General features: G+C 39.4%; 1 protein-coding gene and 1 pseudogene across 1 annotated transcript; both read left to right on the plus strand.

The window, feature by feature from the left end:
* The first annotated feature begins 22,419 nt into the window (after nt 1-22,419).
* BMP15 (bone morphogenetic protein 15) lies at nt 22,420-27,116 on the plus strand. The gene is made up of 2 exons (XM_007090093.1): nt 22,420-22,744; nt 26,260-27,116. The coding sequence occupies exons 1-2, from the start codon at nt 22,420-22,422 to the stop codon at nt 27,114-27,116; spliced, it is 1,182 nt and encodes a 393-aa protein (XP_007090155.1).
* Nucleotides 27,117-45,359: 18,243 nt separating this feature from the next.
* Nucleotides 45,360-46,273, plus strand: LOC102972015 (annotated as a pseudogene).
* The last annotated feature ends 25,816 nt before the right edge of the window (nt 46,274-72,089 follow it).

Raw genomic sequence — 72,089 nt, forward strand, 5'->3', positions numbered from 1 at the left:
ACAGCAGCTAGAAATACTAACTAGAGACTGAGATTGACATGAGACCAAAATCACCCAGAAAGGATACCTGATATTGTGGGAATATGGTGGCAAAGAAAGAATGTGCAGAAAAGAAAAAAAGAGAATCATGAGGAAAACCTGCTCTGAGTGAGCCAGAGGAAAAATGGAGCCTTGAAAGGCAAAGAAAGACCTGTCAGAAAGGTAATAACAGAACCTGGCATGTGCTGGCTCATGGAAGCCTGGGATGGGGGGAGAGTTTCAAAAAGGAAGAAATCAGCAATGTTAGAAAATCATAAAAGAGAAGGAAAGAGATTTAGACTATATGGAGGCTGTTGAAACATCTGAGATAATACTATAGGTTGAATGGCAGGAACAGAAGTTAGTGTACAATTATGAATTATGAAACCAGTTTAATGGTAAAAAGATGAAAGAGATAGAACTATATGTCCAGGGAGTAGAAAGATTGAGAGAAACATATTTAATATGGCTACTTGTAGAGTTCCTTACATAAATGATTAAGTAATTAAAAAGTCAACAAGATGATTGCATGGCAAATACTATTTTCTAGTCCTCCCCAGCTATACTCACACCACAAAACCCATATCAATCCTGTAAAAATGCCCATGTCATGCAATATAAACTCATGTTTTCTACCTCAACCCATTTCCACTCTTGAAAAGGAGATAGTTATAAATTATGGTCTCAAATTCCACAAGTTAAATGCAAACCATACCCCTTCCTGTGCAAAACATCTTTCCAGAACACCTCTCTAGACCTCCTTCTTTTGCTGATAATGACACCCTGTCTGCCCCCACAACCTCTGTCTCAATTTTTACCCTCCTTTCCTTTTTTCCACAGGGCATCCAGAGCTTCATAGTTTGTAAATAGTAATTACTCTGTATTACATCTTGATTTCATGGTAGGGATGGAGGCAGGAAAGAAGAGAAAGTGATTAGAACTAGGAAAACAGAATGGTTTATGCAAGACAACACAGGTGCAACGCTGAGCCAGATGGTAAAAAGTCCAGATTTTATGGTATCACAATCCCTGTTACTTACCCCCATACTGAGCTTACTCATATAGAAAGTACTCAGATAATAATTCCCAACTACAGTTGTACTTCATCCATCCAATGACCCTCCTCTCTACATACCCCATCTATAAGATCTAAGCACTTAGCTAATCTCTTTCTGCTCAACCCAGACCTCAGGATTGCAAAATCCTTGTCTCTCAGGAAAAATGTCCCTATAAAATTCCAGGATTTTCATAGTCCTTGTGAATGGATAGGAGAGGTCTGGCTCACAGGTATCGCAAACCTGGTGAAGAGGTCAATAGAAGGAAACTCATAATAGAAGGAACACGAGGCTGGGACTCACTTTGTTGAAACTCCACCCTTGCCAACTTATCAGATACATGACTTTGGAAAAGTCCCTTACTGAGCATCAATTTCCCCACCTGTACCACCTGTAAAGTGAATTAGTAGTGCCAACTTCACCTATATAAGGATTAGATGTCTAGAACCTAAAGATAGTCAATAAATGCTAATTAATTTTCCACCTATTTGTGGGAAACACCTGAATGGTAGGTGATCTATCACTGGAAATGACCTGAAACTCTGCTGCACTCCACTGAGTTCTCTACCTTGAGCATCTGGGATAGGTAGTATAAATGATTTTGATAGACCTTTTATTTCAACAAGATGACTAAAATTGCCCATGGTACGTTTTAGGTTCTAAATCAGTTTTTCTCTGCACTTGGTTATATTTCAGATTGGCTTGTTTCTGCCTCAAGGCCACCACAACATCACTTCTGGGCAAAGTGGTACTGTTATCTGTTTCCCAAAGGCTGCCTCCCACTTCCAACTTCTCTGCCTGGCCCCCTCTTCCCTTTTTAGCACTCCTCCCTCCTTCAGAGACTTCAAGTAACACCCAGCCCTTGCTCAAGGAAATAAAACTCTCATGGGATAAAGTCTAATGATAGGCTAACCGGAGTGATGGTTTAATGAAGTGATGATCTCAATGATTTCCTAAAATCCTATCACATAAGTATCTTCCAACTGCCCCAAATAAATGCCCCATTCATTATCATGTACAGCCATGTAGACCATCTCAAAAATGACCAATGAAACTGAGGTAAATGCATGTATGCATTTTTCATCCATACACTTATCCATTTATTTAATATTTTTTGTTGAACTCCTTAGCTAAAAGCATTCTTTCTAGCTAGGCAAGGTGAACAGCATGAGAAAAGGCAGAGAAGATTAAGGGAGAGATTGGCTGGTTCAAAGAACTCTTAGTACTTGGATTTAAATGGAGTGAAGGATGCATATGTGCATGTGAATATAGATCAGACCTGAGAAATAGTTGCAGGTCAAATCAGAAGAGGCCTTGCTTCTTCCAGTTATGGAATAAATGAGTCATAGGAATGAAAGACACAGCATAGGGAATCTAGTCAATAATATTGTAATAGCATTGTATGGTGACAGAGGGTAGCTACACTCATGGTGAATATAGCATAATGCATAAACTTGCCGAATCCCTATGTTGTACACCTGAAACTAATGTAGTATCATGTGTCAACTATACTCAATTGGGAAAAAAAAAAAAAAAAGAAAAAGAGAAAGCCTTGCTTGTCATTCTGAGTAGTCTGGGACTTTATCTTGAAGGTCATGGAGAACAGATGAAATATGTTAAGCAGGACAATGACATGATCAGATGTGTTTTAACAAGGTTACTTAAGTAGTCAGAGTGTGAACAATGCTGAGCAAACTAAACACAGCTTCAAGATATCATGCAAGTGGGGGCGCCTGGCTGGCTCAGTCAGTTAAGCATCCAACTTTGGCTCAGGTCATGATTTCTCAGTCCAAGGGTTTGAGCCCCATGTGGGACTCTGTGCTGACAGCTCCGAGCTTGGAGCCTGTTTTGGATTCTGTGTCTCCCTCTCCCTCTCTCTCTCTCTCTCTCTCTCTGCCCCTCCCCCACTTCACTTGTTCTCTCTCTCCCTCTCTCTCTCAAAAATAAATAAACTTAAAAAGATATGCAAGTGAAAAACAGGGCCTCAGCCCATAAAAACCCCTCTTCCTTTAGGGGCCATCATAGAAACTAAAGTACAGCTTATTTAAAAGCAATGTAGTTGGGTTTGATCAGGATACCCCAAGAGAATCAGCTTTTGTTGGCAGTGAGCCCAAACTCTCTATCTATGGCCTGACCTTGACTAATTTCTGATCCTTGAATCCTGAAAAATGGAGCTGATATATGATACTTTCCCGTCAGCAGTCATAAATTTCTTCCATTTAAAAAATTTCCCGGATCCCACACATTCCTCTAGCTACTACTGAATCTATTTTCTCTTCTTTACAACCACACTTCTGAAAGGATTCTCTAGTCTCACTTTTTCCATTGTTTCACCTCCTATTCATTCTTAAATTTTTTTTCAATGTTTTTGTTTTATTTTTGAGAGAGAGACAGAGCATGAGTGGGGGAGGGGCAGAGAGAGAGGGAGACACAGAATGTGAAGCAGGCTCCAGGCTCTGAGCTGTTAGTACGGAGGCAATGTGGGGCTTGAACGCGTGAACCATGAGATCATGACCTGAGCTGAAGTTGGATGCTTAACTGACTGGGCCAGCCAGGTGCCCTTCACCTCCTATTCACTCTTAAACTCAATACAATCAGATTAGTGCTACCATTTCTTCACCAAACACAAGTCTCACTAAGGTTATCAATGACCTTGATACTAAGTGCAAGGGCCACTTATGGTTCTCATATTCTTTATTTCCATCATAATTCTATACAGTTTATTATTTCCTTCTTAAAACATGATCTTTCTTTAGCTTCTGGGCTCAGCATTCTCCTAGCTCCTCTCCTCCTGCCTCTTTGGCCTTCTTACCTCTACTTAAAATGTTGTACTCATCTAAGTTTTACCCTAAGCCCTCCAGATGAACTCAACTATCCCTATGTCTTCAATAATCATGTATATGCCAACAACTCTAGCTCTGTATTTCTAGATTTCTCTTCTGAACTTTAAAATAATATATCAGTCACCTACTTGACATGCATTTAAAATCATAACATTAAAAATAAAACTCATTATCTCTCCTCCTTTGCAGACTTACTCTTCTACCAGTACTCTGCAATTCAGTAACAAAGGCAATCAGTGGAGCATACCAGAATTCAAATATTCTTGAGATTTTCCTCTCCCAAATAAAAAATCATTGATATAGTCTAAATGTCCACGGCATGGTCTGACCCCTGCCAAATTCTTCAGCCTCATCTTATGTTCTCCATTCATGCCAAATTTGCCTTCTTCCAACTTTGAGAATATTTAGGTCTTTTGTGTTTTGTTTTGTTTTGTTTTGTTTTTTTGCCTCGGAGTATTTATATTGGTATATCCTCTTCCTGGGATGTTCTTTTCCCAAATCTTCACCTGGTGAACAACTACTCAATTTTTATATCTCAACTTAAATGAAACTTCCTTGGATGTACCTTCCTGGACCCATCTGATTAAATTGGGTCCTCCAACCTACCTTTGTCTCCTACTGGATTGTGCTCCCAGTGTGGACCATAATTTTCTTTCATAGCATTACATTATAATTTTAAGTATGTATTCATTTTTGAGGTTGTCTACATAATGACTGTCTCCCCCATTTGATTGTAAACTTCACAAAGACAGGAACACTATTATCATTGTTCTCTTTGGTGTCCTCTACGTTGAGAACTGACACACAGAAGATAGTTAATGTATATTCACTCAGTGAATATATGAATGACTGAATGAATACAAGTTTTTTTCAAAGAGCATATATTTCTCGATTAAAGAGGAAGTACCTTCTGAATTTGGGGAACTACTTCATGGTCTTCATGAGTGGATAGTCTGAAAGATTGAGAATTGTCTTTGAAAATTCAATGAAGTTTTCAACAAACTTCCCAAACAGTTGTACAATTATTTCCCAAGTTGGAGCTGACTGTTATACTCCCTCATTCTCTTTTTGCCCCAAGGCGTCTCCCTGGGGTTTCCATCAGCTTTTCTTTAACCCGAGAAAAGACAAAAAGAACAACACCATAAAAATTTTCACTAGATTTTCCTGAGAATCCAGAAAACTTGAGGTCTTATTAGCGATTTGGCTGAAATTTGGGATTGTCTTCAAGTTTATGCCAATTTATCAGGGACTAATTCAGGCTTTCACAAGTTTACTTACTTCTTCAGCTTTTAGTTTCAGCATGAGAGATGGAATTGGACTGTCCTCATGGTTCAAGTGAAGCAGTAAAACTCAGGGCCGAAGGCGGAAAGACTGAGACAAGAAATCTGTACTTCCAAACTTTATGACCCACAGTGGTTGTGTCCCAGGTCCATGGGGGTTTATGCAATGGTTTCTCTTAGAAGTCTTACCATAGTAGTAGGGGAAGGGAACACTTGTTATGGACAATGAAGGAGAACATCAACCTGTGCATTTTCCTCCCAATATCAGAAGTGAAATGTAAGACAAAGGCATTTCTAGCCTTGTCTTGCTCAGTAGAACAGTGTCAAGGATTTGTTTAGAGTGAAAGTGACTATTCTAAAAAAACAAACTTCATACATCACACTGTTGGTCTTAAGTGCTTGGCTTAGGTCCAAGTTGTACATCTTCCTTTCTAAGACCAATCTTTACACTGGCTTTTGAGATGAGGGCAGGACTCATTGACCTGTAAAGAAGGAGAATAGCTGCTGAGTCTTTGAAGAGGCTACTTTTAATTTCTTTCTTCTCTGTACCAAGAATCCAGAATGTCTTCCTTATACTGAGTTGTCCTGGCCTAGGATCCATTGATATTTACCTATGCCCAACTACTGGGAACCTGACATCCATGGAAACTGGAATAATACTTATGCAACCAGTTGTTGTAGGACTTTTGGGGGAAGAACTATCTCCCAATAACTAATGTGAGAAGTCAATTACATACTTATTTGCTTTAGTATCATTTTTTTGAAGTTTTTTAATTTAAATTTAAGTTAACATATAGTGTAATATTAGTTTTGGCTGTGTGACTCAACAATTCCATGTAACACCCACTGCTCATCACAAGTGTGCTCCTTAAGCCCCATCACCTACATAACTCATTCTCCCACCCACCTCCCATCTGGTAACCATCTTTTTGTTCTCTATAGTTAACAGTCTATTTCTTGGTTTCTCTAGCTCTCTTTTTTTCCCCCTTGCTCATTTGTTTTGTTTCTTAAATTCCACATATGAGTAAAATCATATGGTATTTGTCTTTCTCTGTTTGACCTATTTCACTTAGCATAATACCTTCTTACCTCCATCCATGTTGCTGCAAATGGCAAGGTTTTATTCTTTTTCATGGCTGAGTAATATTCCATTGTATGTATATACCACATCTTCTTTATCCATCCATCAGTCAATGGACACTTGGGCTGTTTCCATAATTTAGCTATTGTGGACAAAGAAGGAATGAATATCCAATGGGAAAAAGAGAGCCTCTTCAACAATTCTGTGGGGAAAACTGGACAGCAACACACAACAGAATGAAACTGGACCACTTCCTTATACCATACACAAAAATAAATTCAAAATGGATGAAAGACCTAAATGTGAGACATGAAACCATAAAAATCCTACAGGAGAACATAGGCAGTAAGCTCTTTGACATCAGTCATAGGAACATTTTTCTAGATATGTCTCCTGAGGCATGGGAAACAAAAGCAAAAATAAACTATTGGTACTACATCAAAATAAAAATGCTCTGCACAACAAAGGAAACAATCAACAAAAATTAAAAGGCAACTTATGGAATTGGAGAAGATATTTGAAAATAACAGATAAAGGTTAGTATCCAAAATCTGTAAAGAACTTATCAAACTCAACACCCAAAAACCAAATAATCCAATTAAAAAATGGTCAGAAGACATGAATAGACATTTCTCCAAAGAATTCATAGAGATAGCCAATATACACATGAAAAGATGCCAACATCATTCATCATCAGGGAAATACAATCAAAACTACACTGAGATATCACCTCACACCTGTCAGAATGGCTAAAATCAACAACACAAAAAACAACAGGTGTTGGCAAGGATGTGGAGAAAAGGAAACACTCTTGCACTGTTGCTGGGAATGAAAACTAGTGCATCCACTCTGGAAAATAGTATGGAGGTTCCTCAAAAAGTTAAAAAGAGATAAATGGATAAAGAAGATGTGGTATGTACAATGAAATATTACTCGGTGATCAAAAAGAATGAGATCTTGTCATTTGTAACAACATGAATAGAACTAGAGTGTATTATGCTAAATGAAGAAGTTAGAGAAAGACAAAATATCACATGATTTCACTTCTATGTGGAATTTAAGAAACAAACCAGATGAACATAGGGGAAAGGAAGGACAAATAAGATAAATATAGAAAAGGAAGAAAACCATAACAGACTCTTAAATACAGAGAACAAACTGAGGTTTGCTGGAGGGGAGGTGGGTGGGGGATGGGCTAAATGGGTGATAGGCATTAAGGAGGACACTTGTTGGGATGACCACTGGGTGTTATATGAAACTTATATGTCACTGGGTTCTACTCCTGAAACCAATACTATACTGTATGTTAACTAATTTGAATTTAAATAAAATAAAAGAACTACCATGATCCAGAAATTGCACTACTAGACATTTACGCAAAGAATACAAAAATGCTGATTCAAGGGATACATGCACCCAATGTTTATAGCAGCATTATCTGTAATTGATTTAATATCAAATTTTGAAAGCACAAGTGATTACTAGGACCAGAGGGAGGGAAGCCAGAGAATGGGAACATGGTCAATTGTTTATCGATGACTTGATCCATAAATTACTGAAAACTCCAAAGGCTACACCAGCTAATGCCAAAGGGATCTTCAGAGTATATTATGCTTAGCTCTTGCTTGCTTACTTGACTAAAAGAAAACATAATATTCTGATTGCCTAGGACTGATATGGTCGATAACCAATGATAAGAGTTAAAATTTTGCACACTTATGCTAAGGTTTACAAGGTTATATTTCAGATCCCTGTCCCCAGAGATTCTATCTTGAACATTCCTTCCAGACCAAGGATCCCAGAAGCACCATTAGGAGCTCTTGTAGAGACCATTTGGATAGAAGCTTCTCTACCCCTACACTAAAAGCCAAGTTCTAGAGACCTAGAATGGGAAGCCAAGCCTTTAGTATGGTAGATGATAAGTACAGACTCTTTTAAGGTATGATAAAAGCTCTGGACCTGGAGTCAGGAGATCTAACTGAAAATCTGCCTGGATCCTATGTGATCCAGGATAAGTCATTTAACTGCTCTGAACTTCAGTTTCTCTTTCTGTAAATCAGAAACCTGTAATTAATGAAATAACACATGCACAAAGGATCCAGTATATACTCGGTATGTGTGACTTGTATCTGAATTTGTTCCTTACAGCTACTTCCCAACTCTTCCTAAGTATCCCGTGGTAGGGAGGACACCATTCTTCAGGTCCTGCTTTAAGGGACCTTTCAAGGTGCCTTCAACCCATCCTTCTTACTATTTTCAAGGCAATATTTGAAAAATTCTGAACTGATCCTGGAATGGTATATCTTCTTTTCTCTCCCTATTAAAATCCTACTCATAACTGAGGACCTAATTGAAATCATTCTTATTGTAAATCTTCTTTAAATACTCCTTAGATCTAATCTAGAGACTCAGGGAAAGCTTTCTCAAGGAAGTGATGTTTGGGTTGAGATATGAAGGTTCAGTGGGGGTACCCTAGCGAAGGAGAGGGTAGAAAGCATTCTGAGCACCCGGGTGATATTGAAACTATACCCCACCTACCTAAACTGGTTAATGCTGTCAAGGAAGACCCATTTGGGCTACTCCAAGGAACATATCAAAGCACATCTGGTGGAGGGTCCAAAGTATTACCACAAGTAGGGTAACAAAATAACCAAAGTCACAACAACGGAGAGCAAGTAACAACCCCTGAAAAAACATCTACTGAAGGGCCAGGCCCTGGACAGTGTATGACCCTCCTTTAATACAGCAGAACTCACAGGTACAGAGCATACAACAAGATTTTAAAATGCATAAGGGACAGAAAACTAGCCAAAATGATGAAATGGAAGAATTCTCTTCAAAAGAAATTCCAGGAATTAGCGACAGCTAATGAATTGATCAAAACCAATTTAAGCAATATAATAGAACAAGAATTTAGTATAGTCATAAAATTAGTTGATGGGCTTGAAAAAAGCATAGAGGACAGCAGAGAATCTATTGCTACAGAGATCAAGGGACTAAAAAATAGTCATGATGAATTAAAAATGCTATAAATGAGGTGCAAAGTAAAATGGAGGTGGCTATGGCATGGAATGAAGAGGCAAAAGAGAGAATAGGTGAATTAGAAGATAAAATTATGGAAAAAGAGGAAGCTGAGAAAAAGGGAGATTAAAAACATCCAGGAGTATGAGGAGAGAATTAGAGAACTAAGTGATACAATCAAACAAAACAATATCCATACCTTAGGAATTCCAAAAGAAGAAGAGAGGAAAAGGGGCTGAAGGTGCACTTGAACAAATCATAGCTGAGAACTTCCCTGATCTGGGGAAGGAAACAGGCATTGAAATCTAAGAGGCACAGAGAACTCCCTTCAGACGTAATTTGAAGTGATCTTCTGCACAACATAGCATAGTGAAACTGGCAAAATGCGAGGATAAAGAGAGAATTCTGAAAGCATCTAGGGATAAACAGGCCTTAACATACAAAGGTAGATACATAAGGGTAGTAGCAGACCTATCACCAGAAACTTGGCAGGCCAGAAAGGAATGGCAGGAAATCTTCAATGTGGTGAACAGAAAAAAAATATGCAGTCAAGAATTCTTTATCCAGCAAGTCTGTCATTTAGAATAGAAGGAGAGATAAAAGTTTAAATATAAACAAACAAAAAATGAAGGAATTTATCACCACTAAACCAGCCCTACAAGAGATCCTAAGGGGGACTCTTGAGTGAAATGTTGCAAGGACCACAAAGTACCAAAGACACCACTACAAGCATGAAACCTACAGATATCACAATGACTCCAAAACCATATCTTTCAATAATAACATTGAATGTAAATGGACTAAATGCACCAACCAAAAGACATAGGGTATCAGAGTGGATAAAAAAAAAAAAAGACCCATCTATTTTCTGTCTACAAGAGACTCATTTTAGACCGGAGAACACCTTCAGATTGAAAGTGAGGGAATGGACAATTATCTATCATGCTACTGGAAGTTAAAAGAAAGCTGGAGTAGCCATACTTATATCAGACAAACTAGACTTTAAATTAAAGGCTGTAAAAAGAGTTGAAGAAGGACATTATATAATAATTACAGGGTCTATCCATCATGAAGAGCTAACAATTATAAATGTCTATGCGCTGAATATGGGAGCCCTCAAATATATAACACAATTAATCACAATCATAAGCAACATTATTGATAAGAATGTGGTAATTGCAGGGGAATTTAATACTCCACTTACAACAATGGATAGAACATCTAGACACAGAATAAATAAAGACACAAGGGCCCTGAATGATACATTGGATCACATGGACTTGACAGGTATATTTAGAACTCTGCATCCCAAAGTGACAGAATATATTTTCTACTCGAGTGCACATGGAACATTCTCCAAGTTAGATCACATACTGGGTCACAAAATAGCCCTTCATAAGTATAAAATAATTGAGATTATACCATGCACACTTTCAGACAAAAATGCTATGAAACTTGAAATCAACCACAGGAAAAAGTCTGGAAAACCTCCAAAAGCATGGAGTTTAAAGAATATCCTACTAAAGAATGAATGGGTCAACCAGGATATTAGAGAAGAAATTGAAAAATATATGGAAACAAATGAAGATGAAAAGACAACAATCCAAACACTTTGGGATGCAGCGAAGGCAGTCCTGAGAGGAAAATACATTGCAATCCAGGCCTATCTCAACAAAGAAGAAAAATCCCCAATACAAAATCTAACAGCACACCTAAAGGAAATAGAAGCAGAACAGCAAGTATACCCCAAACCAGGCAGAATAAGAGAAATAATAAAGATCAAAGCAGAAATAAACAACATAGAATCTAAAAAAACAGTAGAGTAGATCAATAAAACCAAGATTTGTTTTTTTTTTCTTAATAAACAAAATTGATAAACCTGTAGCCAGGCTTCTCAAAAAGAAAAGGGGTATGACCCAAATAGATAAAATCATGAATTAAAATGGAATTATTATAACCAATCACTCACAAATACAAGCAATTATCAGGGGAAACTAGGAAAAATTATATGCCAACAAACTGGACAACCTGGAAGAAATGGACAAATTCTTAAGCACCCACACACTTCCAACACCACACACTGGTTATGGGGAACCGACCCATAACCAGTGAAGAAATTGAATCAGTTATCAAAAATCTCCCAACAAATGGAAGTCCAGAACCAGATGACTTACCAGGGGAGTTCTACCAGACATTTAAAGCAGAGATAACACCTATCCTTCTCAAGCTGTTCCAAAAAAGAAAGGGAAGGAAAATTTCCAGACTCAATCTATGAAGCCAGCATTACTTTGATTCCCAAACCAGACAGAGACTCAGCAAAAAAAGAGAACTACAGGCCAATATCGCTCATGAATATGAATGTAAAAATTCTCAACAAGATGCTAGCAAATAGAATTCAACAGCATATAAAAATAATTATTCACCATGATGAAGTGGAATTCATTCCTAGGCTGCAGGGCTGGTTCAATATTCACAAATCAATCAGTGTGATACATCACGTCAATAAAAGAAAACATAAGAACCATATGATCTTGTCAATCATTGCAGAAAAAGCACTTGACAAAATTCAGCATCCTTTCTTAATAACCCTCAAGAAAGTCGGGATAGAAGGAATATTCTTAAACAACCTAAAAGCCATTTATGAAAAGTCCACAGCTAACATCATCCTCAATGGAGAAAAACTGAGAGCTTTTTCCCTGAGATCAGGAACACGATAGGGATGTCCACTCTCATTGCTGTTGTTTAACATAGTGTTGGAAGTGCTATCATCAGCAATCAGACAACAAAAGGAAATCAAAGGCATCAAAATCGGCAAAGATGAAGTCAAGTTTTCACTTTTTTCAGATGACATAATATTACATGGAAAACCTGACAGACTTCACCAAAAGTCTGCTAGAACTGATACATGAATTCAGCACTGTCGCAGGATACAAAATCAACGTACAGAAATCAGTTGCATTCTTTTTTTTAATATATGAAATTTATTGTCAAATTGGTTTCCATACAACACCCAGTGCTCATCCCAAAAGGTGCCCTCCTCAACACCCATCACCCACCCTCCCCTCCCCCCAACCCCCATCAGCCCTCAGTTTGTTCTCAGTTTTTAAGAGTCTCTTATGCTTTGGCTCTCTCCCACTCTAACCTCTTTTTTTTTTCCTTACCCTCCCCCATGGGTTTCTGTTAAGTTTCTCAGCTCCACATAAGAGTAAACACATATGGTATCTGTCTTTCTCTGTATGGCTTATTTCACTTAGCATCACACTCTCCAGTTCCATCCACGTTTGTGAATAATTGTTTGATATATTTGGGGGCTCCTGTATTCGGCACATAGACATTTATAATTGTTAGCTCTTCCTGATGGAGAGACCCTGTGATTATTATATAATGCCCTTCTTAATTTCTTGTTACAGCTTTTAATTTAAAGTCTAGTTTGTCTGATAGAAGTATGGCTACTCCAGCTCTCTTTTGACTTCCAGTAGCATGATAAATAGTTCTCCATCCCCTCACTTTCAATCTGAAGGTGTCCTCAGGTCTAAAATGAGTCTCTTGTAGACAGAAAATAGATGATTTGTTTTTTGATCCATTCTGATACCCTATGTCTTTTGGTTGGCATATTTAGTCCATTTACATTCAGTGTTATTATAGAAAGATATGAGTTTAGAGTCATTGTGATGTCTGTAGGTTTCATGCTTGTAGTGATGTCTCTGGTACCTTGTCTCACAGGATCCCCATTAGGATCTCTTGTAGGGATGGTTTAGTGGTGATGAATTCCTTCAGTTTTTGTTTGTTTGGGAAGACCTTTATCTCTCCTTCTATTCTAAATGACAGATTTGCTGGATAAAGGATTCTTGGCTGCATATTTTTTCTCTTTATCACATTGAAGATTTCCTGCAGTTCCTTTCTGACCTACCAAGTTTCAGTAGATAGATCTGCCACCAGTCTTATGGGTCTCCCCTTATAAGTTAGAGCACGTTTATCTGTAGCTGCTTTCAGAATTTTCTCTTTATCCTTGTATTTTGCCAGTTTCCCTATGATATGTCATACAGAATATCGATTCAAGTTATGTCTGAAGGGAGTTCTCTGTGCCTCTTGGATTCAATGCCTTTTTCCTTCCCCCGATCTGGGAAGTTCTCAGCTATTATTTCTTCAAGTACACCTTCAGCACCTTTCCCTCTCTCTTCCTCCTCTGGAATACCAATTATGCGTAGATTATTTCTCTTTAGTGCATCACTTAGTTCTCTAATTTTCCCCACATACTCCTGGATTTTTTTATCTCTCTTTTTCTCAGCTTCCTTTTTCCATAATTTTATCTTCTAGTTCACCTATTCTCTCCTCTGCCTCTTCGATCTGAGCTGTGGTTGTCTCCATTTTATTTTGCAGCTCATTTATAGCATTTTTTAGCTCCTCCTAGCTGTTCCTTAGTCCCTTGATCTCTGGAGCAATAGATTCTCTGCTATCCTTTATACTGTTTTCAAGCCCAGTGATTAATTTTATGACTATTATACTAAATTCACTTTCCGATTTATTGTTTAAATCCTTTTTTATCAGTTCATTAGCTGTCGCTAACTCCTGGAGTTTCTTTTGAGGGGAATTCTTCCGTTTCGTCATTTTGGATAGTCCCTGGTGTGGTGAGGAACTGCGGGGCACTTCCTCTGTGCTGTCTTGAATAACTTGCGCTAGTGGGCGAGGCCACAGTCAGACCTGATGTCTGCCCCCAGCCCACCACTGGGGCCACAGTCAGACTGGTGTGTACTTTCTCTTCCCCTCTCCTAGGGGCGGGATTCACTGTGGGGTGGCGTGGCCCGTCTGGGCTACTTGCACACTGCCAGGCTTGTGGTGCTGGGGATCTGGCCTATTAGCTGGGTTGGATTGGCAAGGTGCACAGGGGCGGGAGGGGTAGGCTCAGCTCACTTTTCCTTCAGTGATTCGCTTCAGGAGGGGCCCTGCAGCACCAGGGGTGAGTCAGACCCACCGCCGGAGGGAAGTATCCGCAGAAGCACAGCCTTGGGTGTTTGCGCTGTGCAAGCCAGTTCCCTGACAGGAACTGGTTCCCTTTGGGATTTTGGCTGGGGGATGGGCGAGGGAGATGGCGCTGGCAAGTGCCTTTGTTCCCCACCAATCTGAGCTCTGTTGTCTGGGGTCAACAACTCTCCCTCTCATTGTCCTACAGCCCTCCCACTCTCGAGCAGAGCTGTTAGCTTATAACCTTCCAGATGTTAAGTCCTGCTTGCTGTCCAAACACACTCCATCCGGCCCCTCCACTTTTGCAAGCCAGACTCGGGGGCTCTGCTTGGCCGGCAGGCCGCCCCTCTGCCCCGGCTCCCTCCCGCCAGTCCGTGGAGCGCGCACCGCCTCACCACCCTTCCTACCCTCTTCCGAGGGCCTCTCGTCTGCGCTTGGCTCCAGAGAGTCCATTCTGCTAGTCTTCTGGTGCTTTTCTGGGTTATTTAGGCAGGTGTGGGTGGAATCTAAGTGATTTGCAGGACGCAGTGAGCCCAGTGTCCTCCTACGCCACCATCTTCATGAAAGCCTCTCAGTTGCATTCTTATACACTAATAATGAAGCAACAGAAAGACAAATAAAGAAACTGATCCCATTCACAATTGCACTAAGAAGCATAAAATACCTAGGAATAAACCTAACCAAAGATGTAAAAGATCTGTATGGTGAAAACTATAGAAAGCTTATGAAGGAAATTGAAAAAGATATAAAGAATTGGAAAAACATTCCGTGCTCATGGATTGGAAGAATAAATATTGTTAAAATGTTAATACTACCCAAAGCAATCTACACATTCAATGTAATCCCAATCAATACTGGACCAGCATTCTTCTCAAAGCTAGAACATGCCATCCTAAAATTTGTATTGAACCACAAAAGATCCTAAATAGCCTAAGTAATATTGAAGAAGAAGACCCCAGCAGGAGGCATCACAATCCCAGACTTTACCTTCTACTGTAAAGCTGTAGTCAAGTAGCATGGTATTGGCAAAAAGCAGACATATAGAGCAATGGAATAGAATAGAGACTCTAGAATTGGACCCACAAATGTATGGCTAACTAATCTTTGACAAAGCAGGAACGAGTATCTGATGGAAAAAAGACAGTGTCTTTAACAAATGGTGTTGGGAGAACTGGACAGCAACATGCAGAAGAATGAAACTAGACCACGTTATTACACCATTCACAAAAACAAACTCAAAATGTATAAAGTACTGAATGTGAGACAGGTAGCCATCAAAACCCTAGAAGAGAAAGCAGGAAAAAACCTATGTGACTTCAGCCACAGCAATTTCTTACTTGACACATCCCCAAAGGCAAGGGAATTAAAAGCAAAAATGAACTATTGGGACCTCATGAAGATAAACAGCTTCTGCACTGCAAAGGAAACAATCGACCAAAACTAAAAGGCAGCCAACGGAATGGGAAAAGATATTTGCAAATGACATATTGGACAAAGGCTAGTATCCAAAATCTATAAAGAGCTCACCAAACTCCACACCCGGAAAACAAATAATCCAGTGAAGAAATGGGCAGAAAACATGAATAGACACTTCTCTAAAGAAGACATCCAGATGGCCAACACTTACATGAAAAGATGCTCAGTGTCATTTCTCATCAGGGAAATACAAGTCAAAACCACACTGAGATACCACCTCACGCCGGTCAGAGTGGCTAAAATGAACAAAGCATGAGACTGTAGATGCTGGCGGGGATGTGGAGAAATGGGAACCCTCTTGCACTGTTGGTGGGAATGCAGAATGGTGCAGCCACTCTGGAATACAGCGTGGAGGTTCCTCAAAAAATTAAAAATAGATCTTACTCTATGACCCAGCAATAGCACTGCTAGGAATTTACCCAAGGGATACAGGAGTACTGATGCATAGGGGCACTTGTACGCCAATGTTTATAGCAGCACTCTCAACAATACCCAAATTATGGAAAGAGCCTAAATGTGCATCAACTGATGAATGAATAAAGAGGATGTGGTTTATATACACAATGGGATACTATGTGGCAATGAGAAAGAATGAACTATGGCCTTTTGTAGCAACGTGGATGGAACTGGAGAGTGTTATGCTAAGTGAAATAAGTCATACAGAGAAAGACAGATACCATATTTTCATTCTTATGTGGATCCTGAGAAACTTAACAGAAGACCATGGGGGAGGTGAAGGAAAAAAAAGTTAGACAGAGAGGGAGCCAAACCATAAGAGACTCTCAAAAACTGAGAACAAACTGAGGGTTGATGAGGGTGGGAGGGAGGGGAAAGTGGGTGATGGGCATTGAGGAGGGCACCTGTTGGGATGAGTACTAGATGTTGTATGGAAACCAATTTGACAATTAATTTCATTTAAAAAAATTCATTCATTCATTCATTCATTCATTCATTCATTCCAAAAAAGAAAGCCTTCTGAGCAGAGGAGACAGTATATACAAATGTGTTGAGGCAAAAATAGTGTGGTTTGTTGGAAAAATTGAAAGATACCCATAAAGCCAATATGGCTAAAGCACTGAGAAAGCCAAAAGCCTTACAAAAAAGGCTGCCCCAAAGAGTTGTGTAGTTAGTGTACTACACAAATTGCTGTGTCAAAGGGGCTGAAATCCAGCCTGTGTTCTGCATGTTAGAGTTATTTCCATCCAGAAAGAATATCTTTTTCTAACTTGTGCATTCTTGTTTTAAATTTCTGAAAGATGCAGAAAATCTAGCAGCAGTCCTTACAAGGCCGTGAATGTTTTGGCTCCTACCCATTATACCATCCTTTCCTGGAATTCTTTCCCTCAGTCTCTGTGTTCTGGCTACACAGGTATTTTGCACCTTCAGGACCTTTGCACATGTGTTCCTTGTTATACTGGGTTCCATTATCATACACTCCAAACAATGCTTGGTAACACTGTTGAAGTTTGTTAAGTATTTTTTACTGCAGAGACCATGACCCAAGGCTGATTTGGCTACATTTGAGTATGAATCTGAATGAATTACAATTGAGTTAGAATTTCCATAGTTTTCAGGATAGGAAGGGTCGTGCAATGCCCATTTCCAAGTGCTCTGAGCACTGACTCTTGTTACCCATTCATGGCAAAGGGAATCCTTTCTTTTCCTGGGGCCTCTGGCATCTTTAGGGATGGAGAAAGCACAAGAACTTCTTAGCACGGGTAATAATGATTTTTTTTTCCCAAAAAGAGTTGGAAGCACAGGGGAAAGTTGTTTCAGACTTTGTTCTACCTCAAAACTCAGGATAGCCTTCTCTGAGGACACATTACAACATCCCACCAGAATATGCCCATCAGCCTAGATTTCTGAAAGAATGATAGGCTCCTATTATACAATGATTTGTTCTACAGATATTGATTGAGCACCTATAACAGTGAATAAGAAAGGCATGATCCTTTACTTCACAGAGCTTATATTTTGGCATCTTGTTCAGGAACATCTGTAGGATTACTTTATAGGAGAACTGAGTCTTCTTAAGGGGATAATGTTCATTGGCAGCTTGTATAACAAACTTACAGGATATGGAAAGGGGCTCTGAGGTCAGCCTGACTTGGGTCCAAATACTAATAGATTTCACCATCTGAGAGCTGTTTAATCTTGGATAAGTTTCCTTTTATGATCTTCAATTTCTTTACCTGTAAATGGGAATAATAATAATACTTAACTCATGGAGTTAATATGAAGACAAAATTATATATAATATGTAAAAGGATATATTCTAGTGTCAAATTAATAAGTATTTATATATAATACATCATATTTCCTGTTTCATGGAAAATGATCTTTTTAAACAAAACACATCTAGAGAAAAGATCCAGTTTTCAAAGACTCAGAATAGTAATCAGAGGAAATGTCATAGTTATAGGAAATATTTCCTATCTTTTATGTCCCTATCAAGGTTGTTATCTACTTCATATTGAAACTATCTGTTTTATTTTGCCATCTCCCAACCTATCTCAGTGACTGGGAGTGCTAAGGATAGAAGACTCATCTTATTCATTTCTGTACTCCCAGGGTCTAGTATAGTGTCTAGAACATCGTATGCTTATTATATGCATTAAGTCACTTAATCCTCACAACACTCCTCTGAAGTAGTGCTCTTATTATCCTTATTATTAAATGAGGAAACTGAGGCACAGAGAGATTAAGTCAATTGCCCAAAATTACCAAGCTAGTTAAGTGGTAGAGCTAGAATTTGAACCCAAGCAGTCTGGCTATAGGCCTGCACCCTTAACACCTAACACAACCACATAGAAGATGCCTATTAGGTATTTCCCAAATGAATAAAATTGCAAGAAAATGTGAATTATAATCATGTAAAACAAGGAGTGCATTATACATGTATATTTTATGGAATAGCCATGCTCCCCAAAGATGGATAAGAATCTATTCTTTTGTAAACATCATGCATTTTACCAGTGTACCATCACATTATTGTTTGAAAAGTTAACCCTCACTGTACATTAAGAGGGGTTTCTGCTGCTTAAAGCAACTTGTGGTGGCCCATTTTGCTATGTCAAGAACCTCTTTTGTCATGTCAGTAATAACTTCCTAAACTCTCCAATCTATAACAAAAATCATGTTTTCACATACTGGCTTCCTGCTAAAACAGAAGGGGCTGGTAAATATGTTTAGAAGATTCTGTTCCAATCACCTATAATCTGCCCTTTCACCCCATCCTACTTCTCCAATCATAAGGCTGGAAAGACAGTGGGTGCCCTCTTCTGGGGTTTTGGGGAAGTAGCATACATTGGGCCCAGCAGGGGGGTATTTCTAGAAAATAATCACATCAACTTCTTTCAATTTTGGTGGTAAGAATGGAGTTGATTTTTGGATATTTTTCTGAAATAAGAAATTGAATCTGTTTCTGAAAATGGGAAAGCTGACCTGTTCAATCAGGTGAGTCTCCTGAAGCCCTGGTAGAGAGAGGAATGGAATAAAAATTCAGCTGAACTTTAGAAGGATGCTGACCAGATATTTCCTTTGGTCAAGTATGCTTTACATATACTTCAAAAATCACAGGCTATTAATGATAAAATTTACCATTTATTTAGGATTATATATGTGCTAGATACTTAATATATACTGTCTCATTTAAATTGCACCACAACTCCAGAAGGTTAAAGAATATCTCCAATTTATAGTTAAGAAAGCTGAGATATAGAGAAGGTTAAGCAATGGCCAAAAAATAGCAGAACCAGAAATTCAAACCCAAATAATGCTCTTCTCTGTGTAATATGTTGTCTCTTTTTATTTCTTTTGGTCCTGTATCAATATTTCACTAAGAGATGTCAGAAAAATGTTCTTGACGGATGTAATCCCAATGCAATACCACTGAAACATCAAAGAAAACTGTGCCCCAAACCCTTAGATAGACCCTTTGCTAGTTGTCCTGACAACTTGTTTTATTTAGTTATGTTGGATAGAAAGATAGGAAGTTTAAAGTGGTAGCAAACAGAGGTCAAGGGCCAAAGAGAATGCTGGGGAGGCAGAGAAGGGCATAAGAGAGCAAGAAGAAGTAGTGAGGACATGGAGGGCAGGGAGGCTTTATAAAACCAGAGCTCCATAGCTCATAAAGCCAGAACTAGGCCATCAGGGTGAGCCCCGCTTTCTGGAGAGCACAAATTGCATCAAATGTAATAATTAATCTGTGTCTAATACTTTGTGCCAGGCACTGTTTTAAGTGCCTTACATGTGTTAACTCATTTAATCCTCAAAAAAAAATCTTGTGAGGCAAGTATTTTTATTACTCCCATTTTATATATTAGAAAATTGAAACAATGGAGGGGCTATTGTTTCCAATTAGCACATGAGGAAACTGAGACACAGAATTGAGTAACTTGCCCAAGGTTAGACTAGTAAGTAGTGGAGGTGGATTTTAAACTTAGGATTCTGGCTCCAGAGCCATATTCTTACCCATCATGATATACTACCCTTCCCACTATGTTGTAAGGATACGTATTGTTTCAGGAAATGTTTACATCAGGTATATGTGAGTGTGTGTGCTTATGTTTGTATTGGGTTGCAATATAAGATGTAATTATTCCTGTGAGTCACAGACAAAAATGTCTAAAAGCTACTGCTCTATCAATAGTATTGCTGAATTATACATCTTCAACCTTACTAGAGATAATGCCAAATTACTCTCTAAAATGATTGTACCAAGTCACATCCCAGCCAGCAGTGTAAGAGAGTTAACAGTGTTCTATATTCTCACCTGAATTTAACAGCGTCAGTCTTTTAATACGCTGCCAATCCAAAGGGTGTGAAATCATATCTTATGTGGTTTTAAATTGCATTTTTCTGATTTGCATTACATATTTTCATATATTTTGACTATTCATGTTTTGCCTACTGTGAATCATCTGTTTATATCTTTTACTTATATATTATTGCATACAATACAAATGTACACAGTACAACACACAACACCAACTCTTTGAGGGAGCCAGCAGTACAGATGAAGAAACTCAGGCTGGGAGAAACCTTGCTTAAATTCACTCACCTAATGGGTTGTTGAGTTGGGATTTGACTCCAGACCCAAAGTACCCATTATCCCGCTTTTTGTTTTATAGTACATGCCAGGGACCAAGGCCATGTTAGTAAAAACAGAAGAAGGGAGCAAATAATTTCAAGCATGTAACGATATATCATGTATCTAGGTTTTATGTAATTAACATAAATTATTTCCTGTATCCTCACAACAACTTGTGAGATAAAACATATTATCCTTATTTTACAGGTAAGGAGACTGAGGCTCAGGGAAATGAAAGATTTGCCTTGGAAAGGTTAAATTACAGCTGAGAAGAGGCAGAATCACAATTCAAATACAGGTCTACGTGATTACAAAGTCTATACCTGTTACACAATAGTGCTACCTACCCATAGATATTCTTGGTATGAAGTAAAGGTCTCCCATAAACCAGGTCAGCTTCATCATCTCCTAGATTCATGTTTTGACCTCCTGCCCAACCTTCTTAGAGCCCCCAATAAACTGCTTCTACTTGGAGATGGCCAGGACTACACCTACCATTGTTTGTAGAATCCTGGTCTGGGGCAGCCTTAACTAACAGGTCCAGCCTACTGCTTCCATTAACTAGTAAAGTGAGATGAGCTCCCAGCCACCTTCCACATACTCATCTTCCACTGCCCCCAGGCTTCTCTGATGTAGCACACTTAGGATCTCAATACCTTCCATGGTAAACCAGAAATTCTAAATCAGAGTTGTCAAACTTGGCTGCACATTAGAATCACCTGCAGAAGTCTAAAAAAATCCTGATGCCCTACTAACAGCCCAGACCCACTATATCAGAATCACTGAGGATGGTACCCAGGCATCTGTAATAGTTAAAGCTCCCCAGATGATCCCAATGTATAGCTAAGATTGAAAACCACTGTTGAGGCATCTTCTTCAAGTTTCAGGAGCCACACTCACAGTGGTTTCCACATTTTAGTGTTCATAGAAACTTCTTGGAGCATTTGTTAAGATTCAGATTTTTGGACCTCAGCTCCAGAGAGTCCATGTTTTGGTCTGGACCCAGGAGTCTGCATTCTTAACAATAACCCCAGATAGTTTCACTGTAAGTCAATAGCAGACCACATTTTGGGAAACAATGCATTAGAGGAAGCGCTACATGAAAGTGGGATGGGAAAGTGAAAGTGGGATGGGAGCAAGAGGTCTCTGGCCCTTTAAGGACTAATTAAGAAACTACCTTTAAAGCTGTGGAGCACAGCAAGCAAGGGTTGTTTTTTTTTTTTTTTTTCCATCCTAGTGGATAAGGTAAGGGAGCAGGTCCTGGAATGGACCTCTTCTTTAAGGTTACCTCAGCATCCGAGTAAGTGCTATCTTGTTCCCAGCCCTGAAGAGCAGGAAGGATATGCTGCATTGTCCCACCTGTTGTTTCTGTTTGTTTTGATGCAAAGAGGCCAAGTTAAGAGACCTCCTTCTGTCCAGAAATCCTCCCAGAGGAATTAACATAGGGCCTATCTGCTTGCCTTTCATTTTTTTCTCTCCCTATCTTTTGTGGTTTGGAGCCAGATGCGCTTACCTATGTGAAAGGAAAGACTCAGAGCGACATCCTTTGGGCTTGGGATACAGCGTGTTGCTGAACAGCACACCTTTTGAGATGGCCTGTCTCAGCATCGTTGGAATCCTTCTTTGGGGACTGGTGCTTTTTATGGAACATGGGGTCCAAATGGCAAAGATAGGGCAGCCCTCTAATGCCCTCATGGCTGATGCCCCTTCCTTGCCCCTGATTCGGGAGCTGCTGGAAGGAGCTCCTGGCAAGCAGCAGAGGAAGCCACCTGTCCTAGGGCATCCTTTGCGGTACATGCTGGAGTTGTACCAGCGTTCAGCTGATGCACGTGGGCGCCCTAGAGAGAACCGCACCATTGGGGCCACCATGGTGAGGCTGGTGAGACCCTTGGCTGATGTAGCGAGGCCTCTCAGAGGTGAGTTATTATACCATACTGTCCTGGAGGGAAGAGAAGTGGGGGAAAAGAGCGTAGGGAAAGGGGATCTGTGAGTTTACGATCAGGCTTCATTGCCTGGTGGGTGATTTGTTTCTCAGGCTTAGATTTCAAAGGATGGAAAAGTTGGGAGAAGCTAGCTCCAAACCTGCTTCCCTTTAGGGCCCCGGTTTAAGAACAGATTGCCTTGGGCCCTACCTGAGGAATCTCTCTCAGACCCCAGGACAACTGAATGATATGTCAGCTCCTATCTTTCAAAGAAAGTCTTATTGTTTATGTCACTGAAAACTATAATTGAGAAATACTACTATGTATTCTTGTAGAGGGCTGTTTATGTGTGGTTTTATTCTTATAAGAGCAAAGAGTACAGGATGCTGAGTTGGGGAAATTTGTAAGAATGGACAGAACCAAATTAACATCCAAAGATCTGTATACCTAGTTAGGTGAACATCTGCTGTTGTATATAATCCTTAAGAACGACTATTACCATTAGCTGTCATGGAGCAATTAGCCTAATTTTTAAAGATAAAAACTAAAGCACAGAGAGGCCAAATAACTTGCAAAGTTCACATAGACAGTGGGTGACAGAGGTAGGATTTGAGGTCAAGTCTGCCTGATTCTAAAGTCTACTCATAACTTCTCAAGTGTTTAGATATCCTTGAATACCAAGCAGTTTTTCTATTAAGGCCATGTTGCTACTTGGGTTTTCGGTACCAAAGGTATTTTGGAATTTTCTTTGTTCCCATCATGCTTGATTTAAAAAATATCTTTGTTAGATACTGTTCCAGGAAACCAGTGAGCTTCTGAAGTGCAGGGCTCTCTAGGGAATGCAGAAAGCATCGACTTCAAGGAAATCTTGAGAACCTGGTGAGATCAATTTTGGGCTTTTGGTAGTTTACGCTCCCTCCTTTAAGTGAAACAACCAATATTCCCCTAGCTAATCTTTACTGTGAGCTTGCTATGTTCCAGGCATTGGGCAAAGTACTTTACAAACATTATCTTCATTAATCCTCTGCACCATCATATAAGGTAGGTATTATTAACATAATAATTTTATAGGAAAAGAAACTGAGATTCAGAGTAACTTACTCAATATAACACAGCTAGTAATTGGTAGAGCTGAGTGTCAAATCCAGGATTTTGGGCTCTAGAGTTTGTGCTTTTAAACATCCTGCTGTGCTGACTCAACAGATTTTAATTGAGTGCCAGGCACTGTTTGGGTTGGGTCTAAAGAGGCAAATAACTGTTTCCCTGACCTCTGAGAGCTCCCATCAAGTTGGTATAGATAAATAATCACATCATAGTGTTAAAGCATAACAAATGCTTTGACAAGGATAAGCAGTAGGTCTCCCAGGACAAGAAAGAAGAAATAGGTCACTGCTTAAAGCCAGGAAGGGGAAGCAGCAAGACAGTGAAAGACTTCACTGAAGAGCTAATATTTGAGATGGACCTTGAGGAAGGAGGAAGGAGACTGTGCATAGAGGCAGAGATATGCATTCTGATTAAGGAAAGAGAAAATAGCTTGGCGTGGGTGGAGATTCACTCAATAAATACTTAACACCTACAGAGGGATAGGCACAGTTTTACATGCTGACATACAGATATGATCAAGACAGGTACAGTTTCATGGGTGAGACAGATAAGTAAACACTGGTAATTGCAAATCATGGTTAAGTGTTCTCAAATAATGAAATAATTTGTTTTGCTAGAAAATAATAAATCCTTCCTTTACATGGGATTGTCATGGAATGCATCTTTGAAGAGGTGACATTTGAGCTGAGGTCTGTAAAATAAGCTAGGCATGGGAAGGGCAGAGAGAAGTCTGATTTAGGCAGAGGAAACCATGTATGCAAAGGCCTAGGAGGTGGAAACAAGCTTGTCTGACTTGAAGATCAGAAGGAAGATCAGTATGACTGGAACTTAGCATTGTGTGAGAGTGGCAGGAAAGGAGGCTGAGGAGAGGCAGGGACTTGTAGGCTATTATAAGGAATCTGGAATTCATTCTGAGTGCAGCAGAAAGCTGCACGAATCAAGTTTGTACAGATTATATGGGGCTAGATGAGGATGCCTAGAATTAGGCCACTATCCTGGTCTCACCGTGGGACGTACTGGCATCTAGGGAATCTGGAAAGGATCCAGAAATAGAGGACAAGAACATCCAGCCACAAGTCTCCATTAGGAGATGACCCAGCTGAATTGAGCTTGTCTGCAGAAATATGCCAGGTTCAATCACACAGGATGTGTAAGTCAGTCATTTCCCTGAAAAGGTCTGAGCAGACCCTTCCTAGCTCTGATTCCTAACTACTCCACCATGCTTCAGGAAATGTGATTTCAAGGCCTGAAAGTAAAGGGCAGTTCCTCACCAGACAGCCTGCTAGAGGTTGGGTTGGGCACCTTTTTAGGCAGGGTGGGGCAGGTGTATTGGTGGGCCTCTTGGAAAGATGATTATAGGATGGGAGTGTAGAATAACTTGAGAAAGCAAATAGAAGCCTGGCTTGGGAATTGTGTGAATTATGTCCAGTGCCCCAAACTTAAGGGTGTATTAAGCATGAGTTGAATCTGAAATTTGAAAAATTATCCTGATGTTTCAAGACCTTGAAAACACTTCTACGTTGACCATTCCAGGCCTACTGAAGAATCCAAGCTTGTGGATTCAGTGAAGAAGGAAGCTTAGGTAAATAATATGAAAATTAACATGCAAATTTTTAGCGATAAGGTATTTGAAGATAAAAGGAGGCTTTTTCCTGCAATGCCTGGTTTTTGTAATCTTTGCTCTTGATCTTTTCCAGAAGATACAGAAATTCAGAGCATTTCAGCCCCAGACCAACCCTTGGCCACTAGGTGTCAGCATTACAGTTTGGATTAAAACTTAATCGCCAAAAGGCTTTCAGTTTCTAGTAGAATTCTTAGGAAACAAAACATTTATAGGACAAGACCTTGTTGAAAATGGTATTTGGGGAACTGCAGTACAATTAATGTGGTACATGAAGAATAATTTCCAGTAAGTAATGAACAAGGGAGAGACTGAGGGTTAAGGGGGAAATGGTTTAAGAAGGAACAGCTGCTCAGGAAACAATTCTTAACATAGAAGATAGAAATGGCAAAACAGCTGCCCTCACTAGGGGTAAGTAGAAAAAATTACTTTTTGGCATCTTGGCCCCACGTTCGAATTGATGGCAGGCCATAGATAGCCCCCAATATTGGATGTTACCTCAAAGTTACATTTGTATAATATGACAGGAGAACTAATTCTTAATTCATGCATGTCTAAAGGATATGGGAATAATTACTATCTCATAAGGCTGTTGCAGATTAAAGAGGTAATGTATTAAACATCTAATAGTAAATGCTCAACAAATGATGGTGATTATCATGATCTTGCTTTATTTTTAGGGCTGCTTGCAGCTGTCAGTTTGCAATGAGCAGGTTTGTGAAGGAGATTCAGGCTAGGAGATAAGAAGTTAAACTTCTACTCTTGTTCTCTCTTGCTGTTGAAGGCCCCTGGAATATACAGACCCTGGACTTTCCTCTGAGACCGAACCGGGTAGCATACCAACTGGTCCAAGCCACTGTGGTTTATCGCCATCAGCTCCACCTAGCTCGTTTCCATCTCTCCTGCCATGTGGAGCCCTGGGTCCAGAAAGGCCCAACCAACCATTTTCCTTCTTCAGGAGGATATTCCTCAAAGCCTTCCATGCTGTCTAAAGCTTGGACAGAGATGGATATCACACAACATGTTCAAAGGCTCTGGAATAAGAAGGGGCGCAGGGTTCTACGACTCCACTTCATGTGCCAGCAACAAAAAGGTAGTGACATTCTTGAGCTTCAGTGGCATGGAACTTCATCCTTGGACACTGCATTTTTGTTACTCTACTTCAATGATACTCATGAAAGTGTTCAGAAGGCCAAACTTCTCCCCAGAGGCCTGGAGGAATTCATGGACGATGACTCTTCTCTCCTCTTGCGGAGGGCCCGGCAAACAGACAGTATCACATCTGGGGTCTCTGGTCCCTTCAGGGAACATGATGGGCTTAAAAGTAACCAGTGTTCCCTCCACCCTTTCCAAGTCAGCTTCCATCAGCTGGGCTGGGATCACTGGATTATTGCTCCCCATCTATATACTCCAAACTACTGTAAGGGAATCTGCCCTCGGGTACTACACTATGGTCTTAATTCCCCTAATCATGCCATTATCCAGAACCTTGTCAATGAGCTGGTAGACCAGAGCATCCCTCAGCCCTCCTGTGTTCCATACAAGTATGTTCCCATTAGCATCCTTCTGGTTGAAGCAAATGGGAGTATCTTGTATAAGGAGTATGAAGATATGATTGCCCAGTCCTGCACATGCAGGTGACAGCAAAGGGTAAAGCTAGCTCAGGTTTCCTGAGGAATTGGAAAAGAGTTTAACATAACAAAACAAATATCAATGTTAAGGCTGCAAGTGGTGTTCTATCTGTGATCTTCTACCTACTGTGGGTTCCATTCCTTACGGTGTTGTTAAGTCTCTTCCCCCATGTATGAGGTCCTCACTTTATACAAAGAGTTCTGAGTCCAAGCATTTGTACATTTTCACCATTAGAGCCCTTAAAGATGTTCATTTGGAGATACCCATCTTTTTTTATTGTGACCTTGTCAAAAGTCACCAGTCCATGACAGTAGAACTTTTGGAATGGTCCTACCAAGGCCTGCAAAGGTGAAACCTTCCTAGTATCCATCTTTTGAGGCTTTCTAGAAGATTTTGGGCTAAGAAAGCCACTTGAGATTTTATACTCCTCTGTCTTGCCTCCTGTACCCTCAAAACTAGTACCTAATCTGAAAGAGTGCCTGTTTCTGTTTGCATTGCCTTCTGGATCTAAAACTAACTTTCCTCAGATGGATTAAAAAAATGTTTAAGCAATAATCTCCATTAAAATCTTTGGAGGGAAGCAGAAGGAATATTTTTTTTTCTAAGATATCAGGGATTTTCCTCTCAGCCTCTGAACCTGGGGAAAGTACCTGGGATCTCTTCCTATCCTCTGGTGAGAACAGCCCTTAATAAGGCCAAAGGGAAAACTTGAGTATGGAGCTGAGAGGATAGTCTTTTCAAAACCATCTGCAGCTATGGTGAAGAGAGGGAGAGCCGTCATTGCTGATTAGGATTATGTATGGGAGAGTTATTTTAAACTTTCTAGGGAACAATGGATTTCACAGGATGTTATTTTATATAACACTTAAATTCTTGTTAATTATCCCACAAAGAAAGCTCCCTGGTAGCTCTGAGGCTATGCCTTGCCCTGGTTGGGGGTGGAGGGGTAGAAGGCTGCAGCCAGGAAGCTTAAAGGGCTGTGGGGAAAGGGTGAGATGTGCTGAGGCCTGGGGCCAACTTCATTCTGGGCTTGCCTATTTGTGTGTTCAGTTTGGCTCTGGGCTGGATATCTGGGGGGAGACGGGCTTGCTGTTTGGGGAGACATGAAGTTCCGCCTTGGACTAAATGATGCAGTGTGACTTTTCTACTCCTATGCTGTGCTGAAGTGATGGAGAATGGGGTGTGTTACAAATAAATCATTTTTTGTTGTTAAAGAGAACCTTGAATGTTTGGGGGATTGGGAGAGAGTGGCTGGAAGGAATTTATTTCCTTTGTTCCCGTTAGCTATGGTCAGGAGCTCAACCTTAATCTCCAAGGGCAGAGCTGCAGGCTACTATGAAGTTCTCTTTTAAGGCAACACTGCTAGTGATCAACCTTCCCCAAGGGGCCCCTTTGAGGAAGCCCAGTAAGGCATTTCCCCTGCCCAACTTTTCCTTGACTAGTTTTATGGCCATTCCAGTGTGATGGGACTGATTTAGGGTGGGTGCACATATTTTCTAAATGTAATCTGCCCATTTTTCTTACCTATCCATCAAAATAACTCCCTTCTCAAATAATTGGTTCCAGCTAGACCAAGTATCTTACACATCTATAAATGCACAAATTTTATTCTTCCTGAGGAGCTGTTCCTTAACATTCTTTGGTCTATCTACCTTTTTTTTATTATATCTTTAGGAATCAGCTCAGGTATTTTTTTTTTTATCTCTTCAATGTACCCATTACACCCCAGACTCAAGTAGATTCCCTGCCTCTGTGCTCATTTAGCACTATTTGCTTTCCTTTAACACATTCTAGTGTAACTGTCTTTGTTACCAAAAGATAGAACTCCCTTTGGGATTTTCAACTATGTTTTACCCATTTCCAAATTACTGGCACCTGGCATGTAGTAGGTTCTCCATGGATACAACCATAAAACAGTGATACTGTGTGTGTAGGGGAGAACACATTCTTGCTAGCATAGAATATTCTAGTGTTCACATTTAATTAATTTCCCATTGGAATAAATGCAATATATGATATAACTTGCATAGAAACTAACATTATCTTTGTGCCCCATTATTTCAAAACCATGATTCAAATTATACTAGAATGTGACAGTTATGTTCTTGAATGAGGAAGTTTTGAAATCACTGTAATATGCTGCAAGTCGACATAGGAAAATAAATGTGGGCTTCCAGTAAAGCTATTTACCCAGCCTGCCTGGGGTAGGCACAAATACCTAACAGGCCTGAAGACAGACTTTGCTCACAGGACCAGATTCTGAGTTCAGTATTTCAGTGTTGTTCAGAATTTTCAGAAAATCATGGTGTCCTAGCCTGATGAGTCCTGAATAGATATGAAACTTAATCTTTTTATGGAGGGCTCAGGGTTAATTTGCCACATTATCCATTAAGCCTTGAGTTAGAATACCCAAGGAAAACACTGGCTGGATGAGGTCATTTGTGGATTCTCTCTTCTTTTAAAATACTGCTTTCAGCTCAGCATTTTTTCTCAAGTCTGAAGTAAGAGATATATACCTCAAACATTCTTCTGGGAGGAAAGCAATAAGTTGCTAGTGGAGGAGGGTATGAGTGAGTCTATCTGCACAGTTGGGTGGGGAGGAATGGTTACTTAGTCCAGAAAGGGAAAGCAGGAAGCAAAGTCTACTTTGCTTGTTTCAGTTCTCCCTGTGAATAGACCAGAACTTCATTCAATGTATGGGTGCAAAAGGAGCAGGCATTTAAGCTTGATTCTGACCCTGGAGCTCTGTGGAATTTACCTGAAATATATAATGGATATATTATATCCATTCTGGACCAAGCTGGAAAGCAGGTGAAATTTATTGTCAGTTCCACCAAATATTTGGGTGACTAATTTTGTTAATGTTAGTTTTTTTTTTTTTAACGTTTATTCTTGAAAGAGAAGGAGAAACAGAGTACGAGCAGGGCAGGAGCAGAGAGAGAGGGAGACACAGAATCCTAAACAGGTTCTAGGCTCTGAGCTGTCAGCACAGAGCCCAACGGAGGGCTCGTACCCATGAACCATGAGATCATGACCTTAGCTGAAGGCGGCGCTTAACCGACTAAGCTACCCAGGCACCCCTGGGTGCCTAATTTTGTAAAAGAAGGCTTCACACCTTCATTTAGTTCTCCTAACAGTACTATGAAAAGGAGGCATTAGCTCCATTTCTTAAAAGTAACCATTTTATTGAGATATACTTCGCATACCATAAAAGCCACAATATTAGGTGTCAATTCAGTGGGTTTTAGAATATGCAGAGTTGCACAAAATTCGCTACAATTTTACCACAAAAAGAAACCCTTACCCAATAGCCATTAATCTCTATCCCTCTACCCCAACCCTAGCCTCTGGTAACCACTAATCCAACTTTCTTTTTCTATGGATTGTAGATGTTTATATAAGTCAGGTCATATAATATTTGGCTTTTTGTGACTGTAGTATTTTTTTTTAATTTTATTTATTTTTGAGAGGGAGACAGAGCACAAATGGGGGAGGGGCAGAGAGAGACAGAGGTACAGAATTTGAAGCAGGCTCCAGGCTCTGAGCTGTTAGCACAGAGCCTGACGCAGGGCTCAAACTCACAAACCATGAGATCATGACCTGAGCCGAAGTCAGACGCTTAACCAACTAAGCCACCCAGACGCCCCTGTGACTGTCTTCTTCAACTTCGCATAGTGCTTTCAACATTCATTTGTGTTGTTAATTTCTTTTTATTGCTGAGTAAAATTGCATTGTAAAATATACCACATCTTGTTTATCCATCATTTGTTAGGTATTTGAGTTGTTTCTACTCTGTGGCTATTATGAATAATGCTGCCATCTTGTGATGAGCACCATGTGTTGTAAGTTTTGAATCACTGAATTTTACACCTGAAATTAATATTATACTGTATGTTAACTAACTGGAATTTAAATAAAAACTTGGAAGAAAAACAAAAAAAATAATTCTGCCATGAATGTTAATATGCAAATTTTTGTGTGGACCTATATTTTCAATCCTCTAGGAGTAGTAATGTTGAATCACTTGTAACTCTGTTTAACATTTTGAGTAATGCTAAACTGTTTTCCAAATTTGCTGTACCATCTTACAATCCAGCAATGTATGAAGGTTTCAATTTCTGTACATCCTCACCAACACTTCTTATTGTCTTTTTTTTTATTTTAGCCATGTTAGTGGGGATGAAGTGGTATTTCACTGGGGTTTTGACTGATTGCATTTCCCTAATGACTAATGATGTTGAGCATCTTTTAATGTGTTTATTTGCAACTTGCATTTCTTCTTTAGATAAATGTCCATTCAAGTCATTGGCCCAGTTTTTAATTGAGTTATCTCTTATTATTGAGTTGTAAAAGTTTTTTTTTTAATATTCTGCATGTTAGTCCCTCATCAGATATATGATTTGCAAATATTTTCTCTAATTCTGTGTGTTTTCTTTTAACTTTCTGGATGGTGTCCTTTGAAACACACAAATTTTTAATTTGGAAAAAATCAACATAATCTATTTTCATCTTTTGTTGCTTGTGCTTTTGGTGTCATGTAAAAATATTGAATAATCCAAGTTCATAAAGATTAACACCTATGTCTTTTTCTAAGCATGTGATAATTTTAGCTGTAACATTTAATCCATTTTAGTTAATTATGCATATGGTATGAGGTAAAAATCTAACTTCATTCATTTGCATGTTGATATCCAGTTGCTGGAAAGACTAGTCTTTCCCCCATTGAACCATCTTGGCACCCTTGTTGAAAATGGACCATAAATATAGGGGTTTATTTCTAAACTCTCAATTTTGTTTCCTTGATCCATATGTCTATTCTTACAACAGGATAACACTGTCTTGATAACTGCAGCTTTGTGTAAGTTTTGAAATTGGTAAATGTAATTCCTCCAAATATTTTCTTCTTTACCAAAGTTGTATAGGTTATCCTGGGTCATTTGTATTTCCATGTGAATTTTAGGCTCAGCCTTTCAATTTCAGAAAAAAATATACCAGCTGTTTTTTTTTTAATTGGGACTGCATTGAATTTGTAGATAAGTTTGGGTAGTATTGCCATCTAGCATTATTAAGTCTTCTGATCTATACACATGGAATATATTTCTACTTATTAGGACTTAATTTTTTCAATAGTAAATTCTTCTTTAATTTTTTCAATTTTTTGTCATTTTCAGTATATGTCTTACACTTTAAATTTATTCCTAAGTTTTTTAATTCTTTGATGCTATTATAACAAGATTTTTTTTCTAAACTTCATTATCAGACCATTAATTGTTAGTATATAGAATTACAATAGATTTTTGTTCATCAAACTTGTACCCTGCAACCTTGCTGAACTCATTTATTAGCTTCAATAGTGTGGATTTTTTAGGATTTTCTATATACAAGTTCATGTTGTCTGTTGAATATAGATAGTTTTACTTCTTTCTTTCAATTAGGATGCATTCTTTTTTTCTTGTGCTTACCTTTGCTAGAACCTCCAATACACTGTTAATAGAAGTAGTGACAGCAGACATTCCTGTTTCCAATCTTAGGAGGAAAGCATTCAGTCTTTTAGCAATAAGTCTGATGGTAGCTGTGAAATTTTTATAGATGCTGAGCTTCAGTATTGCTTTAAAGCTACAATAATAGATTTTAAGAAGGGAGAGAAGATGGTGTGGTAGGAGGATGCTGGGCTCACCGCGTCCTGCTGATCACTTAGATTCCACCCACATCTGCCTAAATAACCCAGAAAACTGCGAGAAGACTAGCAGAATGGACTCTCTGGAGCCAAGCATAGACAAGAGGCCCAAGGAGGAGGGTAGGAAGGGCAGAGAGGCGATGCACGCTATATGAACTACCAGGAGGGAGCCAGGGGGTGAAGGGGCAGTCCGCCAGGCAAGGCAGAGCCCCTGAAGTCTGGCTTGCAAAAGCAGAGGGGCCAGATGGAGTGAGTTCTGCTTGGAGAGCAGGAGACCGAGATGACACTGGGAGAGAGTGGGGTTGTGCCCTGGAAGACAGAGCTCAGCTCAGCGGGGAACAAAGGCACTAGCCAGCACCATCTACCTCTCCTATCCCCCAGCCAAAATCCCAAAGGGAACCAGTTCCCTTCACTGAGCTTGCTTGCACCGTGCAAACACCCAACGCTGTGTTTCTGTGGATCCATCCCTCCAAGAGGCTCTGCCTGCCTCCCTCCTGGTGCTGCAGGGACCCTCCTTCAGGGGACCACCAACAGCAAAGTGAGCTAAGCCTGCCCCTCCTGCCCATGTGCAACTTGTGGATCCACAGGGGCTAATATACCAGATCCCATCAAAGCAGCACCACAAGCCTGGCAGTGTGCAAGTAGCCCAGACAGAGGTCACACCACTCCACAGCATCTTGCCCCTGGGAGAGGGGAAGATAAGGTACACACCAGTCTGACTGTGGCCCCAGTGGTGGGTTGGAGCAGACATCAGGTCTGACTGAGGCCCTGCCCACCAATGCAAGTTACTCCAGACAGCACAGGGGAAGAGCTATGCAGTTACACGCCACTTCAGGGACTACCAAAAATGACAAAATGGAAGAATTCTCCTCAAAAGAAACTCCAGGAAGTAGCGACAGCTAACGAATTGATAAAAAAATGATTTAAGCAATATAACGGAACAAGAATTTAGAATAATAGTCATAAAATTAATCGCTGGGCTTGAAAAAACTATAGAGGACAGCAGAGAATCTGTTGCTACACAGATCAAGGGAATAAGAAATCCTCATGAGGAGCTAAAAAATGCTATAAATGAGGTGCAAAATAAAATGGAGGCGACCACATCTCGGAATGAAGAGGCAGAGGAAAGAATAGGTGAATTAGAAGACAAAATTATGGAAAAAGAGGAAGCTGAGAAAAAGAGAGATAAAACAAATCCTGGAGCATGAGGGGAGAATTAGAGAACTAAGTGATGCAATGAAATGCAACAATATCCATATAATAGAGATTCCAGAAGAGGAAGAGAAAGAGAAAGGGGCTGAAGGTGTACTTGAACAAATCATAGCTGAGAACTTCCCTGATCTGGGGAAGGAAAAAGGTATTGAAATACAAGAGGCACAGAGAACTCCCTTTAGACTTAACTTCAATCCATCTTCTCAACGATATATCATAGTGAAACGGGCAAAATACAAGGATAAAGAGAAAATTCTGAAAGCAGCTACAGATAAACATGCTCTAACTTATAAGGGGAGACCCATAATAATAGTGGCAGATCTATCTACTGAAACTTGGCAGGCCAGAAAGGAACCACAGGAAATCTTCAATGTGGTGAACAGAAAAAATATGCAGCCAAGAATCCTTTATCCAGCAAGTCTGTCATTCAGAATCGAAGGAGAGATTAAGGTCTTCCCAAAGAAACAAAAAATGAAGGAATTCATCACCACTAAACCAGCCCTACAAGAGGTCCTATGGGGGATTCTGTGAGTGAAATGTTGCAAGGACCACAAAGTACCAGAGACATCATTACAAGCATGAAACCTATAGACATCACAATGACTCTAAACCCATATCTTTCTATAATAACACTGAATGTAAATGGACTAAATGCGCCAACCAAAAGACATAGGGTATCAGAATGGATACAAAAACAAGACCCATCTATTTGCTGTCTACAAGAGACTATTTTACACCTTAGAACAACTTCAGATTGAAAGTGAGGGGATGGAGACCTGTCTATCATGCTACTGGAAGTCAAAAGAAAGCTGGAGTAGCCATACGTATAACAGACAAACTAGACTTTCAATTAAAGGCTGTAACAAGAGATGAAGAAGGGCATTATAGAATAATTACAGGGTCTATCCATCAGGAAAAGCTAAACAATTATAAATGTCTATGTGCCGAATACAGGAGCCCCCAAATATATAAAATAATTCATCACAAACATAAGCAACCTTATTGATAAGAATGTGGTAATTGCAGGGGACTTTAACACTTCACTTACATAAATGGATAGATCATCTAGACACACGGTCAATAAAGAAACAAGGCCCTTGAATGATACATTGGATCAGATGGACTTGACAGGTATATTTAGAGCTCTGCATCCCAAAGCAACAGAATATACTTTCTTCTCAAATGCACATGGAACATTCCCCAAGATAGATCACATACTGGTTCACAAAACAGCCCTTCATAAATATACAATAATTGAAATCATACCATACATACTTTCAGACCACAATGCTATGAAGCTTGTAATCAACCACAGGAAAAAGTCTGGAAAACTTCGAAAAGCATGGAGGTTAAAAAACATCCTACTAACGAATGAATGGGTCAACAAGGCAATTAGAGAAGAAATTTAAAAATATATGGAAACAACTGAAGATGAAAAGACAACATTCCAAACGCTTTGGGATTCAGCGAAGGCAGTCCTGAGAGGAAAATACATTGCAATCCAGGCCTATCTCCAGAAACAAGAAAAATCCCAAATACAAAATCTAACAGCACACCTAAATGAAATAGTAGCAGAACAGCAAAGACACCCCAAACCCAGCAGAAGAAGAGAAATAATAAAGATCAGAGCAGAAATAAACAATAGAGAATCTAAAAAAAATCTGTAGAGCAGATCAATGAATCCAAGAGTTGGTTTTTTGAAAAAAATAAACAACATTGATAAACCTGTAGCCAGGCTTCTCGAAAAGAAAAGGGAGATGAACCAAATAGAAAAAAAATCATGAATGAAAATGGAATTATTACAACCAACTGCTCAGAAATACAAGCAATTATCAGGAAATACTCTGAAAAATTATATGCCAACAAATTGGACAACTTGGAAGAAATGGACAAATTCCTAAGCACCCACAAAATTCCAACACTCAAACAGGAAGAAACAGAAAACTTCACCAGACCCATAAACAGTAAGGAAATTGAATCAGTTATCAAATATCTCGCAACAAATAAGAGTCCCGGACCAGATGGCATCCCAGTGGAACTCTACCAGACATATTAAGAAGAGCTAATACCTATCTTTCTCAGGCTGTTCCAAATAATAAAAAGGGAAGGAAAATTTCCAGACTCATTCTCTGAGGCCAGCATTTTTGATTCCTAAACCAGACAAAGACCCAGCAAATAAGGGAACTACAGGCCAATATCCCTGATGAATATGGATGCAAAAATTCTCAATAAGATACTAGCAAATCAAATTCAACAGTAAATACAAATAATTATTCACCATGATGAAGTGGGATTCATTCCGGGGATGCAGGGCTGGTTCAACATTAGCAAATCAATCAATGTGATACATCACTTTAATAAAAGAAACGATAAGAACCATATGATCCTGCCAATCATTGCAGAAAAAGCATTTGACAAAATTCAGCATCCTTTCTTAATAAAAACCCTCATGAACTATGGGATAGAAGGAACATACTTAAACATCATCAAAGCCCTTTATGAAAAGCCCACAGCTAATATCATCCTAAATGGAGAAAAACTGAGAGCTTTCTCCCTGAGATAAGGAAAACGACATGGATGACCACTCTCAACGCTATTGTTTAACATAGTGTTGGAAGTTCTAGCATCAGCTATCAGACATCAAAATCAAATCAAAGGCATCAAAATTGGCAAAGATGAAGTCAGGCTTTCACTTTTTGCAGATGACATGATATTATACATGGAAAACCTGACAGACTCCACCAAAAGTCTGCTAGAACTGATACATGAATTCAGCAGGTCACAGGGTACAAAATCAATGTATAGAAATCAGTTGCATTCTTATACACTAATAATGAAGCAACAGAAAGACAAATAAAGAAATTGATCCTATTCACAATTGCACCAAGAAGCATAAAATACCTAGGAATAAACCTAACCAAAGATGTAAAAGATCTGTATGCTGAAAACTATAGAAATTTTATGAAGGAAATTGAAGAAGGTATAAAGAAATGGGAAAACATTCCGTGCTCATGGATTGGAAGAATATTGTTAAAATGTGAATACTACCCAAAGCTATCTACACATTCAATGCAATCCCAGTCAAAATTGCACCAGCATTCTTCTTTATGCTAGAAAAAGCAATCCTAAAATTTCTGTGGAACCACAAAAGATCCTGAATAGCCAAAGTAATTTTGAAGAAGAAGACCAAAGCATCACAACCCCAGACTTTAGCCTCTACTATAAAGTTGTAATCATCAAGACAGCATGGTACTGGCACAAAAACAGGGACATAGACCAATGGAATAGAATAGAAACCCGAGATTTAGACCCAAAAAAGTATGGCCAACTAAACTTTGACAAAGCAGGAAAGAATATCCAATGGAAAAAAGACAGTCTCTTTAACAAATGGTGCTAGGAGAACTGGACAGCAACATGCAGAAGAATGAAACTAGACCACTTTCTTACACATTCACGAAAATAAACTCAAAATGGATAAAGGACCTGAATGTGAGACAGGAAACCATCAAAACCCTAGAGGAGAAAGCAGGAAAAAACCTCTCTGACCATAGCCACAGCAATTTCTTACTTGACACATCCCCAAAGGCAAGGGAATTGAAAGCAAAGATGAACTATTGGGGCCTCATGAAGGTAAAAACCTTCTACACTGCAAAGGAAACAATCAACAAAACTAATAGGCAACCAACGGAATGGGAAAAGATATTTGCAAATAACAATCGGACAAAGGTCTAGTATCCAAATCTATAAACAACTCACCAAACTCCACACCCGAAAAACAAATAATCCAGTGAAGAAATGGGCAGAAAACTTGAATAGACACTTCTCTAAAGAAGACATCCAGATGGCCAACAGGCACATGTAAAGATGCTCAATGTCACTCTTCATCAGGGAAATACAAATCAAACCCACACTGAGATACCACCTCATGCCAGTCAGAGTGGCTAAAATGAACAAATCAGGAGACTATCGATTATGGTGAGGATGTGGAGAAACGGGAACACTATTGCACTGTTGGTGGGAATGCAAACTGGTGTAGCTGCTCTGGAAAACAGTGTGGAGGTTCCTCAAAAAATTAACAATAGACCTACCCTATGAACCAGCAATAGCACTGCTAGGAATTTACCCAAGGGATACAGGAGTGCTGATACATAGAGGCACTTGTATCCCAATGTTTTTTGTTTGTTTGTTTGTTTGTTTCAATATATGAAGTTTATTGTCAAATTGGTTTCCATACAACACCCAGTGCTCGTCCCAAAAGGTGCCCTCCTCAATACCCATCACCCACCCTCCCCTCCCTCCCACCCCCATCAACCCTCAGTTTGTTCTCAGTTTTTAAGAGTCTCTTATGCTTTGGCTCTCTCCCACTCTAACTTCTCTTTTTTTTTCCTTCCCCTCCCCCATGGGTTTCTGTTAAGTTTCTCAGGATCCACATAAGAGTGAAACCATATGGTATCTGTCTTTCTCTGTATGGCTTATTTCACTTACCATCACACTCTCCAGTTCCATCCACGTTGCTACAAAGGGCCATATTTCATTCTTTCTCATTGCCACGTAATACTCCATTGCATATATAAACCACAATTTCTTTATCCATTCATCAGTTGATGGGCATTTAGGCTCTTTCCGCAATTTGGCTATTGTTGAGAGTGCTGCTATAAACATTGGGGTACAAGTGCCCCTATGCATCAGTACTCCTGTATCCCTTGGGTAAATTCCTAGCATTGCTATTGCTGGGTCATAGGGTAGGTCTATTTTTAATTTTTTGAGGAACCTCCACACTGTTTTCCAGAGTGGCTGCACCAATTTGCATTCCCACCAACAGTGCAAGAGGGTTCCCGTTTCTCCACATCCTCTCCAGCATCTATAGTTTCCTGATTTGTTCATTTTGGCCACTCTGACTGGCATGAGGTGATATCTGAGTGTGGTTTTGATTTGTATTTCCCTGATTTCCCTGAGGAGCGACGTTGAGCAACTTTTCACGTGCCTGTTGGCCATCCGGATGTCTTCTTTAGAGAAGTGTCTATTCATGCTTTTTGCCCAGTTCTTCACTGGGTTATTTGTTTTTTGGGTGTGGAGTTTGGTGAGCTCTTTATACATTTTGGATACTAGCCCTTTGTCTGATATGTCATTTGCAAATATCTTTTCCCATTCCATTGGTTGCCTTTTAGTTTTGTTGGTTGTTTCCTTTGCTGTGCAGAAGCTTTTTATCTTCATAAGTTCCCAGTAGTTCAGTTTTGCTTTTAATTCCCTTGCCTTTGGGGATGTGTCAAGTAAGAGTTTGCTACGGCTGAGGTCAGAGAGGTCTTTTCCTGCTTTCTCCTCTAGGGTTTTGATGGTTTCCTGTCTCACATTCAGGTCCTTTATCCATTTTGAGTTTATTTTTGTGAATGGTGTGAGAAAGTGGTCTAGTTTCAACCTTCTGCATGTTGCTGTCCAGTTCTCCCAGCACCATTTGTTAAAGAGACTGTCTTTTTTCCATTGGATGTTCTTTCCTGCTTTGTCAAAGATGAGTTGGCCATACGTTTGTGGGTGTAGTTCTGGGGTTTCTATTCTATTCCATTGGTCTATGTGTCTGTTTTTGTGCCAATACCATGCTGTCTTGATGATGACAGCCTTGTAGTAGAGGCTAAAGTCTGGGATTGTGATGCCTCCTGCTTTGGTCTTCTTCAAAATTACTTTGGCTCCTTGGGGCCTTTTGTGGTTCCATATGAATTCTAGGATTGCTTGTTCTAGTTTTGAGAAGAATGCTGGTGCAATTTTGATTGGGATTGCATTGAATGTGTATATAGCATTGGGTAGTATTGACATTTTGAAAATATTTATTCTTTCAATCCATGAGCACGGAATGTTTTTCCATTTCTTTATACCTTATTCAATTTCCTTCATAAGCTTTCTATAGTTTTCAGCATACAGATCTTTTACATCTTTGGTTAGATTTATTCCTAGGTATTTTATGCTTCTGAGTGCAATTGTGAATGGGGTCAGTTTCTTTATTTGTCTTTCTGTTGCTTCATTATTAGTGTATAAGAATGCAACTGATTTCTGTACATTGATTTTGTATCCTGCAACTTTGCTGAATTCATGTATCAGTTCTAGAAGGCTTCTGGTAGAGTCTACCGGATTTTCCATGTATAATATCATGTCATCTGCAAAAAGTGAAAGCTTGACTTCATCTTTGCCAATTTTGATGCCTTTGATTTGATTTTGATGTCTGATAGCTGATGCTTGAACTTCCAACACTATGTTAAACAACAGCAGTGAGAGTGGACATCCCTGTCGTGTTCCTGATCTCAGGGAAAACGCTCTCAGTTTTTCCCCATTGAGGATGATGTTAGCTGTGGGCTTTTCATAAATGGCTTTTATGATCTTTAAGTATGTTCCTTCTATCCCGACTTTCTCAAGGGTTTTTATTAAGAAAGGGTGCTGGGTTTTGTCAAAGGCCTTTTCTGAATCGATTGACAGGATCATATGGTTCTTCTCTTTCCTTTTATTAAAGTGATGTATCACATTGATTGATTTGCAAATGTTGAACCAGCCCTGCATCCCAGGAATGAATCCCACTTGATCATGGTGAATAATTCTTTTTATATGCTGTTGAATTCAATTTGCTAGTATCTTATTGAGAATTTTTGCATCCATATTCATCAGGGATATTGGCCTGTAGCTCTCTTTTTTTACTGGGTCTCTGTATGGTTTAGGAATCAAAGTAATGTTGGCTTCATAGAATGATCCTGAAAGTTTTCCTTCCCTTTCTATTTTTTGGAATAGCTTGAGAAGGATAGGGATTACCTCTGCTTTAAACATCTGGTAGAACTCCCCTGGGAAGCCATGTGGTCCTGGACTCTTATTTGTTAGGAGATTTTTGATGACTGCTTCAATTTCTTCGCTGGTTATGGGTTTGTTCAAGCTTTCTATTTCCTCCTGATTGAGTTTTGGAAGCGTGTGGGTGTTTAAGAATTTGTCTATTTCTTCCAGGTTGTCCAGTTTGTTGGCATATAGTTTTTCATAATATTCCCTGATAATTGCTTGTATTTCTGAGGGATTGATTGTAATAAGTCCATTTTCATTCATGATTTCATCTATTTGGTCCTCTCCCTTTTCTTTTTGAGAAGCATGGCTAGAGGCTTATCAATTTTGTTTATTTTTTTCAAAAAACCAGCTCTTGGTTTTGTTGATCTGCTCTACAGTTGTTTAGATTCTATATTGTTTATTTCTGCTCTGATCTTTATTATTTCTCTTCTTCTGCTGGGTTAGGCTGTCTTTGCTGTTCTGCTTCTATTTCCTTTAGGTGTTCTGTTAGATTTTGCATTTGGGATTTTTCTTCTTTCTTGGGATAGGCCTGGATTGCGATGTATTTTCCTCTCAGGACTGCCTTCACTGCATCCCAAAGCGTTTAGATTGTTGTCTTTTCATTTTCGCTTGTTTCCATATATTTTTTAAATTTCTTCTCTAATTGCCTGGTTGACCCATTCATTCTTTAGTAGGGGGTTCTTTAATGTCCATGCTTTTGGAGGTTTTCCAGACTTTTTCCTGTGGTTGATTTCAAGCTTCATAGCATTGTGGTCTGAAAGTATGTATGGTATGATTTCAATTATTGTATATTTATGAAGGGCTGTTTTGTGAACCAGTATGTGATCTATCTTGGGGAATGTTCCATGTGCATTTGAGAAGAAAGTATATTCTGTTGCTTTGGGATGCAGAGCTCTAAATATACCTGTCAAGTCCATCTGATCCAATGTATCATTCAAGGGCCTTGTTTCTTTATTGACCGTGTGTCTAGATGATCTATCCATTTATGTAAGTGAAGTGTTAAAGTCCCCTGCAATTACCACATTCTTATCAATAAGGTTGCTTATGTTTTTGAGTTATTGTTTTATGTATTTGGGGGCTGCGGTATTTGATGCATAGACATTTATAATTGTTAGCCTTTCCTGATGGAGAGACCCTGTGATTATTATGTAATGCCCTTCTTCATCTCTTGTTACAGCCTTTAATTTAAAGTCTAGTTTGTCTGATATAAGTATGGCTACTCCAGCTTTCTTTTGATTTCCAGTGGCATGATACATTGTTCTCCATCCCTCACTCTCAATCTGAAGTTTTTCTCAGGTCTAAAATGAGTCTCTTGTAGACAACAAATAGATGGGTATTGTGTTTTTATCCATTCTGATACCCTATGCCTTTTGGTTGGCACATTTAATCCATTTACATTCAGTGTTATTATAGAAAGATATCGTTTTAGAGTCATTGTGATGTCCGTAGGTTTCATGCTTGTAGCAATGTCTCTGGTACTTTGTCTCACAGGATCCCCCTTAGGATCTCTTGTAGGGCTGGTTTAGTGATGATTAATTCCTTCAGTTTTTGTTTGTTTGGGAAGACCTTTATCTCTCCTTCTATTCTAAATGACAGACTTGCTGGTTAAAGGATTTTCAGCTGCATATTTTTTCTGTTCACCACATTGAAGATTTCCTGTGGTTCCTTTCTGGTCTGCCAAGTTTCAGTAGAGAGATCGGTCATGAGTCTTATAGGCTTCCCTTTATAAGTTAGAGCACGTTTATCTGTAGCTGCTTTCAGAATTTTCTCTTTATCCTTGTATTTTGCCAGTTTCACTATGATATGTCATGCAGGAGATCGATTCAAGTTATGTCTGAAGGGAGTTCTCTGTGCCTCTTGGATTTCAATGCCTTTTTCCTTCCCCAGCTCAGGGAAGTTCTCAGCTATTATTTCTTCAAGTACACCTTCAGCACCTTTCCCTCTCTCTTCCTCCTCTGGAATACTAATTATGCGTAGATTATTTCTCTTTAGTGCATTACTTAGTTCTCTAATGTTCCCCTCATACTCCTGGATTTTTTTGTCTCTCTTTTTCTCAACTTCTTCTTTTTCCATAATTTTATCTTCTAGTTCACCTATTCTCTCCTCTGCCTCTTCAATCTGAGCCGTGGTTGTCTCCATTTTATTTTGCAGCTCATTGATAGCATTTTTTAGCTCCTCCTGGCTGTTCCTTAGTCCCTTGATCTCTGGAGCAATAGATTCTCTGCTGTCCTTTATACTGTTTTCAAGCCCAGCGATTAATTTTATGACTATTATTCTAAATTCACTTTCTGTTATATTATTTAAATCCTTTTTGATCAGTTCATTAGCTGTTGTTATTTCCTGGACGTTTTTCTGAGGGGAATTCTTCTGTTTCATCATTTTGGATAGTCCCTGGAGTGGTGGGGAACTTCCGGGCACTTTCCCTGTGCTGTCTTGAATAACTTGTGTTCGTGGGTGGGGCCACAGTTCAGACCTGATGTCTGCCCCCAACCCACCTCTGGGGCCACAGTCAAAGTGGTGTGTGCCTTCTCTTCCCCTCTCCTAGGGGTGGGATTCACTGTGGGGTGGCGTGGCCCGTCTGGGCTACTTGCACACTGCCAGGCTTATGGTGCTTGGGATCTGGCGTATTAGCTGGGGTGGATCGGCAAGGTGTACGGGGGCGGAAGGGGCAGGCTCAGCTCGCTTTTCCTTCGGAGATCCACTTCAGGAGGGTCCCTGCGGCACTGGGAGGGAGTCAGACCCGCCGGAGGGATGGATCCGCAGAAACACAGCCTTGGGTGTTTGTGCAGTGCAAGCAAGTTCCCTGGCAGGAACTGGTTCCCTTTGGGATTTTGGCTGGGGGATGGGTGAGGGAGATGGCGCTGGTGAGCGCCTTTGTTCCCCACCAAGCTGAGCTCTGTCATCTGGGGCTCAACAACTCTCCCTCCCATTGTCCTCCAGCCCTCCTGCTCTCTAAGCAGAGCTGTTAACTTATAACCTTCCAGATGTCAAGTCCCGCTTGCTGTCAGAACACACTCCATCCGGCCCCTCTGCTTTTGCCAGCCAGACTCTGGAGCTCTGCTTGGCCGGCGGGCCGCCCCTCCACCCCGGCTCCCTCTCGCCAGTCCGTGGAGTGCGCAGTGCCTCTCTGCCCTTGCTACCCTCTTCCGTGGGCCTCTCGGCTGTGCTTAGCTCCAGAGACTCCATTCTGCTAGTCTTCTGGTGGTTTTCTGGGTTATTTAGGCAGGTGTAGGTGGAATCTAAGTGATCAGCAGGACCCACGGTGAGCCCAGCATCCTCCACGCCGCCATCTTCCCAGTATCCGTCTGTACCCCAATGTTTATAGCAGCACTTATAATAATAGCAAAATTATGGAAAGAGCCTAAATGTCCATCAACTCATGAATCGACAAAGAAATTGTGGTTTATATACACAATGGAGTACTACGTGGCAATGAGAAAGAATGAAATATGGCCCTTTGTAGCAACATGGATGGAACTGGAGCGTGTTATGCTAAGTGAAATAAGTCACACAGAGAAAGACAGATACCATGTGTTTTCAGTCTTATGTGGATCCTGAGAAACTTAAAAGAAGACCATGGGGGACGGGAAGGAGAAAAAAAAAAAGAGGTTAGAGAGGGCGGGAGCCAAAACATAAGTGTCTCTTAAAAACTGAGAACAACCTGAGGGTTGATGGAAGGTGGGAGTTAGGGTAGGGTGGTTGAGGGGTATTGAGGAGGGCACCTTTTTGGATGAGCACTGGGTGTTGTATGGAAACCAATTTGATAAAAATTTCATATTATAAAAAATAAAAAAATAAACCTATAATAATAAACACATTGTGATATTGGTAAAAGAATAAACAAGAGATCAATGGAATACAACATAGAACCCCAAAATAGACCCACACAAATATAGTCAACTGATCTTTGACTAAGATGCAAAGGCAATTAAATGGATAAAGGATACTCTTTTCAGTAAATGATGCTGGAATAACTGAACAGCCACATGCAAAAAAAAAAAAATGAATCTAGACAAAGACCTTATTCCTGTCACAAAAGTTAATTGAAAATTGATCACAGATATAAAAGTCAAACACAAACTATAAAACAGCTGGAAGATAATGTAGAGAATCTAGGTAACCTTTGCTTTGGTGATGAGTTTTCCCCCCATATATTTTGTTTTATTTTTAGAGATTTTCATACATTATTTCATCTTGGATTGAACAAGTATTTTATTTTACCTTTGTGAAAACAAAAGTTTCTGGACTTACCTGAGGTCACAAAGCATAGCTAGTAAGTGGGTAGTCAGATCCTAAACCAAATCTGTCTGATGCCCTGGTGATTACTTCTTAGATATAACACCAAATCATGGTCTAAGAAAGAAAAAATTGCTAAGTTGGACTTCATTAAAATTAAAACTTCTGTTCTGCAAAAGATTCTCTTAAGAGAATGTAAAGACAAGCCACAAACTGGAAGGAAATATTTCAAAAATACATATTAGATAAATGACTTGTATCCAAAGCACACAAAGAACAATTAAGATTCAACAACAACAAAAACAAAACAATTAAAAATGGGCAAAATATATGAACAGAGGTACACATGCACATCTGACCTGGCCCTGGTTGTCTGAGTTTTTCCCACTACAGCCTTCCTCCTCCTAGCTCCTACTGCCAGAATCCCACTTTATGGCTGTTGGCATGCCCCCCCTCCCACTCCCCACCCCTCCCTGCTTTTCTCTATTCCCCACTGTTTCCCCTTCTCCTGTCCCTCCTGCTCCTCTCTGCTCTGCATGAAGACATCAGCCTGCACACCAAGGGTGCCCTTCCCCTGGATACAGTCACTTTCTACAAGGTCATTCCCAAAAGTAAGTTCATCTTAGTGAACACCCAGTATCCCTATAGTGAGCAGCAGGACAAGTTCAAGAGTTTGGCTGAAAACTCAGCCTCCAGTGTTGATCTCTTGGTGACAGAGGTAGGGATCTCAGGTAATGGTGATAAGCTGAATCTGGATCTGAGTGAGAAATACAATCTGGCAAAGTGAACTACCAAGTCTTCTACCTCTTCCAGGATGGGGACTTTGAGAAACCATCACCCTCACCATGGTGAAGCAGTTAAGGTTGGAACATCTAATGCTGGCTAAAAGGGCAAGGAGTCTGCCTAGGTATGCCTGGTTGTCTACCTGCATATGGCACCCTTGCTGGGGAGTTTATCAGGGCCTCAGGCATGGAGGCCCAACCTTCCCTCTTTAAGCAGGGGCACGACAAACTCACAAGTGTGAAGGAGATTGAGAAGTGGGCAAATACCCAAAGATCATGGGGAAAGGCCTTAGACCAAGGTGAGGACTTCCCAGCAGTAGAAATGACCCAGATCACCAAGCTGATTGAGAAGAACAAGATGAGTGATGAGAAGAAGAAAAAGGTTCAAAAGAGCTTTAAACGTCTTGATTGCCTTCCAGAAGAAGGGGGCCAAGAAGGAAGGGCTGTAAAAAGGCACTTCAGGTTTACCAGGGTTTGGTGGGCATGGGGAGGGGAGTGTTACCCGCTGTGAGACCCTTCTGGAATATAAGAGAGTGGTGGGAAAAGTAACACTAATCCAGAAATCTGAGCATGATTTGACATTGATACTGATGTGACCATGCTTGGGACATTACTATAGCCAATAGGTGTGCAGTGGTATCTCATTATTTTAATGACATATGATGTGGAACATCTTTCAATGCTTATGTATATGTATATGTCTTCTTTGGTGAGGTGTCTGTTCATATATATTTTTTTCCCACTAAACCTAAAGTCTAAGTTTCTTACAAGCTAAATATACTTTTACCATACAATTCAGCAATCACACTCCTTATTTATTTAAATGAGTTGGAAAGTTATAGCCACACAAAACCCTGCACATTAATGTTTATAGAAACTTTATTCATCATTGCCCAAACTTGAAAGCAACCAAGATATCATTTAATAGATAAATGGATAGCTCTGCTACATGTGTACAATGGAGTATTATTCAGCACTAAAAAGAAATGAGATCAATCATGAAAAGACATGGATGAAACTTAAATGGAAGTGGAAGAAGCTAATCTGAAAGGCTACATACCATAGGATTCCATGCATATGACATTCAGGAAAAGGCAAAACTGCACAGACAGTAAAAAGTGCAATGATTGCCATCAGTTCAGAAAAAGGGAGGGGGGATTAATATATCAAGCTCAAGAGAGTTTTAAAACAATGAAATTCTTCTGTATGATACTGCAGTGGTAGATACATGACATTATGTATTTTTCTTTATTTTAATGTTTATTTATTTTGAGAGAGAGAGAGAACATGAGCAAGGGAGGGGGAGAGAGAGAGGGAGAGAGAATCCCAAGCCGGCTCTGTGCTGTCAGTGCAGAGCCCAATTTAGGCTCAGTCCCATGAACCATGAGTTCATGACCTGAGCTGAAATCAAGAGTCAGACGAACTGACTGAGCCATCCAGGTGCCCCTTATTTTTCAAAACCCATAGAATGTTCAACTGAAAGAATGAACCCTTATGTAAACTATGGACTTTAGTTAATAGTGACATATCAATATTGTTTCTCAATTGTAAAATCTGCACCACTAATACAAGATGTTACTAATAGAGGAAAACTGTGGCGTAGGGAGAGGAAAGAATGGCAGTATATGGCAATTCACTGTACTTAACTCCAATTTTTCTTTAAATCCAAAAACTTCTCTTAAAAGTAAGGTCTGTCAAAACAAAAAGAATTTTTTGCATAGGGTGAGATCTGAGTCATGTTAAATAAGGTCATGTGAGTGGTTGTTTCCAAGAACTGCCAGAAAGGTCAAATTGTGACACTTCTCTAGGAATGGAGCTTTTTGGGAACCTCAAACTCAGTCTGCCCCCCTTCACGGGCTGCTAGACTACCAATGTGCAAAACTACTAGAGTTGTGAGGCTGTTATTTTTCAAGGCTACTGTGGATCTGAAGAGAGGGGGATTGGAATAGGACAAGTTAAAATGCCCCAAAGCTCACTGTTCTCATAGAGGTTCATCCATTTTTCTTGAATAAATCCTCCTTGGATTGTTGAAAACTTCTGGTTAATTACAGAGTTCTGAAAAAGTTCATATATGTATTTTTTGCCACCATCCTCATAGATTTTTTGAGGAGTGATTTTTGGAGGTCCTTGCTCCAACATTCTTGAAGTGCTCCTCTATTAACCCTATTTTACTGTGACTTTCCCCAGAGATCCATATCTCCATGTCTTCTCCTTTTGCTCATTTGTTCAACAGATATAAATGGAGTTCCACAGATAATAGATTATTTCTCATCACCCTATAAAGTTTTAAACAGACTTAGAAACCAAAGTGTTTATATACTTCTATATGTATCTGCATACATACACATACACCCCACCCTCAATTGCATATACCTCTCAATCTATCCATCCATTTTTCATTTGCAAGTAGAGCTTTTTGCCACTAGAGTTAATGTGGAGGGAAAAGATGGTGTCCCTACACAATGAGTTGTTGCCTAATTAAACACTTTTTATCACTTTCTCATCTTTGTGTATTTGAGTGCTTTTATGTTCAGTAAGCAGAAAACTGACCTTGAACCTAGTGCTTTTATCTTGCCCTGGGAGTGTGACAGAAAAAGTATCAGAGAAAGCAAGATGGGAGGGGGGTTGGGTCAGATAAGAAGATGCAAATGGATTCCTACACACCATAAATGTATCAAATTCTTAAATAATGTCTATTAGAAGGAATAATCTAAAGAATGAGTGGAGGATGGGCTACAGACTATAAGGAAGATTATTACTTGCACTACTTTTTACCAAAATAACAGTTCAGCTGGTATCTGCCAGGATTCTTTTCTGGCACTATCTAAATATTGTGCCTTACTGTAATCATGCCTTGTTTTGCTGATGCTACTGCTGCTGGCACCTCAGCTGGTAAGTCTGATAGAGCTTTATTGTGCTAAGGTGGGTAAGTGAGATGGGAAATGAGCATTAGATTGAGTCTAATTTCTTTTTTTCCTTTTTTTAGACCCTGACATACCCAACTGAAGATACTGCTGTTTTTGAAGCTGTCAGTGAGGCTGTGGCAAAATCATTAGATGGCATGGATCTGCCAGTCATCTCCAGGTGACTAGAATGACTTCATTTTAGAGAATCCTTCATGAAAAACCTGTTGGGATTACATGCACGTGGAATGTGTAACCAAATACTTCAGGTGAGAGCTTTGTCTCAGTCTATGCCTATTCACAGCTAAAGTGACTAACTCCAAGATTCCCAGGGTCCAGATGGCCCTCTGTTTTGTCTTTTCAGGAATGGATACTGTGTAGTCACAAACTTTGGGATTGACACTCTGGAGAAAGTAGACATAAAAGCATGAAGAGAGATACAGCCACTTGTGCTGAGCAATTCATTTGGTGTCCTTTGTTTCTGCATCAATGGACCTAAATAATTCCCGACATTATTGATTTTTTTTATTACAGCATATTTTATTGTATCTTACTGGAATGATATATGCTTTATATAAGGTTGGGTATGCCTAGGAATTCTATGGGCTAAGAGGAAAGATCAAACCACTAGTCCCTATTAGTCTGCCATTGTGCCCCAGGACCATCCTGATTGTGTTTTTGTAGCAGTAGGATTATATCAAAACAACATTGCAATGAACAGAAGATGGTTCTAAATGTGGATAGTTTGGTGTAACAAGGTGGAAGAAAATTTTTCCTCTATCCACCTCTCTACCCAATACACACACATGTGAATTATATATATTATATATTGCTGGGCAGTGCAAGGAGGAAGAAGGGCTGTGGTTCTTATGGAAATTCTCCAGACCCATACACTTAACATTAGCCCACAAATTTCCTCATTCCACAGGAATGCAGAGACCCTCCATCATACTCCATCTCTCTCTGCTTTACAGGTTTTATATATCCCAATGAGATGAATGTGTTTTTCTCTCCTTGAGTACACACACACTGCTGTCTTCTCATTCTCCACAGCCCCTTGTAAGCCAGGAATGGGCAAATTATTAGGAAGAAACCCTGCATGTGACTTCTCTTGCCCTTAAAATGTACTTCTAGTCTAGTAGTCCAAAACTCTCTGTGGAATGCAGCTGAGTGTGATTGGCAGATGGAGAAAGAGTCTCATGAACCACTCTAGCTCTTTGTCCCTTTCCCCCAGAGCCCTCAGAAGGAACTAACACTGCTGACACCAGATTTCAGACTTCCAGCCACCAGGACTGTGAAAGAATACATTTCTATTGTTTTAAGCCACACAGTCTGTTGTAATTTGTTATGGCAGCCCTAAGAATCTAATACAGTAGGTAAATATAAAAGCTAGTATTGCTGTATTATTGGTTTGTAACTCTTATTTTTTCTATATTTTTCAAAAGATTAATATATAAAATGATAACTGTAAATTTGTTGATGGGAATACAATGTACAAAGATGTAATGTGTGACAATAACAACATAAAGGGGAAACAACAGAGCTATATAGGAACAGAGCTCTTATGTAATACTGAAGCTAAGTTGGTATTAATTCAAACTAGATTGTTATAAATTTAAGATGTTAATTGTAATCTCCAGGCTAATCAAGAAAATAACTTTTAAATATGCATAAAAAGAAGTGAGAAAGGGATAAAGCAGTATTATATTAAAAAATCAATTAGACGCAAAAGAAGGCAGAAATGGAGGAAAGGATGAACAAAAAGTATAAGATATACAGAAAACAAATAGCAAAATGGTAGAACTTCATTACCAGTAATTACTTTAAAAGTAAAATGCATTACACTCTTGAATTAAAGGCAGAGATGGACAGAATGGATACAAGAAACATAATCCAACTATGTATTGTCTATAAGAGATATACTTTAAATCCAAAAGAAAGAATAGATTAAAAGCAAAAAGGTTTAAATTGCTATTCCACATAAATAGTAATAAAAAGAGAGTTGGCTATAATAATATCAGATAAAATGGACTAAGTCAAAAATTGCGACAAGAAACATAGAAAGATATTATATATTGATAAAAGGGTTAATCTACCAAAAGTTATTAAAATTATATACTCAAAAATAGTCCTAGAATAATAGCTGGAGACTTCAATACTACACTTTTAATTATGGATGGAACAATGATAAAGAAGGTCAAGAAAGAAACAGAGAATTTGAACAATATTATAAATGAACTAGACCTAACAGAGATATAGTTGACACTCGAAGAACGCAGTGTTAGGATGCTGATCCCTCACACGGTTGAAAACCCACTTATAACTTTTGAATTCCCCAAAACTTATCTACTAATAGCCTACTATTGATTGGAAGCCTTACCAATAACATAGACAGCTGATTAACTTTGTATGTTATATGTGTAATATACTATACTATTACAATAGAGAAAAGAAAATGTTTTTAAGAAAATCATAAGGAAAATATATTTTCAGTACTGTACTTCATTTATTTTAAAAAATCTGTATGTAAGAGAATCCATGTAGTGTCTAGAATATTCTACCTAACAACAGTCAAATGCTTATTCTTTTCAAGTACATGGAACATTTTCCAGGACAGACCATATTTTAGTCTACAAAACAAGTGTCAATAAATTTTCAAAGATTGAAATCACACAAAGTATCTTCTTCAACTACAATAGAATGAAAGTAGAAATCATCAATAGGAGAAAAATGGAAAGTTGACAAATATGTTGCAATTAACCAATGCACACCTAAACAACTAATGGATGAAAGAAGAGATCACAAGAGAAATTGGATAAAAGGAAATAAATGGAAAGGAAAATACAACATATGAAAATCTATCAGACACTGCAAAGGCAGTTCTAATCAGGAAATTTATAGTTGTAAATGCCCACCAAAAAAAGAAGAAATACCTCAAATCCATAACCTAACTTGACACCTTGAGGAACTAAAAACAAGCAAACCATAGCTAGTAGTACAAAGGAAATAGTAAAGATTAGAGTAGAAATAGATGAAATAATAGAAAAATGAGAGAGGGAATCAATGAAGTCAAGAGTTGTTTTTTTGAAGTAATCAACAAAATTGACAAACCTTTAGCTAGAGTGACCAAGTAAAAAACAGAGAAAAGATGCAAATAACTAAAATCAGAAATGAAAGCAAGGCATTACTACTGACCTTACAGAAATAAAAAAGATTATAAGAAAATCCTATGAAGAAATGCATGCCAGACAGACAACCTAGGTGAAATATACATATCCCTAGAAACAAGCTACCAAAACTAACTTGAGAAATAGAAAATCTGAACAGACCTACAACAAGCAAAGAGATGTAATTACTAATCAAAAACTTCCCCAAAGGTAAAAGCACAGGACCAGATGACTTGACTGGTGAATTCTACCAAACCTTTAAAATATTAACACGAAGAGGAACTTGGGAAGATGGCAGAGTAGGAGGACCCTGAGCTCATCCCATCCCACATTTTCAACTAGATATCATCCACATCTAAGTCAATAAACTGGAAAGTGATCCGAAGACTGGCAGAACAAACTCCACAAAAAAATACAGAGAAGCAGCTACATCTGAAAGGTTAGGGAGGTCAGAAAGGTGGAGCAAGCCTGCCCATAGGAGGGAGGGAGCTGCATGCAAGGAGAGGGCAGAGAAATGGGCACTCGCACCAGACAAGACATGCAAGGAAGACTAATCCCTGTAGCCTTTGGCTTTAAGAACGAGAAGGGCTGAATTCCATGAGTTTGTAAACACCAGTGAGACTTGGAACTGGGAGCATTGGAGGTCAGCTGACTCAGCACTGTGAACCCAGAGGGCAAATGATAGCTGTGTCAGGAGCCTTAAAGAGACAGCATCCTACAAAGAGGCATACAACAGAAGTTTACATAACCCCTGCAAGACAAAGGGGAAACAGACCTGTTCAAACTGATTCCAGAGCCTGTTGGGGTCTTCCCCAAAAATGAGGGAAGTGGTAGGTGCCATTTTCCTCCCACACCCCCCCCCCCAGCATAAGCAAAAGGACACCTGCAGAAGGCAGGGTTACACACACCCTTGCTACCTAACCCCTTAACAGAATGCCCCCCAGGAGTTCTCCTGAGGACTCATCCACTCCAAGCCTGCAGGCCTTGGCCTTGGGCTCAGGGCAAATTTGGTTAAAGCCTAGCAAGCACCCCTAGCAGCCACCATGTGCATAGCTGCCACTCAGTGCCACACACATCCAACATACCTCACTTAGATGTGCACCCTGAGATACCCTTGTGTGTCTTGCCCAGCCATGCACCCCTGGTCGCCATCATACACCATGACAGCCAGGCGCTCCCAGGGGCCCTTGCATAACTCACCAAATCACGCACCCCTGCCCACAGTTCCATGAGGGGCCCAGCTATCACATTGGGTTAAACCACCACACCATGCCCCCAGCCACAGTCATGTAACACCCACAGCCACAAATACCTGGCCACCCCAGCATGAAGCCCCCAGCCATTGCAGCACTTGAAGGGATCTGGCATAGGTCTAGTGGCCTAGCACACATTTTGCTAACACTTCCATCCTGCTCCCAAGTTTCATGCTGAGTACAACCTCCCCAGAGCTTGCCTGCCTGTATCTCACTACCACCTCAAAGAGAAAGCACAGTCCACAACAGGCACAGAGTCAGTGCAGACAACTGCACTGAAGGGAAAAGTGACTCAGACACAATAACAGGGCATAAGCAACACACATAGGATACTCTCTTGAAGTACCAGGTTCTGGTGGACAAGGGACACTGCACTGCAAGATTTTAGGTGTTTGTTTTTTTTTTAAATCTCTGTAGAAAGGGATACTCTTGTGCCTTCTATGCTTTTTTCATGCCCACCTAGTATCTGTATAATTCTTGTTTTAAATTCTAGTTCAGACATCTTACTTATATCTGTATTGATTAAATCCCTGGCCATGAGTTCCACCTCCTGTTCTTTCTTTCAGATGAATTTCTCCATCTAATCATTTTGTCCAGAAAAGAAAAGAAGAAAGAGAAGAAAGAGAAAAACAAACAAACAAACAAAAAATAAGAAAACTAGATGCTGAGTGTGTTTTGGTCTGCTAGTTAAAAGAATCCAGGTCTAAAAATAAATAAATGCCATTTACAAGTGCACCCAAAGTAATAAGATACCAAGGAATAAACTTAACCAGAGAGGTAAAAGGCCTATACTCTGAAAACAATAAATCACTGCTGAAAGAAATTGAAGACATCACAAGGAAAGGGAAAGACATTCCATGCTCATGGATTGGAAGGACAAATATTGATAAAATGTCTATACTACCCAAAACAATCTACACATTTAATGCAATCCCTATCAAAATACAAACAGCATTTTCCACATAACTAGAACAAAAAATCCTAAAATTTGTATGGAACCACAAAACACTCTGAATAGCCAAAAGCAATCATTAAAAAAATTGTTTTGAGTGAGAGAGAGAGAAAGAGACAGTGCTGGGGAGGGGTGGAAGGAGAGGGGAGGAGAGAATCTCAAGCAGCCTTCATGCCCAGCATGGGGACATGGTGTGTGGCTTGATCTCACAACTGTGAAACCATGACACGAGCTGAAATCAAGAGTCAGACACCTGAGCGGCGCCTGGGTGGCTCAGTTGGTTAAGTGTCCAACTTCAGCTCAGGTCATGATCTCACCGTTCATGAGTTTGAGCCCCATATCAGGCTCTGTGCTGACAGCTCAGAGCCTGCAGCCTACTTCGGATTCTGTATCTCCCTCTCTCTCACTCTGTCTTCCTCCACTGATCCAATCTCTCTCTCTCTCTCTCTCTCTCTCTCTCTCTCTCTCAGAAATAAACATTTTAAAAAATCTTTAAAAAGGGTCAGACACTTGAGCCAACAGGCACCCCAGCAATCTTGAGAAAGAATAACAAAGCTGGAGGCATCACAATTCTAGAATTAGAAAGCTGTAGTAATCAAACCGTATGGTATTGGCACAAAAATAGACACAGAGATCAATGGAACAGAATAGAAAACACAGAAATGAATTCACATCTAGATGGTCAATTAATCTTTGAAAATGCAGGAAAGAATATCCAATGGAAAAGAACAGTCTCTTCAACAAATGGTGCTGGGAAACTGGACAACAGGATGCAATGGAATGAAATTGGATGAGTTTCTTACACCATACACAAAAATAAATTCTAAATGGATTAAAAATCTAAATATGAGACCTGAAACCATAAAAATGCTTGAAAAGAGCACAGGCAGTAAGGTTTCTGACATTGGCCACAGCAACATTTTTCTAGATATGTCTCCTGAGGCAAGGGAAACAAAAGCAGAAATAAACTATTGGGAATACATCAAAATAAAAAGCTTCTTCACAGGAAAGGAAATAATAAAACTAAAAGGCAACTTATTGAATGGGAGAATATATTTGCAAATGACTTATCCAGTGAAGGGTTAGGATACAAAATATATAAAGAGCTTAACAAAACTCAAGAGTCAAAAAATAATCCAATTAAAATCAGCAGAAGATATGAACAGACATTTCTCCAAAGAAGACATACTGATGGCCAATAGACACATGAAAAGATGCTCAACATCACGGAGCATCAGGGAAATGCAAATTGAAACTCCAATCATCTCATGCCTGTCAGAATGGCTAAAATCAACAAAACAGGAAACAACAGGTGTTGGTGAGGATGTGAAGAAAAAGGAACCCCCTTGAACTGTTGGTGGGAAAGCAAACTTGTGGAACCACTATGGAAAACAGTATGGAGGTTCCTCAAAAAGTTGAAAATAGAACTACCTTATGATCTAGCAATCATACTACAGGGTATTTACTCAAATAATACAAAAACACTAATTCAAAGGGACATATGCACCCTTACGTTTACAGCAGCATCTTTTATTTATTTTATTTATTTTTTAGCAGCACCTTTTATGATAGCAAAGCTATAGAAGTATCCATTCACTGATTATTGGATAAAGAATGTATGTTATATATCAATAACATTATTATTCAGCCATAAAAGAGATGCAAGGATATGAATGGAGCTAGAGAGTATAATGCTAAGCGAAATAAGTCAGAGAAAGACAAATACCATATGATTTCACTCATGTGGAATTTAAGAAACAAAACAAGAAAAAAAATGAGAGTCAAAGAAATAAACAGACTTTTAATTATAGAGAACAGTCTGATGGTTATCAGAGGGGAGGTTGAGGATAATGGATTAAATAGTTGTGGAAATTATGGAGTGCACTTGTGATTAGCACAGGGTGATCTATGAAACTGTTGAATTAGGTGTATTGTACACCTGAAACTAATATAACACTGTATGTTAATTAACTGGAATTAAAATAAAATATCAAAAGTATAATAAAAAATTTTAATTGAAAATAAATAAATAAATTATCCCACACACACACAAAAAAACATTAATACAATTATTTCTCGAACTCTTCGAAAAAACAGAAAATACTTCTTAACTCATTCTGTGAGGTCAGCATTACCCTGAAAATGAAACCAATATCCTATAAGAAAACTACAGACTAATATCCCAAATTAATATCACTGAAAAACTCCTCAACAAAAAACCAGCAAACCAAATCCAGCAGCATATTTAAACCACTATACAGTATGATCAAGAAGGATATATTTCCGAATGCAGGAGTGATGTCATGTATGATAACCAGTATAACCACATTAATATAATAAAAGGGGAAAAGCATATGATCATCTCAATCGACGCAGAGTATGCATTTAACAAAAACTAGCACCCTTTTACGATTTAAAAAACACTCAAAAATGAATAATAGAAGGGAACCTCCTCAACATTATATAGAGCATTTAGGAAAAATCTATAGCTGGGAGGCCTGGGTGGCAAGACCCCAAACCATGAAAGTATTAGAAGAATATGTATAAATAAATCTTCATGACTTTGTATTTGGCAATGTTTTTTTTTTAGATATTTCACCAGAAATATAAGTAACAAAAGAAAAAATAGATACATTGGACTTCGTCAAAATTAAAAACTTTTGTGCATTAAGAGACACTATCAAGATAATGAAAAGATAACTCCTAGAATGGGAAAGAATCTTTGGAAATCATATATCTGATACAGGTCTAGCATCCAGAATATATAAAAAGTCTTACAACTGAACAGCAAAAGATAATCCAATTAAACATCAGGCAAAGAACTCAATAGACATTTCTCCAAGGTAGACGTATAAATGGCTAATAAGTCCATGAAAAGATGTTCAACATAACTGCTATAAACTGAATGTTTATATCCACCCCCTCCCCAAATTCATATGTTCAAACCTAACCCCCAATGTAATGGTGCTTAGAGGTGGGGCCTGTAAACCTTCATGAATGTAATTATTGCCCTTATAATAGAGGCCCCAGAGATTTCCTTCACCCCTTCCTCCATGTAATGTTACAGCAAGAAGTTGGCCATTTATGAAGGAGGAAGCAAGCCCTCACCAGGCATTGAATCTGTCAGCACCTTGATTTTAGACTTTCTAGCCTCTAAAACTGTGAGAAATAAATTTGTTTTTTATAAGCTGCTCAGTCTATGGTATTCTGTTATAGCAGCTTAAATGGACCAAGACAATCATTAATCATTAGGGAAATATAAATCAAACCATAATGAGAGATCACTTCACACCTATGAGAATGGCTATAATATTAAAAATGAAAAATACCAAGTTTGAAAAGGATATGGGGAAATTGGAATACTCATACATCGCTGCTGGGAATGTAAAATGGTTCAGCTATTTTGGAAAACAGTTTGGAGTTTCCTCAAGAAGTTCAACATAGAATTATCATATAATCCAGCAATTCTATTCCTGGTTTTATATCCAAAATAATTGAAAATAGGCATTCAAGGGAAAATCTGTACGCAAATGTTCATATCAGCCCTATGCACAATGGGCAATCAACTGATGAATGGATAAACAAAATGTGATATATCCATACAATAGGATATTATCCAATCACAAAAATGAAGTACAGATACATTCTACAGCATGAATAATCCTTGAAAACATTATGCTAATTGAAAGAAGCAGACACAGAAGGCCACATAATGTATGACTTCATTTGTATGCAATATCCAGAATAGACATATCCATAGAGACAGAAGGTATATTAGTGGTTGCCAGGGACTAGGGAGGAAAGAAAATGAGGAATACCTGCTTAATGGGTATGGAGTTTCTTTTTGGGGTGATGAAAATATTCTGGAAAAAAATAGAAGTGATGGTTGTACAACCTTGTGAATGTATTAAATGCCACTGACTTGTATACTTTATAATAGTTAAAATGGTAACTTTTATGTTGTTTGCATTTTACCACAAAAGAAAAATCAATGGATTGTTTTGGTCTACAGTCCCAAATTTGATGACCCTTGCTGTAGGGAATTAAAAACATACTTGGGGTGCCTGGGTTGCTCAGTTGATTAAGCGTCTGACTCTTGGTTTTGGCTCAGGTTATGGTCTCACAGTTTGTGAGTTTGAGGTATGTGTCAGGCTCTGCACTGACAGTGTGGAGCCTGCTTGGGATTCTCTCTCTCCCTCTCTCTCTCTGCCCCTCCTCTGCTTGCACTGTCATTCTATCTCAAAATTAATAAATAAGCTTAAAAAAACATACTTAACTTTCATAATCTACATAAAAGTAATATTTTACCACTCTACTTGGAATGTTGAAACTATTACTTAAAAGGTACCTTTGCCTTGCCTTCTTTATGCTAGAATTGTTTTATATATTACATATTGAAAATCCATTAAACACTTTTATAATTTTTGCTGCCAAGTAAAATTTTTAAAAACTCAAGAGGACAAAAATAGTCTATTATATTTACTCAGATGTTTACTTTTGCTTTTGCACTTCCTTCATTTCTGCTGTTCCACATTTCCTTTTGGCTAAATTTTCTCCCTGTCAGAAAAGCCCCTTTTTACTATTCTTTTAAGGCATATCTGCTGGCTACAAATACTCATGGATTTATGTTATCTGGGAATGTCTTTATTTTACTTTTTTTCCCGGAACAGTATTTTCACTGGATACAGAATTTGGAATTGACAGATCTTTTTTTCTGTACTTGAAAAATGGTGTGCCACTTCTTTTTCTTTCTGCCCCTCCATGGTTTCTAGTGAGAAATCTAATGTCATTTGAATCATTTTACCCATATATATAATGGGTCACTTTTCTATGGCTAGTTTCAATATTTTTTCTTTGTCTTTTGTTTTTGGCAATTTGATTAGGATACTTCTGGGCATTAATTTCTTTTGGTTTATCTTATTTTGGGTTCACTCAACTTCTTAAATTGGTAGGTTTGTATCTCTGCCAAGCTTGGGAAATTCTGTGCCACTATTTCTTCAAATAATCTTTTTAGCAACACATTCGTTTACTTCTCTTTCTTGGCTTTGATGATGCAAATATTGTTGTTGTTGTTGTTTTGAGAGAGAGAGAATGCAAATAAGAGAGGGTCAGGGGAGAGGGGGAGACAGAGAAGTTTAAGCAGGCTCCATGCCCAGCGTGGAGCCCAATGTTGGGCTAGATCTCACGACCATGAGATCATGACCTGAGCTGAAATCAAGAGTGGGACACTTAACTGACTTAGCCACCCAGGTGCCCCTGATGATGCAAATATTTGAATGTTTGTTATTGACCAACAAGCCCCTAAAACTATGTTAGTTATTTTTCAATTTTTTTCTTTGTTTTTCAGAATGGATAATTTCTACTGATTGATCTTAAAGTTCACTGGCTCTCCCCCCTGTCATCTCTACCCTGCTACTGCGTCCATCCAGTTAGGTTTTCTTAAAATTTCAGTTATTGTGAATTTTAGTTCTAAAATTTCTATTTGAGTGGTTTTTTTAACAGCTGCTATGACTTTGTGGAGTATATTAGTTATTGCTATGTAACAAATTGCCACAAACTTAGTGACTTAAAAGAACACAAACTTACTATCTTACATATTTTGTCAACCAGAACTTGGCACAGCTTAGCCAGATTCTTGACTTGGCTTTAATCAAGGTATTGGCCAGGGATCTATTCTTATTTTGAGCTTGACTGGTGATGGATTTGCTTCTAAGCTCACTCAGGTTATCAGAATGTGCTTCCTTCTGTCTGTAAGACTGAGAGCCTTTGATTCTTACTGATTGTCATTTGGAAGACATGTTGATCTCCTGGAGGCTGCCTGATGTTCCTTACTACATGGTTCTCTTACAAAATGGAAACATGTTTCTTCAAAGCCAGCAAGGGAGAAAGAGAGTAAGTTGGCCAACAAGATGCACTCTTGTATAATAGAGCATAATCACAAGCAGTAACCACCTTAAAGTCTTAAAATACATTGATAACACCTTAAAATACATTGAGAATTTGTATTTTACCATTTGTTGCAAGAATGTTCAAGATTGCTTATTTAAGCATTTTTATAATAGCTGTATTTGTATGATTATTCCAACATTTGTATCATCTCTGTTTTCATGTCTGTTTATTTCCCATGCAACTTGAAATTGTAATGGTTTTTTATACGCCTAATTTTGGATTACATATTGTCATTTTAAATATTTTGCTATGAGACTATGGGCCTCTTCTAAATTCTATGAAGAATGTTGACATTTTGTTTTAGCAAGCAATCGACTAAATTAAGTTCTGGCCCCAAGTTCCAACTCACTTTCTGATGGTTGTGTTTCCAATATTAGTTAAGCTTTCATAGGCTTTGTAGTGTTATTTGAATTTATCCTGTGAATGTATCACTCAATGGCCAGTCTGGGTCCTAGGCAGTAGTCTGTCAGTTACTTCAGGTCTCAAACTCTTTGGTAGGCCAATTAGAATAAGATCTGCACATGCACTGCTCGAGTGTGAGCCCTGGGTTCATAAACTAGTTTATATAGGATGCTTTCCCAAGCTCCTCCCTCTCTGAAACCTTCCCAAGACTTCTGTTTCCCTGTGTCTCTTCTTTTTGGTCCTGTAGCCAGAAACTTGGTAGTTACCTTGATTTGCCATTCTCTGTCATGCACTTTTGTAATTGGGTCCATCTCCTGGCCCAGGAAGTGGAGGGCAGAGAGAGAAAAAGATGAACTCAGGTTCATCTTACCCTTTTGGAACTACAGCTCCATCACGTGTGTAAGATGAGTTCCCTTCCCTCCAAGTTTTGGCTCTTGAGGTTCTGCCATTTACACCACAGATTTCCTGGGTTCTGGGGTATGAGAACCAAAAAAGGCAGATAAAAGGAGGGAAGGAGTTCTGTACTCCGTCTGAGAGCTAGGAGTTACTTTTTCTGATCCCTGAGACAGAACTAGAGGAGTTCTGGAGCTATGTCACCGTGCCCACTTCTGTGTTTTGGGCTATGTTGAGTTCAAACTAGGAGATACCAAGGAAAAAGAACAGCTTAAAAAATGGTAAAGTCACTGCTGATAAGATGGTGATTCTATTTCTGTTATTCTTCCCTGCTGCTGTTTACTTTTCAGAAACCTCAAATACCCACCCCTGTATTCTGTCTGGTTCTACAGTTGTATTTAGTGAGACAGGGTAAAGCATGCTCACTCCATGTCACACAGGCCCAGAACTCCTGATACAGATACTTTACTGCTCTCCCTACTTCTTTTCTAGCCATTCTTACAAACCATTCTCTATACATCAACTGGAATGGTCCTTAAAATCCTCAATAAGATATCACTCCCTTGCTTAAACCCCCTGACTTAGTTGGCTTCCCATTTTTCTTAAAATAAAACAAATTTTTTATGATGACCTACAAAATGACCCCTGTATCTTTCTCTGAGCTAATATCATACTCCTCACTCACACTATCCCAGTCCCATGCATTTTCTTTCAGCAATTAGTTCATGGCAAACTCAGTTCCTCTCCAGATATTTGCATTTGTTCTGCCATTCAAGGATGTTTTTTCCTCAAGATTTTTGCATGACTGACCACTTTCATCTTATTTAGGTCTCAGCTCAAAAGTTCAGATATTCCTTTTAAGACCACTTAATCTAAAGTAACCTAACCCTTTGCATTACTTCTGTTACTTTCAGAATGCTACAGCTTCTTGGAAGCATCTAATCCATGTATTTGTTCACTTGTTGATTTTCCTTTTCCCACTGAAATTGCAGCTCTTTGAGGGCAGAACATTCTCTGAGTCTTTCTTGTTTACTGCTGTATTCTCAGTGTGCCTAGAATGGCATTTTACACACAGTAGATTCTAAAAACCTATTTGTTTAGTGAATGAGTATCTTTCCAATCATATTTGTATGCACACATTTTAAAACCATAAACTTTTTTTTAAAATAAATCTATGTTTAGTAGTGCTTAATATTCTGTTTCATTAAATGTATTTCAACAACATCACCTCAAGAGCTTCTTCACTGCACTGGGTGCTTTGGTGTGAAGTAGTACAACAGATTGTGTTCAGCTCTTCCTCTAATATCTGATTTGCTCTGTGCTAGAATTATAATTTTGCCTTTTTTCATCTTGTCATTTTCTCATCCCTTTATTGAAGATTTTAGATGTATTTTCAATAAACATTTCTTCACTGAAACAATCTTGTTTGTTAGATTAATTGATTATTTTCATTCCAACCCTTCAACAGTATAAGCTTCAAAACTGCTGTATTGTTCATTGTTGTATCCCTATTTTCCAGAACATCCACTGTGTGTTTGTTGAAGAAATACATATTTAATTTCTTCAATTGTCTCATTTGTAAGACAGGGATGGTAATACCTATGTCATTGAATATTGGAGAGAACAGTAGAGCTGTATTATGATGTGGATGCAGGAGGGCATATAAAATGCCGTCACTAGTCTGAGTATTGTACGCCAGCTTCCACAGCAATGTTTTTTCAAGTCTGCACTCCAGGAAAATTTCAAACTCTAGGGGCACCTGGGTGGCTCAGTTAAGTGTCCAACTTCGGCTCAAGTCATGATCTCACAGTTCGTGAGTTCAAGCCCTGTTTCGGGTTCTGTGCTCAAAGCTTGAAGCCTGGAGCCTGTTTTGGATCCTGTGTCTTCCTCTTTCTCTGCCCCTCCCCCGCTCACACTCTGTCTCTCTTTCTCTCTCTCTCTCTCTCTCTCTCTCTCTCTCCAAAGTAAATAAATATTAAAACATTTTTAAAAATTTGCAAACTCTAACTTGAACCTGAACATTGGCATTGCACTTATATAGTTAAAACTGCAAATGTTAAGTTTCAACTCCATAGGAACATAAGGAATTCCCTAAAGGAATTTTATTTGATGGGAAATAGAAGTGAAATAGATTATGAAACACCTCATTTCTAAAGTCAAAGAATTGCAGAACTTAGACATGATGTAGTGGGCAAAGGGAACAATTTAAAATTTCTGAGCAGGGGACTGTGTTATAAAAATGGTGTTTGCATGTGAATATATATATTTCATGGCAAAAGGATACTCCAGCTGTTCAACACTGTCGTTTTTGGTGGTGCTTTTTGTCTGGTAAATAGGAAGAAGAGGTAGGTTCTTTGTGGGGCCTCCAGTATTGGCAAAAGCTTCCCAGCAGCAGTGTTTGAAGTGGATGGAAAAGAGTAGCTGTGAGAGACATTTTTGTCGCTTTTTGTTTGCAAATTTAGAATATTTTGCTATGTTTCTTGATCTACAAAATGGCAACAATTTAAAAGTAGTATTTGTTCTAAGTTTTTGTATTGTAGTATTTGTTCCCCTTCACAAATATACCTTGAGGCTATCTCTGCTTGTGGAGCTCTTTGGTTTTCACTCATAATTACCTTTCTCAGTATGCTGCAGAGCGCTTGGAAAGTACTGATGTCTCATTCACTGATTCATCCTATTTATTGCCTAATTTAGAATGACAGTGAAAGCACTCGTAATTACTCTGATTTTCCATATTGACAGCTTAGCTAAGATATGGCAAGTCCCAAAGCAATTCAGAGTACTTTCAAGTTCTTTGCAGCCTTGCAGAGTGCGTGCTTAGAAAGAGAGAACATTACAGGGATCTGACCTTAATACTAGACCATCCAACAGTCTCTGCTGTCATTCTTGTCCCAAGATAAATGCTATAAAGAGACTTCCTTTATTATCTTCTCCTTCCACCAGAGTTGGCTTGTCAGTAAGATGACCACTTTAAGTCTAAGGTCTAGACTATACACAATTATATGCTTTGGGGGCATCCCTGATAGACCTCCTGCCTCTAAATCTCTCTCTCAGTGTCTTGCCATGCTGCCTAAACATTCCAATTTTGATTGGGGGAAAAGATGGCAGTGTAGGAGGATGCTGGGCTCACCTCGTCCTGCTGATCACTTAGATTCTACCCACATCAGCCTAAATAACCCAGAAAACCACCAGAAGACTAGCAGAAGGGACTTTCCAGAGCAAAACATAGACAAGAGCCCCAAGGAAGAGGGTAGGAAGGGTGGAGAGGCAGTGCATGCTACACGGACTGGCGGGAGGGAGCCAGGGCAGTGGAGGGGCAGCCCAATGGGCAAGGCAGAGCCCAGAAGTCTGGCTTACAAAAGCGGAGGGGCCAGACTCCATGAGTTCTGACAGCCGGCGGGACTTAACATCTGGAATGTTAAGTCAACAGCTTTGCCCTTGGAGAGCCAGGAGGGTAAGAGGACACTAGGAGGGAGAGTTGTTGAGCCCCGGAAGGACAGAGCGCAGCTCAGCAGGGGAAAAAGCTGCTGGCAAGTGTCATTTCCCTCTCCTATCACCCAGCAAAAATTCCAAAAGGAGCCAGTTCCCATCACCGAACTTGCTTGCACCATGCAAATGCCCAACGCTGTGCTTCTGCGGATCTATCCCTCTGACAGGCCTGCCTCCCTCCTGGTGCTGCAGGGCCTGTCCCACAGGGGACCACAGGTGGCAAAGCTAGCTAAGCCTGCCCCTCCCGCCCCTGTGCACCTTGCAGATCCACCCCATCTAATATGCCCTTGGCCAGATCTCATCGAAGCAGCACCACAAGCCTGCCAGTGTGCAAGCAGCCCAGACAGGGGCCACACCACTCCACAGTGAGTCATGCCCTTGGGAGAGGGGAAGATAAGGTACACACCAGTCTGACTGTGGCCCCAGTGGTGGGCTGGGGACAGACATCAGGTCTGACTGCGGCCCCGCCCACCAACACAAGTTTCTCCAGACAGCATAGGGGAAGTGCCCTGCAGTTTGGAGCTACTGCAGGGACTACCCAAAATGGCGAAGTGGAAGAATTCTCCTCAAAAGAAACTCCAGGAAGTTGCGACAGCTAATTGATCAAAATCGATTTAAGCAATATAACGGACGATGAATTTAGAATAATAGTTGTAAAATTAATCGATGGACTTGAAAAAAGCATAGAGGACAGCAGAGAATCCATTTCTACAGAGATCAATGGACTGAAAAATATTCATGATGAATTAAAAAATGCTATAGGGGCGCCTGGGTGGCTTGGTCGGTTGAGCGTCCGACTTCGGCTCAGGTCATGATCTCACAGTCCGTGAGTTTGAGCCCCGCGTCGGGCTCTGTGCTGACAGCTCAGAGCCTGGAGCCTGTTTCAGATTCTGTGTCTCCCTCTCTCTTTGCTCCTCCCCTGTTCATGCTCTGTCTCTGTCTCAAAAATAAATAAACGTTTAAAAAAAAATAAAGTAAAAAATGCTATAAATGAGGTGCAAAATAAAATGGAGGTGACCACAGCTCGGATTGAAGAGGCAGAGGAGAGAGTAGGTGAATTAGAAGATAAAATTATGGGAAAAGAGGAAGCTGAGAAAAAGAGAGATAAAAAAAATCCTGGAGTATGAGAGGAGAATTAGAGAACTAAGTAATGCAATGAAACACAACAATATCTGTATAATAGGGATTCCAGAAGAGGAAGAGAGAGAGAAAGGGGCTGAAGGTGTACTTGAACAAATCATAGCTGAGAACTTCCCTGATCTGGGGAAGGAAAAAGGCATTGAAATCCAAGAGGCACAGAGAACTCCCTTCAGATGCAACTTGAATCAATCTTCTGCATGACATATCATAGTGAAACTGGCAAAATACAAGGATAAAGAGAGTATTCTGAAAGCAGCTACAGATAAATAGGCCCTAACATGCAAAGGTAGACACATAAGGGTAGTAGCAGACCTATCTACTGAAACTTGGCAGGCCAGAAAGGAATGGCAGGAAATCTTCAATGTGGTGAACAGAAATAATATGCAGCCAAGAATCCTTTATCCAGCAAGTCTGCCACTCAGAATCGAAGGAGAGATAAAGGTCTTCCCAAAGAAACAAAAACTGAAGGAATTCATCACCACTACACCAGCCCTACAAGAGATTCTAAGGGGGACTCTGTGAGTGAAATGTTGGAAGGACCATAAAGTACCAGAGACATCACTACAAGCATGAAACCTACAGACATCACAATGACTCTAAACCCATATCTTTCAATAATAACACTGAATGTAAATGGATTAAATGTGCCAACTGAAAGACATAGGGTATCAGAATGGATAAAAAAAACAAGACCCATCTATCTGCCTCAGCCGCAGCAATTTCTCACTCGACACATCTCCAAATGCAAGGGAATTAAAAGCAAAAATGAACTATTGGGACCTCATCAAGATAAAAAGCTTCTGCACTGCAAAAGAAACAATCAACAAAACTAAAAGGCAACCAACGGAATGGGAAAATATATTTGCAAATGATATATCGGATAAAGGGCTAGTATCTAAAATCTATAAAGAACTCACAAAATTCCACACCTGTAAAACAAATAATCCAGTGAAGAATTGGGCAGAAGACATGAATAGTCACTTTTCCAAAGAAGACACCCAGATGGCCAAGGGACACATGAAAAGATGCTCAACGTGATTCATCATCAGTGGAATACAAATCAAAAGTACAATGAGATATCACCTCATGCCAGTTAGAGTGGCTAAAATGAACAAATCAAGAAACTATAGATGCTAACAAGGATGTGGAGAAACGGGAACCCTCTTGCACTGTTGGTGGGAATGCAAACTGGTGCAGCCGCTCTGGAAAACACTGTGGAGATTCTTCAAAAAATTAAAAATAGAACTACCCTATGACCCAGCAATAGCACTGCTAGGAATCTACCCAAAGGATACAGGAATGCTGATGCATAGGGGCACATGTACCCCAATGTTTATAGCAGCACTTTCAACAATAGCCAAAGTATGGAAAGAGCCTAAATGTTCATCAACTGATGAATGGGTAAAGAAGGTCTGGCTTATATATACAATGGAATACTACTTGGCAATGAGAAAGAATGAAATCCTGCCATCTGCAGCAACGTGGATGGAACTGGAGGGTATTATGCTTAATGAGATATGTCAGGCAAAGATACCGTATGTTTTCACTCATATGTGGATCTTGAGAAACTTAACAGAAGACCATGGGGGAGGGGAAGGGGAAAAAAGTTACAGAGAGGGAGGGAGGCAAACCATAAGAGACTCTTAAGGACTGAGAACAAACTAAGGGTAGATGGGGGGTGGGGGAGAGGGGAAAGTGGGTGATGGGCAGGAAGGAAGGCACTTGTTGGGGTGAGCACTGGGTGTTGTATGGAAACCAATTTGACAATAAATTATATTAATTTTTTAAATTAAAAATAATAAAAAATAAATAAAATAAAATAAATAACCTGGGAGGACTCGGTTGGGGAGATTACAGTTGACTTCAGATAATAATAGTGGGAGGTACTTATTTTGTTTAATTTGGGTTTTGATTTTTGATCATTCTTGGGGAGTAAAAGACAAAGAATACTTTCTGGTGACAATAACACACCTTTAAAAAATTTGGATAACCAGTAAAATTCCTGAAAGTATCTTCCCATATCTTTAAGTCATGTAACTTTCCAGAGAGGTGTGTGAGAAGAGGGATATTCTCTCACAGTTCCTTATTCAGGATATTCTTGTCCTCCCTTACACTTTGATTCATCCTTCTTACCCCATCCCAAATTTCTGGTCCACTTCGTCTCCTGGTGGGTGAAGGCAGTGCCAAGCAAGGTAATTACAACTTTCAAGTGGCAAGCCCAGACAGTAAATGACAGATATATTGGAGGGGTTCAGATTATTATGAGCTTCACATTTACATTTTGAAACTAAACAACCTGGTGACCAATCTTATCAGGAAAGAGGAAAGGATCTTGACTGGGATCTAGGTTCATCAGGCAGCTTTTAGAGACCTATGGAGACCCTTCTCTGGGGCCTGATCTCCTGCCCAACCTATTATCATAGAGACCTATGCCTCCAGTACTCAGATTGGATCTATATTTTCAAAAGAGGGCTCCTGTGGTAACTGCATTTTAAATAAAGCTAACTTTAGCTAACGTCAGCTGCCTGGAAAAGAACACCAGCCTCCCATTAAATGAGCCACCTTTGTCGCCTGGCATGCTGCCTTGTCAAGTTCTAAATGCCACAGCCTAAGATAACTCTAGACAGCTACAAATCACATCGGTGCCAAGAGCAATGGGCTGTATTACTTTAGCAATTCGGGATCTAGATTACAAAAGACTGGAAAAGCAAAGAGGGCAATGCTTAATGTGAACTAAAGCAAAGTAAATAAAAATTTAGATTTATCATAATCTGTGATTTTTATTGTTTACTTCTGCTAATTCATATTTTCAATTATTAATAATGTGCATGTGGTTTAATCACTTCTCAGCCTTTTGGCTAAGATCAAGTGTAATAATGCACATGTGGTTTAAAAATGATAATAACAATAATAAATTTTATTTCAAACAACGTTAAACAAATTACTTTTTCCAAGTTTTCATTCAAATTATAGTTAGTTAACATATATGGTAATATTGGTTTTAGGTATAGAATTTAGTGATTCCTCACTTACATACAACATCCAGTGCTCATCACAACAAGCACCCTCCTTACTAACCATCACCCATTTAGCCCATCCTAAACAAATTATTCTTTAAACTTAAAATTATTTTGCCCTTATGTTACTATGTTATCAAGCATTTCATTAAAGTCATGATTCTGAATCCAGAAGTCACCAACAGTTAGAAAAAGGACCAGACAGAGAGAAGGTGGGAAATCTGCAATGAGAGTCTATGAAAAGTTACCTGGGTAGACTTAAGTCATCTCAGACACATCAGTACCTACAAGCTGCTGCAAAGCAAGTGAGGCACCTGTTGGATGAAAAAACAGAGGAAAGCTAGACATCTTATGCTTTCTTAGAACCCCCTTAACCTGGAACCCAACATCACATAGTAACTGCCACTCTTGGATTTTGGAAAAGATGTCTACATCTTTTGTTTCCTCTGGAGTGCCAGTATGCCAGTATGGGAGCTATTTCACTGCTCGCAGGAGCCTACTATTTCATCCCTTGACTACATTGGATTTACCTCCTCTGGGGTGGGGAATACGTGGCGGAGTGGCGTGGTGAGTAATGATAGACAGTCAAAAAGGGCCAGGGGTGGCAAGGAGCAGTGAAAGAAAGAGCACAGCTGCATGGAGAGGGTAATTAGAAAGGGAATATTATGTCATCGAACCTCAGTGACTGCACATAAAATGTTGGGAGATGTGTATGTCTTAAGATATGATTCAGACCATATCTCAAACTTATTCTGGTTTCCATGGTTCTCATGTTCCTGTTGAAGTGGGCTTCATGCCCACTATACTTTGGTATAGTACAGGGTATTCAGGAGACGGTTTTAAGTGTTCCACAGAACTTACTGATACAGAGTGATTGCCAGAGAGCAAGCTGGTACAGGGTGGCCACCATAACTACTATGGAATTGTCTGTTCTGGTGGAAAAGAGCAATACTTTATGACCAAGGCATTCTGTAGAAGTCACCTAATTGGTACATCATGCTTGATATAGGAAGTTTGGCAGTCAATATTTGCTTCTAAGATCTGAGTGCCAATTCCTAACAGGCTGTCAGACAATTATTAATGTGTAGAGGTCAGTAGAATAGGGACACAGCAAACTGGGAATGGTGTTGTTATACAGATACAGACCTAAGATAAGAACTGAGGGCCCTAGTCAGAACCTATGTTCTGGGGTAACTGATGAGGCTAGGGAAAATTAAGGCTCTGACACTAGAGCCAGTTCAAAGACATTCCAGATAAGGCTGTAGTGAATGTTTGCCACTCATTCCGCAGGCAGCAAGTGAAAGAAGTCAGTGAGTAGGTTGTTGCAGAGGGAGAGATATCCTGCATTCTGGACAGGACTTGGCAGTGGTGTCTTAGAGGTGAAATGAAGAAGGGCGTTCCTGGAGATGAGGAGACTGGTCAGGGGGCCACTATAATAAACCAAGCAAAGGAGAATGAGAAACAACACCAAATAAATGAACCAGGGTGAACTTCCATGGCCCTGGACTCAAACTGTAGTAGAGATGGATGAAGGAGGGGGCATAGAGGTAAAGGATTATAGATTTAGTAATGAACCAGCGTTGGACACCAGGTGGAAGGGAGAAGAATGAGTATAAAATGATCCCCAGGTTTCTGGCTTGGGAGACTGGTTGGATGATGTTATCATTAATGAAATTTTAGGCACAAGAGAAAAAGAAAGAAATTTGGAGTGGGATGTGATGCAAGAGAGGAGTTAGAGAAAGATTTCAGTAGTCTGAGAAATTCTATTGGTCTCCCAAGTGGAGATTTCTAGGGGGCAGTCAAATATTTAGACCCAGAGATCTGGTGATGGGGGTGGCTGGGCAAGGACCAGGTAGAAGGATAATTCATAGTGGTAGCTTAAAGTCATTGCGCATGGTTGAGTTCACAGTAAAAAAGTACAAGACTAAGGAAAAGGGAAGATTTATTGGGAGATTAGTGAAGTACAGAAGAAGTGTAGCAGGGAAAAAAAAGAGAGTGGGTGATGAGAATGGCACCTTGAGTAGCATCATTATGGTTGTATCAGAACCAGCTAGTTAAAACATACCACTTGATGTGGTTTATGTACCAGACATAATCCATACACTATGATTATGTACCATAGCCTGTAGTAGATCATGACAACTGTGGTGCCCAAAACAGCAGCATAGAATTTAGTGCTTCAGAAAACAAATTTTACAATTAAACAAACTGTTACAAAATGTTTGCCAGCAATTCTGAGTATAGAAATATTATCAAGGAAAATACAGGGTGTTATGAGAGCATATAACAGTAGGGACCTGCCAAATCTGGGGGGGGGGTACAAAATCCTTCCCTGAGAAAGTGGCATTTAGGTTGCAAAGTGAAGGATAAATAGATGTTGAGAAAGAAAAGGATAGGGAGAGAATCTTTTGCAGGAGAAAGAAATGGAGCCAGTGAAGGAAACTCAGAAGGAGTGGCCGGAAAAGTAGGAGGAGAACATGGTAAGGAAATGTTAGGAAAGCAAAATGGGGAGAGAGACACTGTCAGCTCCAAATCCACAGATAATCACGTGCCCTTACCCCTTTCTATAACACCAAATAAGATCACCTCCTTCCATATGAATTTTGGTTTCAGCAGGACAACTTCTTGGTCAAGGACTTCTCTTCTGAGAAGTTTGCCAAGAATTGGGGCGTAATGGGAAAGAATTTGTCTATAGAGAGGCATGAGAAATTTGGTTGATAATGGACCTGTTGTATTTCTTGATTGTGGAGGTAGGTATACTATTGTATACATTTGCCAACTCCTAGAATGAGTTGTACACAAAAAGTGAATTTTATTGATTTAAAATTATAACTCAACTAATATAACCAACAAAATAATATATTCTCAACTTAAAATATGTACCTATTTGCAAAATTAATAAAATATATGCCACTTTTGAAGAAAAATAATAATAAAATGTTACTGTGAGTAAAAAAAATGGGACAAATAAATGGAAAAATATTACATGTTACTGAACTGGAAAATCCAATATTTTAAACACACCTATCATCCCCAAAATTGGTCTATATATTCAATTCAATCCAATGAAATACTCTACATATTTTCTTCTTGTGGAAATTGATAAACCAGTTCTAAAATTTATGTAAAATTAAAATGCCCAAGAAAATGAAGATTAATTTTGATAAAGAATAAGGTGTGAAATCAGTATGGTAACAACAAAGACCCATCTGTATATTAAATCCTTGATTGGGGCACCTGTGTGGCTCAGTTGGTTAAGCATACAACTCTTGGTTTCAGCTCAGGCCATGATCTCACAGTTTGTGAGATCAAGCCCCATGTTGGGCTCTCTGCTAGCATAGAGCCTGCTTGGGATACTCTCTTCCTCTCTCTCTCTCTCTCTCTCTGCCCCTCCCCTGCTTATGCTCTCTCTCTCTCTCTCTCTCTTTCTCTCTCTCTCTAAGTAAATAAAAATCATAAAAAAATTTAAAAAAGAAACCCTTGATTAATGAGAATTGCAGCATTGCAGACCATGGAAAATCTTTTTCATAGTTACTCCTGCAAAAACTGGGCCTCTCCCTTACATCTTAAATAAAAATTCACTCTGGGTGGACTTAAATT

This window comes from Panthera tigris, chromosome X (genome assembly GCF_018350195.1).
Source record: "Panthera tigris isolate Pti1 chromosome X, P.tigris_Pti1_mat1.1, whole genome shotgun sequence".
NCBI classification, from domain to species: domain Eukaryota; kingdom Metazoa; phylum Chordata; class Mammalia; order Carnivora; family Felidae; genus Panthera; species Panthera tigris.

Excerpts from the sequence above, each read along its gene's own strand:
- BMP15 (XM_007090093.1), top strand. The coding sequence starts at position 22,420 with ATGGCCTGTCTCAGCATCGTTGGAATCCTTCTTTGGGGACTGGTGCTT. Across the intron at positions 22,745-26,259 it reads TGTAGCGAGGCCTCTCAGAG|GCCCCTGGAATATACAGACC; the intron begins GTGAGTTATTAT and ends TTGCTGTTGAAG.